Here is a 72,089-nt window from a genome sequence, read left to right on the forward strand (position 1 = left end):
GTGATCCTCCTAGTTTCATGGGCAACATTCTCATGATTTAGGCATCATGCATGGAAATAAGAAATTTGCAAGACAGTGCAATATTGCGATGGTTTTAGTCAATATCCTGAAGATCTCCATTATTCAGGAGTTCTCAATGATATGGGTTCAAAGCAGTCTAGTTCCAGTTGAAAATTTTGATCTATAATAGCCAGTAGTTTCAAGGGTTCATTTTGAGAGTTTCAAGATGTAGCCCTCATTTCAAGTCTTTAGGTTTCTTTTTAAAGTTGAAATGTGAATGGAGAAAGATACAATAGTAGCAAAAGAGGGTGCAATCTATTGAGAGGAAACTTGAGACGATGAGAGAAAATAGAGATTCAAGCAGTTTTAGGGTAGATATGCATTCAAGCAGATTCTTGCAATTCAGACAGTTTCTTGCAATTCAGATAGTTTCTTGCAGTTCGGGAAAATTCGTGTAATTCAAGTAGATTCATGTTATTCAAATGTTCAGGACATGATGGAAAAGAATACAGGAGGAACAATGGAAGCTGCCTAAAGAAATGTAGATAGAGGAGCAACAAAAACCACAAGACCTGCCAAAGCGATTCGCAAGGTTCAAAAAGGGAGATATGGTGGTGATCTTGCTGGGAGCCAAACGATAGGGGTAAGCAAGCAAACCAATCGAGGGACTTGCCAAGGTCAAAGAGGTCAATTTAGCTAGGGAAGGGGAGACCCCACGACCTGTCTTTATAGCCGATGACTTGACTGAGCAAGATGATGTAAGTCTCGTTACTCTCTTGTGAGAGTATATATACGTCTTTGCTCAGTCCCTAGAAGAGCTCAAAGGGGTAGACCCGAGTGTGGTGACTTACAACATATCCATGATACCTGCCGCAACATCGGTCAAGCAACGACTATATCCCATGAATCCAAATCACACCCATGCCATCAAGAAAGAAATGAACAAGCTAATGAGAGCAGGATTTATCTACGAAATTGAACACACAGACTAGGTTTCCCACATAGTCATAGAAGAAGAAGAAGAAGAGGAGGAGGAGGAGAGAGAGAGAGAGAGAGAGGGAGAGAAAGAGAGAGAGAGAGAGAAGAAGAAGAAGAAGAGAGGTGAGAAGGGAGAGAGACAAAGAAGAAGAAGAAGAATAATAATAATAATAAGAGAGAGAGAGAGAGAGAGAGAGAGAGAGAGAGAGAGAGACTCTTTGAAGAATCTCCTTCTCTTCCCCTCCCTGGAGGGTGGTGGCCACACGTACATATCTTTACCCCCTAAATTATCCTCCACTGCAGCTTAATTCTCTCCCCAACTTGGCCCCCGCTATTGGAGTACAAGGCGTGGAAGTCTTGTGCAATTCACGTCTAAGTGAGACTAAGATCGAGAATGGTCCCCAAGCAAAAAATGTCACATGTGAATGGCAACCCCACGATGAGAAACGAAGCCTCGGCAACAAGGACATCACTGCCAATTCAACTGCGGTACCGGTCGTAAGTAATGTATTTCCAAATTAATAGATGCTTGCTGTGATTTCTGCATGAGATGCATTAGACTCGTATTATGCCGCACTAGAATATGTCATTGAAAAGGATGAATTCCATCTCAAATATTCGAAGATGAAGTTTGCAAAGTGCTTGTATCAAGGGAAGTTAATTGCACCTAGTTGCTATGTGACAAATCCATGCACAACATAAGCAACATATAAGATTCTAAAGTATTAAGCATCGATAAGACTTCGATTAATATTTACCTAGGACAATATTGTTTAAGGTTCATAGATGCACATAGACGGTACATGCATGGGAGAGATTATGTGAAACTTACATCAATGATACATGTTTCCTTGCCTTATGAGAAAGGAAGATAAAATGTTGCATAGTAGGGAAAGGTTAAAAGACAAACATCACTTAGAGAAGATACATAAAAGCTCTTTCCAGAGTGATTATCTTGCATGGAAATGATAGGACTTACATCTTGTATAGTGTTTGAAACCTTAGCATATGCATTAGCTAAGTGTTAAGTAAAAATTTTCATGGTATTGCCCCTTGATCCCAAGGGGGAGAGCAAATATGCGATGGAAGGGTTATCGCGACTATTCTTGCAATGTTTGAAAAAGAGTACCATTGTTTTTTTGATTGATTGAATAACACCCTAAATGCTTTTACATTCAACTAATTGTTGGATTGTGGTTTGGATGAATATTCCAAGTGCTTGTGATTGATGGTAAATGCATGGCAGAGGTCCGTGATGCCAAGTTGCCATGGGAATAAATACATGTTTTCTGAAATATGATATTAGGGTTGAATGCCTTGTTTGTGCTTGATTCCTAAATGAATTAATTAAGGAAAGGATATCTTTCATGGGTGGATCATCTCCAAGATCACACCGTGGATTAACTCGAGAAGGGCACTGCTCAATTCATGGGCTGAAGGTGGAGTGGTGAAAAGGCCATCCGTAGAAATTGTCTTTCACTCCTAGGCCGCTTGGGGTCAGGTGGAGCTTTGGACACCCCTTGGTTAGTCTAGAATGGATTTGTAGACCGCCGCGAGCCCAACGTCTATGGCGTTGGAAGATCCTATTCTAGATAAAGGATGGAAATTTTGGTGCCATGTAATTTGAACCGGATACTTCTGTAGGGCAGAAGGGAAATATAATTTCTCCTGTATGGGCAGGAGACAAAGACTAACTTGAAGATAAGTTAAGGAACTTGTTTATTAAAAGGATTGTTTGCCCTATTTTTGTGTCGGTGCTTTAAGTTACACAAATGAACCATGTTCCCTAAAAGGCTCAATTAAGGAATCTGATTTTAAATGTCACACATAATTGTGGTAGAACCTAATTATTAGAAAAATAAAGCTACCAAGGGAAGCGGGTGAGCAGAATCCTCGACCGGTCTAGGGTGGTTTCAAAAAACTCAGACGTTTCTGATAAGGTTTCACCAACGTCCGATTGACCCTTAGGAATTGTTAGGTTAGAACCCCCAATTCATGCCATTTTAGGGGACCGGAATGGGACTATGCCCTATGGGTAGAGAGGTTGAGCAGTGCATCCCTCTCGTTTTTCATTCTCTTTGAACCAAGTGTGGCATGGATTTGCTTTGGCTTGGGTATCTCTGTGTAAAGTAGGATGTCCAAGAATGTTGTCAAGAGACATTGACCACTAGGAACCCAAATTCAGGTCTATCCTAGTGGGTCGACCGTGATCGTTCCGTTGCGTGGTAAACTCAAGAAACCCTAGGCAACAAACCTTGTGACATTCCATGGGAGTGACAGGAAATGTCGCTTATACTCGTCTCTTGATGGACCGCTAAAAACGTGCCTAGATATGCACATTATATTTTCTTGGTTATTGTGATTTTACCCTTCTCAAAGCATGCTCATTTTTACTCCTTGGATTCACTTGCACAGATGATGTGGATGGGGCCTTATGTGTACATAATAATGTGATTTGACTCATGTGCCTTGTGCCTATATATATAGGAGGGGTGCAAGGGAGTTGTGTACTAGTGCATCGTACGTAAAATGTCCTAAGGAACATGTGTCATTTTCAAGTGTAAATGTGAATGTACAAAGGTGATGGATGAATGGTGCACAAGCATGCAATGTTGGGGCGAATTTTGTGTACGAGGGCAACATAGGGTACTAGTGGTTGATTATGCACTAACATAGGAAATTGTGGATGAAGTTTAGTCTCTTAAGGTGGTGGCATTGCAAGGTGCAAAAGACACACATGCAAATCGTGCACTGGCATGCTAATGTGTATTGTGATGCTCGTACATGCACTAGAATGAGCTATGCACATATGGCTATATTAGTGTGCTTAAAGGGTTTGGGTTATGCAAGGGTTACTTCAAGGTATAAGATGGAAAAAAACTATGAGCAAGGGACTGTGTGGAGTGCAGTTGAGATACACACATATTTGTGTGCTAGGTGAGTGGACTAGGTTTTTGCACAAGGTTATGTGCACAAGGGTAGGCTAGTGTAGCCTAAGCATCGCATTACAAGTGAGTATGGTGCAGCTAGAATGCTTTAGTCCTCAAGGCTCAAATGCATACATGTGAGTTCATACACAAAAGTAAGGTGTAAAAATACACAGGTATGTTAAGTAGTCATGTGCACCTATGCATGTGTGCTTGTGCATGCTTACTAAGATCACTAAGTGTTTCCTAGCATGAAAAGAGGGTGCAATACAACACTAGTGTATATGATAGTGAGTTATTCTCTATGAATGCGAATCCTAAAATGCAATGGATAAGGAGTAGCCTTAGTGCCCGTGTGCACTAAAGTAGGATAACTTTATTCAGGTTTACAATATTGCTCGTGCACATGTGTAAGAAGGGCAGCATCTCATAAGCATGAGATACATGGAATGCTAGAAACTATAGCCTTTATTATCACATATATGAAGATAATGTCAAAAAAACCATGAATACATGAAAATAGAAGCCATAGCCTTGCTAAGAGTCAATGATGAGCTATAGCATGAAACACACCTCATCTTAAGGTGGGGCGAGAAAGTCACCTATATACCATGGTGGGAAATGTACACACCCATGTCATGGTGGAAGTAACCATGAAGGTCCTTGGACGAGTGTTATTCCAAGGACGACAAAATCATAAGAAGATACCTACATTTGGCTGATTAGCCTTATTCATAGCAAACTTAGCTTCTCATATCCTGGGCTAAAATAGACTAAAATTATTTGCATTACAAACAAGCCCTTCTTTAAAAAGCTTTATTCTCAAAGCTAAGAATATGGGAAAATATAAGGGATTGGACTTGGATTTCAAAGATCCATGTGCTAAAGAAGATTTCATATCCAATGAAGCTCAAGTGAGATCACTGCAGTGAATTTCCTACATATTATCTCATAATATGGGGAAAAAAAAACATAACTCGCAGTAGACATCTCCTTTATTGAGCAAATGAGATGTCATATTGAAGTAGATACTGAAGGCCATCATGTTCAAGGATGAAACCTTAACTTTGATTATGATAAGTCATTTTATTTAATGATACTATTTGTAATATAGCAAGCTGTATTATGCAAGATAGCCATGTTTTCCAAACATTCTTCCTCTCAAGAACATGAAGAAACAATGACTAAGTAGCACCAAATATCGAGCATGGAAGGATTTGTTGCAAGCTTATTTTCCTAGAACAAAGCCACTTGAATTGAATGGAATACCAATATTATAGCCATCAAGCATAGAAAAATTGTCATCAAGTAGAAGTATCAAGCCACTAGGATCAAGGTATAATGCATCATCCCCATAATCATTTCCAAAATCCCCCAAATCATAAAGAAACATAGTGTCATCATTATGCCTATCATCCATGTCATATACATATGCATTCCAAGCATAATGTCCATAGACATCCTCATAAAGAAGCTCATATGCATCATCGTCTAATGACCCAGTGTCTTCAAGACATTCAGTTGCAATACAATCCTCTTGAGTCACAGGGAAACGATGTAACTCTTGGGCTTGTTCTTATTCTAGATCATCGTCATTCATTTGTGTCTCAGTGTCTACTTGAAACTCTTGATGCTCTTGTACTCTATCAACTTCTTGTCCATCTTCATCATCCATATCATCTTTAGCTTCTTAATTTCTTCATATACATCTTCATGTTAACCAAGTTTCTCTTCTTCCTCTTTCTTTTCCATAGCTCTTGCAATCAAAGTATTCGCCTTTGTAGTAGGTGATGCCATGATAGCATGCTTCCCATTTTCTTTATTATGGTAATATCCCAAAGAATTAGCATGAGGCTCCCTTACATAGGGCTATACATAGGTGATGTCATGATAGCATGCTTCCCGTTTTCTTTATGATGGTAATACCCCAAAGAATTAGCATGAGGCTCCCTTACATAGGGCTATACATAGGAATCATAAGAGCTACCATTCAATTCCGTTATATAGGGCTATCCATAGGAGTCTTGAAGATGACCGTACATTGCATAGGGATATGCAAAATGATGCTACCCATTAGCATCATGATAATGACCATGATTATGTGGGGATTATATCCATAATCTTGGCCCATAACTTGTCCCATAGAGTTTGGAGAATCACTATGATTATGATGCTAAAGATTACCATAATGATGTGGCTGACCAACATGTGACTGCCTTTGCCCATGCAAATGTGGAACTCGTGTTTGGCTCATCATGTTCTCAAATAGCCTCTTTTTGTTTTCATCATACCTAGCGTGCATTTCATCCCAGTGTGTTTGATATTTGGATTGCATAAATGATACTTTATGGTCCTTACATGCATGATGATGTCTAGGACAATAGGCATCATGCACATTTGCATTTTGTCCATATGCATAAGGTTGATGCTACTCAAAGTTGCATGGTGATTGTCCATGGCTATGATATGATTCATTTGCATTTGACCATGAGATTCTGTATATGGCTGCTTTCCATGTACCTCATATCCTTCACTACATTGCCCATATGCCTTTGATCCATATTCACTAGCATAATGCTACTCATGTACATGACTAGGTCCATACGCACTAGCCTAATGTTGTCCATGTCCTTATGATCATGTGCATGTTGCTAGTCATGGCCCTTTTCATGGTGATACTATTGCTCATAGCAATGTTGATCATAAGGTTGATGTCCATGCCATGTATATGCTTCATGATCTTCATGATGATAAGCATGTTGCATGATTGCATGGTAATCTTGTTGTTCTTGCATAACTATTCCAAATGCATAAAAATATGATGGCATTTTCCTCACTCTACCAAAGTTTCCAAAGAGCATATAATTAGTGCTTATTTCTCTTGATCATAGCTCCAAGTCTAGTGTGTCTTGCTTGTCATTGTAGACCTTTCTAGAAAATCTACTTCGTTCGGGATAATGCTCGAATACGGTTGATGTCTAGTTCTATTTACTTATGTTGGCTTCCTTATTTATTAATGATATCTACTTCAAGTTATTTAATTAGGAATGATCATGATGATAGTAAACATCATGATACTTTTTGGGACAACAATTGCACATTAATGAATATAATACGTATTTTTTGTGTCTGCATGTCAAACCTGAATGTTAAATGCCTAAAAGGGTTATGAATTCATTTAGAAAGTTGTTTGCAACAACATGGTAATTTCAGGCAGTTTGATGTTTTTATGTGTTCTTGTTGTGGACTTAAGAGGCCGTAACACTTCGGTGATCCTCCTAGTTTCATGGGCAACATTCTCATGATTTAGGCATCATGCATGGAAATAAGAAATTTGCAAGACAGTGCAATATTGCGATGGTTTTAGTCAATATCCTGAAGATCTCCATTATTCAGGAGTTCTCAATGATATGGGTTCAAAGCAGTCTAGTTCCAGTTGAAAATTTTGATCTATAATAGCCAGTAGTTTCAAGGGTTCATTTTGAGAGTTTCAAGATGTAGCCCTCATTTCAAGTCTTTAGGTTTCTTTTTAAAGTTGAAATGTGAATGGAGAAAGATACAATAGTAGCAAAAGAGGGTGCAATCTATTGAGAGGAAACTTGAGACGATGAGAGAAAATAGAGATTCAAGCAGTTTTAGGGTAGATATGCATTCAAGCAGATTCTTGCAATTCAGACAGTTTCTTGCAATTCAGATAGTTTCTTGCAGTTCGGGAAAATTCGTGTAATTCAAGTAGATTCATGTTATTCAAATGTTCAGGACATGATGGAAAAGAATACAGGAGGAACAATGGAAGCTGCCTAAAGAAATGTAGATAGAGGAGCAACAAAAACCACAAGACCTGCCAAAGCGATTCGCAAGGTTCAAAAAGGGAGATATGGTGGTGATCTTGCTGGGAGCCAAACGATAGGGGTAAGCAAGCAAACCAATCGAGGGACTTGCCAAGGTCAAAGAGGTCAATTTAGCTAGGGAAGGGGAGACCCCACGACCTGTCTTTATAGCCGATGACTTGACTGAGCAAGATGATGTAAGTCTCGTTACTCTCTTGTGAGAGTATATATACGTCTTTGCTCAGTCCCTAGAAGAGCTCAAAGGGGTAGACCCGAGTGTGGTGACTTACAACATATCCATGATACCTGCCGCAACATCGGTCAAGCAACGACTATATCCCATGAATCCAAATCACACCCATGCCATCAAGAAAGAAATGAACAAGCTAATGAGAGCAGGATTTATCTACGAAATTGAACACACAGACTAGGTTTCCCACATAGTCATAGAAGAAGAAGAAGAAGAGGAGGAGGAGGAGAGAGAGAGAGAGAGAGAGGGAGAGAAAGAGAGAGAGAGAGAGAAGAAGAAGAAGAAGAGAGGTGAGAAGGGAGAGAGACAAAGAAGAAGAAGAAGAATAATAATAATAATAAGAGAGAGAGAGAGAGAGAGAGAGAGAGAGAGAGAGAGAGACTCTTTGAAGAATCTCCTTCTCTTCCCCTCCCTGGAGGGTGGTGGCCACACGTACATATCTTTACCCCCTAAATTATCCTCCACTGCAGCTTAATTCTCTCCCCAACTTGGCCCCCGCTATTGGAGTACAAGGCGTGGAAGTCTTGTGCAATTCACGTCTAAGTGAGACTAAGATCGAGAATGGTCCCCAAGCAAAAAATGTCACATGTGAATGGCAACCCCACGATGAGAAACGAAGCCTCGGCAACAAGGACATCACTGCCAATTCAACTGCGGTACCGGTCGTAAGTAATGTATTTCCAAATTAATAGATGCTTGCTGTGATTTCTGCATGAGATGCATTAGACTCGTATTATGCCGCACTAGAATATGTCATTGAAAAGGATGAATTCCATCTCAAATATTCGAAGATGAAGTTTGCAAAGTGCTTGTATCAAGGGAAGTTAATTGCACCTAGTTGCTATGTGACAAATCCATGCACAACATAAGCAACATATAAGATTCTAAAGTATTAAGCATCGATAAGACTTCGATTAATATTTACCTAGGACAATATTGTTTAAGGTTCATAGATGCACATAGACGGTACATGCATGGGAGAGATTATGTGAAACTTACATCAATGATACATGTTTCCTTGCCTTATGAGAAAGGAAGATAAAATGTTGCATAGTAGGGAAAGGTTAAAAGACAAACATCACTTAGAGAAGATACATAAAAGCTCTTTCCAGAGTGATTATCTTGCATGGAAATGATAGGACTTACATCTTGTATAGTGTTTGAAACCTTAGCATATGCATTAGCTAAGTGTTAAGTAAAAATTTTCATGGTATTGCCCCTTGATCCCAAGGGGGAGAGCAAATATGCGATGGAAGGGTTATCGCGACTATTCTTGCAATGTTTGAAAAAGAGTACCATTGTTTTTTTGATTGATTGAATAACACCCTAAATGCTTTTACATTCAACTAATTGTTGGATTGTGGTTTGGATGAATATTCCAAGTGCTTGTGATTGATGGTAAATGCATGGCAGAGGTCCGTGATGCCAAGTTGCCATGGGAATAAATACATGTTTTCTGAAATATGATATTAGGGTTGAATGCCTTGTTTGTGCTTGATTCCTAAATGAATTAATTAAGGAAAGGATATCTTTCATGGGTGGATCATCTCCAAGATCACACCGTGGATTAACTCGAGAAGGGCACTGCTCAATTCATGGGCTGAAGGTGGAGTGGTGAAAAGGCCATCCGTAGAAATTGTCTTTCACTCCTAGGCCGCTTGGGGTCAGGTGGAGCTTTGGACACCCCTTGGTTAGTCTAGAATGGATTTGTAGACCGCCGCGAGCCCAACGTCTATGGCGTTGGAAGATCCTATTCTAGATAAAGGATGGAAATTTTGGTGCCATGTAATTTGAACCGGATACTTCTGTAGGGCAGAAGGGAAATATAATTTCTCCTGTATGGGCAGGAGACAAAGACTAACTTGAAGATAAGTTAAGGAACTTGTTTATTAAAAGGATTGTTTGCCCTATTTTTGTGTCGGTGCTTTAAGTTACACAAATGAACCATGTTCCCTAAAAGGCTCAATTAAGGAATCTGATTTTAAATGTCACACATAATTGTGGTAGAACCTAATTATTAGAAAAATAAAGCTACCAAGGGAAGCGGGTGAGCAGAATCCTCGACCGGTCTAGGGTGGTTTCAAAAAACTCAGACGTTTCTGATAAGGTTTCACCAACGTCCGATTGACCCTTAGGAATTGTTAGGTTAGAACCCCCAATTCATGCCATTTTAGGGGACCGGAATGGGACTATGCCCTATGGGTAGAGAGGTTGAGCAGTGCATCCCTCTCGTTTTTCATTCTCTTTGAACCAAGTGTGGCATGGATTTGCTTTGGCTTGGGTATCTCTGTGTAAAGTAGGATGTCCAAGAATGTTGTCAAGAGACATTGACCACTAGGAACCCAAATTCAGGTCTATCCTAGTGGGTCGACCGTGATCGTTCCGTTGCGTGGTAAACTCAAGAAACCCTAGGCAACAAACCTTGTGACATTCCATGGGAGTGACAGGAAATGTCGCTTATACTCGTCTCTTGATGGACCGCTAAAAACGTGCCTAGATATGCACATTATATTTTCTTGGTTATTGTGATTTTACCCTTCTCAAAGCATGCTCATTTTTACTCCTTGGATTCACTTGCACAGATGATGTGGATGGGGCCTTATGTGTACATAATAATGTGATTTGACTCATGTGCCTTGTGCCTATATATATAGGAGGGGTGCAAGGGAGTTGTGTACTAGTGCATCGTACGTAAAATGTCCTAAGGAACATGTGTCATTTTCAAGTGTAAATGTGAATGTACAAAGGTGATGGATGAATGGTGCACAAGCATGCAATGTTGGGGCGAATTTTGTGTACGAGGGCAACATAGGGTACTAGTGGTTGATTATGCACTAACATAGGAAATTGTGGATGAAGTTTAGTCTCTTAAGGTGGTGGCATTGCAAGGTGCAAAAGACACACATGCAAATCGTGCACTGGCATGCTAATGTGTATTGTGATGCTCGTACATGCACTAGAATGAGCTATGCACATATGGCTATATTAGTGTGCTTAAAGGGTTTGGGTTATGCAAGGGTTACTTCAAGGTATAAGATGGAAAAAAACTATGAGCAAGGGACTGTGTGGAGTGCAGTTGAGATACACACATATTTGTGTGCTAGGTGAGTGGACTAGGTTTTTGCACAAGGTTATGTGCACAAGGGTAGGCTAGTGTAGCCTAAGCATCGCATTACAAGTGAGTATGGTGCAGCTAGAATGCTTTAGTCCTCAAGGCTCAAATGCATACATGTGAGTTCATACACAAAAGTAAGGTGTAAAAATACACAGGTATGTTAAGTAGTCATGTGCACCTATGCATGTGTGCTTGTGCATGCTTACTAAGATCACTAAGTGTTTCCTAGCATGAAAAGAGGGTGCAATACAACACTAGTGTATATGATAGTGAGTTATTCTCTATGAATGCGAATCCTAAAATGCAATGGATAAGGAGTAGCCTTAGTGCCCGTGTGCACTAAAGTAGGATAACTTTATTCAGGTTTACAATATTGCTCGTGCACATGTGTAAGAAGGGCAGCATCTCATAAGCATGAGATACATGGAATGCTAGAAACTATAGCCTTTATTATCACATATATGAAGATAATGTCAAAAAAACCATGAATACATGAAAATAGAAGCCATAGCCTTGCTAAGAGTCAATGATGAGCTATAGCATGAAACACACCTCATCTTAAGGTGGGGCGAGAAAGTCACCTATATACCATGGTGGGAAATGTACACACCCATGTCATGGTGGAAGTAACCATGAAGGTCCTTGGACGAGTGTTATTCCAAGGACGACAAAATCATAAGAAGATACCTACATTTGGCTGATTAGCCTTATTCATAGCAAACTTAGCTTCTCATATCCTGGGCTAAAATAGACTAAAATTATTTGCATTACAAACAAGCCCTTCTTTAAAAAGCTTTATTCTCAAAGCTAAGAATATGGGAAAATATAAGGGATTGGACTTGGATTTCAAAGATCCATGTGCTAAAGAAGATTTCATATCCAATGAAGCTCAAGTGAGATCACTGCAGTGAATTTCCTACATATTATCTCATAATATGGGGAAAAAAAAACATAACTCGCAGTAGACATCTCCTTTATTGAGCAAATGAGATGTCATATTGAAGTAGATACTGAAGGCCATCATGTTCAAGGATGAAACCTTAACTTTGATTATGATAAGTCATTTTATTTAATGATACTATTTGTAATATAGCAAGCTGTATTATGCAAGATAGCCATGTTTTCCAAACATTCTTCCTCTCAAGAACATGAAGAAACAATGACTAAGTAGCACCAAATATCGAGCATGGAAGGATTTGTTGCAAGCTTATTTTCCTAGAACAAAGCCACTTGAATTGAATGGAATACCAATATTATAGCCATCAAGCATAGAAAAATTGTCATCAAGTAGAAGTATCAAGCCACTAGGATCAAGGTATAATGCATCATCCCCATAATCATTTCCAAAATCCCCCAAATCATAAAGAAACATAGTGTCATCATTATGCCTATCATCCATGTCATATACATATGCATTCCAAGCATAATGTCCATAGACATCCTCATAAAGAAGCTCATATGCATCATCGTCTAATGACCCAGTGTCTTCAAGACATTCAGTTGCAATACAATCCTCTTGAGTCACAGGGAAACGATGTAACTCTTGGGCTTGTTCTTATTCTAGATCATCGTCATTCATTTGTGTCTCAGTGTCTACTTGAAACTCTTGATGCTCTTGTACTCTATCAACTTCTTGTCCATCTTCATCATCCATATCATCTTTAGCTTCTTAATTTCTTCATATACATCTTCATGTTAACCAAGTTTCTCTTCTTCCTCTTTCTTTTCCATAGCTCTTGCAATCAAAGTATTCGCCTTTGTAGTAGGTGATGCCATGATAGCATGCTTCCCATTTTCTTTATTATGGTAATATCCCAAAGAATTAGCATGAGGCTCCCTTACATAGGGCTATACATAGGTGATGTCATGATAGCATGCTTCCCGTTTTCTTTATGATGGTAATACCCCAAAGAATTAGCATGAGGCTCCCTTACATAGGGCTATACATAGGAATCATAAGAGCTACCATTCAATTCCGTTATATAGGGCTATCCATAGGAGTCTTGAAGATGACCGTACATTGCATAGGGATATGCAAAATGATGCTACCCATTAGCATCATGATAATGACCATGATTATGTGGGGATTATATCCATAATCTTGGCCCATAACTTGTCCCATAGAGTTTGGAGAATCACTATGATTATGATGCTAAAGATTACCATAATGATGTGGCTGACCAACATGTGACTGCCTTTGCCCATGCAAATGTGGAACTCGTGTTTGGCTCATCATGTTCTCAAATAGCCTCTTTTTGTTTTCATCATACCTAGCGTGCATTTCATCCCAGTGTGTTTGATATTTGGATTGCATAAATGATACTTTATGGTCCTTACATGCATGATGATGTCTAGGACAATAGGCATCATGCACATTTGCATTTTGTCCATATGCATAAGGTTGATGCTACTCAAAGTTGCATGGTGATTGTCCATGGCTATGATATGATTCATTTGCATTTGACCATGAGATTCTGTATATGGCTGCTTTCCATGTACCTCATATCCTTCACTACATTGCCCATATGCCTTTGATCCATATTCACTAGCATAATGCTACTCATGTACATGACTAGGTCCATACGCACTAGCCTAATGTTGTCCATGTCCTTATGATCATGTGCATGTTGCTAGTCATGGCCCTTTTCATGGTGATACTATTGCTCATAGCAATGTTGATCATAAGGTTGATGTCCATGCCATGTATATGCTTCATGATCTTCATGATGATAAGCATGTTGCATGATTGCATGGTAATCTTGTTGTTCTTGCATAACTATTCCAAATGCATAAAAATATGATGGCATTTTCCTCACTCTACCAAAGTTTCCAAAGAGCATATAATTAGTGCTTATTTCTCTTGATCATAGCTCCAAGTCTAGTGTGTCTTGCTTGTCATTGTAGACCTTTCTAGAAAATCTACTTCGTTCGGGATAATGCTCGAATACGGTTGATGTCTAGTTCTATTTACTTATGTTGGCTTCCTTATTTATTAATGATATCTACTTCAAGTTATTTAATTAGGAATGATCATGATGATAGTAAACATCATGATACTTTTTGGGACAACAATTGCACATTAATGAATATAATACGTATTTTTTGTGTCTGCATGTCAAACCTGAATGTTAAATGCCTAAAAGGGTTATGAATTCATTTAGAAAGTTGTTTGCAACAACATGGTAATTTCAGGCAGTTTGATGTTTTTATGTGTTCTTGTTGTGGACTTAAGAGGCCGTAACACTTCGGTGATCCTCCTAGTTTCATGGGCAACATTCTCATGATTTAGGCATCATGCATGGAAATAAGAAATTTGCAAGACAGTGCAATATTGCGATGGTTTTAGTCAATATCCTGAAGATCTCCATTATTCAGGAGTTCTCAATGATATGGGTTCAAAGCAGTCTAGTTCCAGTTGAAAATTTTGATCTATAATAGCCAGTAGTTTCAAGGGTTCATTTTGAGAGTTTCAAGATGTAGCCCTCATTTCAAGTCTTTAGGTTTCTTTTTAAAGTTGAAATGTGAATGGAGAAAGATACAATAGTAGCAAAAGAGGGTGCAATCTATTGAGAGGAAACTTGAGACGATGAGAGAAAATAGAGATTCAAGCAGTTTTAGGGTAGATATGCATTCAAGCAGATTCTTGCAATTCAGACAGTTTCTTGCAATTCAGATAGTTTCTTGCAGTTCGGGAAAATTCGTGTAATTCAAGTAGATTCATGTTATTCAAATGTTCAGGACATGATGGAAAAGAATACAGGAGGAACAATGGAAGCTGCCTAAAGAAATGTAGATAGAGGAGCAACAAAAACCACAAGACCTGCCAAAGCGATTCGCAAGGTTCAAAAAGGGAGATATGGTGGTGATCTTGCTGGGAGCCAAACGATAGGGGTAAGCAAGCAAACCAATCGAGGGACTTGCCAAGGTCAAAGAGGTCAATTTAGCTAGGGAAGGGGAGACCCCACGACCTGTCTTTATAGCCGATGACTTGACTGAGCAAGATGATGTAAGTCTCGTTACTCTCTTGTGAGAGTATATATACGTCTTTGCTCAGTCCCTAGAAGAGCTCAAAGGGGTAGACCCGAGTGTGGTGACTTACAACATATCCATGATACCTGCCGCAACATCGGTCAAGCAACGACTATATCCCATGAATCCAAATCACACCCATGCCATCAAGAAAGAAATGAACAAGCTAATGAGAGCAGGATTTATCTACGAAATTGAACACACAGACTAGGTTTCCCACATAGTCATAGAAGAAGAAGAAGAAGAGGAGGAGGAGGAGAGAGAGAGAGAGAGAGAGGGAGAGAAAGAGAGAGAGAGAGAGAAGAAGAAGAAGAAGAGAGGTGAGAAGGGAGAGAGACAAAGAAGAAGAAGAAGAATAATAATAATAATAAGAGAGAGAGAGAGAGAGAGAGAGAGAGAGAGAGAGAGAGACTCTTTGAAGAATCTCCTTCTCTTCCCCTCCCTGGAGGGTGGTGGCCACACGTACATATCTTTACCCCCTAAATTATCCTCCACTGCAGCTTAATTCTCTCCCCAACTTGGCCCCCGCTATTGGAGTACAAGGCGTGGAAGTCTTGTGCAATTCACGTCTAAGTGAGACTAAGATCGAGAATGGTCCCCAAGCAAAAAATGTCACATGTGAATGGCAACCCCACGATGAGAAACGAAGCCTCGGCAACAAGGACATCACTGCCAATTCAACTGCGGTACCGGTCGTAAGTAATGTATTTCCAAATTAATAGATGCTTGCTGTGATTTCTGCATGAGATGCATTAGACTCGTATTATGCCGCACTAGAATATGTCATTGAAAAGGATGAATTCCATCTCAAATATTCGAAGATGAAGTTTGCAAAGTGCTTGTATCAAGGGAAGTTAATTGCACCTAGTTGCTATGTGACAAATCCATGCACAACATAAGCAACATATAAGATTCTAAAGTATTAAGCATCGATAAGACTTCGATTAATATTTACCTAGGACAATATTGTTTAAGGTTCATAGATGCACATAGACGGTACATGCATGGGAGAGATTATGTGAAACTTACATCAATGATACATGTTTCCTTGCCTTATGAGAAAGGAAGATAAAATGTTGCATAGTAGGGAAAGGTTAAAAGACAAACATCACTTAGAGAAGATACATAAAAGCTCTTTCCAGAGTGATTATCTTGCATGGAAATGATAGGACTTACATCTTGTATAGTGTTTGAAACCTTAGCATATGCATTAGCTAAGTGTTAAGTAAAAATTTTCATGGTATTGCCCCTTGATCCCAAGGGGGAGAGCAAATATGCGATGGAAGGGTTATCGCGACTATTCTTGCAATGTTTGAAAAAGAGTACCATTGTTTTTTTGATTGATTGAATAACACCCTAAATGCTTTTACATTCAACTAATTGTTGGATTGTGGTTTGGATGAATATTCCAAGTGCTTGTGATTGATGGTAAATGCATGGCAGAGGTCCGTGATGCCAAGTTGCCATGGGAATAAATACATGTTTTCTGAAATATGATATTAGGGTTGAATGCCTTGTTTGTGCTTGATTCCTAAATGAATTAATTAAGGAAAGGATATCTTTCATGGGTGGATCATCTCCAAGATCACACCGTGGATTAACTCGAGAAGGGCACTGCTCAATTCATGGGCTGAAGGTGGAGTGGTGAAAAGGCCATCCGTAGAAATTGTCTTTCACTCCTAGGCCGCTTGGGGTCAGGTGGAGCTTTGGACACCCCTTGGTTAGTCTAGAATGGATTTGTAGACCGCCGCGAGCCCAACGTCTATGGCGTTGGAAGATCCTATTCTAGATAAAGGATGGAAATTTTGGTGCCATGTAATTTGAACCGGATACTTCTGTAGGGCAGAAGGGAAATATAATTTCTCCTGTATGGGCAGGAGACAAAGACTAACTTGAAGATAAGTTAAGGAACTTGTTTATTAAAAGGATTGTTTGCCCTATTTTTGTGTCGGTGCTTTAAGTTACACAAATGAACCATGTTCCCTAAAAGGCTCAATTAAGGAATCTGATTTTAAATGTCACACATAATTGTGGTAGAACCTAATTATTAGAAAAATAAAGCTACCAAGGGAAGCGGGTGAGCAGAATCCTCGACCGGTCTAGGGTGGTTTCAAAAAACTCAGACGTTTCTGATAAGGTTTCACCAACGTCCGATTGACCCTTAGGAATTGTTAGGTTAGAACCCCCAATTCATGCCATTTTAGGGGACCGGAATGGGACTATGCCCTATGGGTAGAGAGGTTGAGCAGTGCATCCCTCTCGTTTTTCATTCTCTTTGAACCAAGTGTGGCATGGATTTGCTTTGGCTTGGGTATCTCTGTGTAAAGTAGGATGTCCAAGAATGTTGTCAAGAGACATTGACCACTAGGAACCCAAATTCAGGTCTATCCTAGTGGGTCGACCGTGATCGTTCCGTTGCGTGGTAAACTCAAGAAACCCTAGGCAACAAACCTTGTGACATTCCATGGGAGTGACAGGAAATGTCGCTTATACTCGTCTCTTGATGGACCGCTAAAAACGTGCCTAGATATGCACATTATATTTTCTTGGTTATTGTGATTTTACCCTTCTCAAAGCATGCTCATTTTTACTCCTTGGATTCACTTGCACAGATGATGTGGATGGGGCCTTATGTGTACATAATAATGTGATTTGACTCATGTGCCTTGTGCCTATATATATAGGAGGGGTGCAAGGGAGTTGTGTACTAGTGCATCGTACGTAAAATGTCCTAAGGAACATGTGTCATTTTCAAGTGTAAATGTGAATGTACAAAGGTGATGGATGAATGGTGCACAAGCATGCAATGTTGGGGCGAATTTTGTGTACGAGGGCAACATAGGGTACTAGTGGTTGATTATGCACTAACATAGGAAATTGTGGATGAAGTTTAGTCTCTTAAGGTGGTGGCATTGCAAGGTGCAAAAGACACACATGCAAATCGTGCACTGGCATGCTAATGTGTATTGTGATGCTCGTACATGCACTAGAATGAGCTATGCACATATGGCTATATTAGTGTGCTTAAAGGGTTTGGGTTATGCAAGGGTTACTTCAAGGTATAAGATGGAAAAAAACTATGAGCAAGGGACTGTGTGGAGTGCAGTTGAGATACACACATATTTGTGTGCTAGGTGAGTGGACTAGGTTTTTGCACAAGGTTATGTGCACAAGGGTAGGCTAGTGTAGCCTAAGCATCGCATTACAAGTGAGTATGGTGCAGCTAGAATGCTTTAGTCCTCAAGGCTCAAATGCATACATGTGAGTTCATACACAAAAGTAAGGTGTAAAAATACACAGGTATGTTAAGTAGTCATGTGCACCTATGCATGTGTGCTTGTGCATGCTTACTAAGATCACTAAGTGTTTCCTAGCATGAAAAGAGGGTGCAATACAACACTAGTGTATATGATAGTGAGTTATTCTCTATGAATGCGAATCCTAAAATGCAATGGATAAGGAGTAGCCTTAGTGCCCGTGTGCACTAAAGTAGGATAACTTTATTCAGGTTTACAATATTGCTCGTGCACATGTGTAAGAAGGGCAGCATCTCATAAGCATGAGATACATGGAATGCTAGAAACTATAGCCTTTATTATCACATATATGAAGATAATGTCAAAAAAACCATGAATACATGAAAATAGAAGCCATAGCCTTGCTAAGAGTCAATGATGAGCTATAGCATGAAACACACCTCATCTTAAGGTGGGGCGAGAAAGTCACCTATATACCATGGTGGGAAATGTACACACCCATGTCATGGTGGAAGTAACCATGAAGGTCCTTGGACGAGTGTTATTCCAAGGACGACAAAATCATAAGAAGATACCTACATTTGGCTGATTAGCCTTATTCATAGCAAACTTAGCTTCTCATATCCTGGGCTAAAATAGACTAAAATTATTTGCATTACAAACAAGCCCTTCTTTAAAAAGCTTTATTCTCAAAGCTAAGAATATGGGAAAATATAAGGGATTGGACTTGGATTTCAAAGATCCATGTGCTAAAGAAGATTTCATATCCAATGAAGCTCAAGTGAGATCACTGCAGTGAATTTCCTACATATTATCTCATAATATGGGGAAAAAAAAACATAACTCGCAGTAGACATCTCCTTTATTGAGCAAATGAGATGTCATATTGAAGTAGATACTGAAGGCCATCATGTTCAAGGATGAAACCTTAACTTTGATTATGATAAGTCATTTTATTTAATGATACTATTTGTAATATAGCAAGCTGTATTATGCAAGATAGCCATGTTTTCCAAACATTCTTCCTCTCAAGAACATGAAGAAACAATGACTAAGTAGCACCAAATATCGAGCATGGAAGGATTTGTTGCAAGCTTATTTTCCTAGAACAAAGCCACTTGAATTGAATGGAATACCAATATTATAGCCATCAAGCATAGAAAAATTGTCATCAAGTAGAAGTATCAAGCCACTAGGATCAAGGTATAATGCATCATCCCCATAATCATTTCCAAAATCCCCCAAATCATAAAGAAACATAGTGTCATCATTATGCCTATCATCCATGTCATATACATATGCATTCCAAGCATAATGTCCATAGACATCCTCATAAAGAAGCTCATATGCATCATCGTCTAATGACCCAGTGTCTTCAAGACATTCAGTTGCAATACAATCCTCTTGAGTCACAGGGAAACGATGTAACTCTTGGGCTTGTTCTTATTCTAGATCATCGTCATTCATTTGTGTCTCAGTGTCTACTTGAAACTCTTGATGCTCTTGTACTCTATCAACTTCTTGTCCATCTTCATCATCCATATCATCTTTAGCTTCTTAATTTCTTCATATACATCTTCATGTTAACCAAGTTTCTCTTCTTCCTCTTTCTTTTCCATAGCTCTTGCAATCAAAGTATTCGCCTTTGTAGTAGGTGATGCCATGATAGCATGCTTCCCATTTTCTTTATTATGGTAATATCCCAAAGAATTAGCATGAGGCTCCCTTACATAGGGCTATACATAGGTGATGTCATGATAGCATGCTTCCCGTTTTCTTTATGATGGTAATACCCCAAAGAATTAGCATGAGGCTCCCTTACATAGGGCTATACATAGGAATCATAAGAGCTACCATTCAATTCCGTTATATAGGGCTATCCATAGGAGTCTTGAAGATGACCGTACATTGCATAGGGATATGCAAAATGATGCTACCCATTAGCATCATGATAATGACCATGATTATGTGGGGATTATATCCATAATCTTGGCCCATAACTTGTCCCATAGAGTTTGGAGAATCACTATGATTATGATGCTAAAGATTACCATAATGATGTGGCTGACCAACATGTGACTGCCTTTGCCCATGCAAATGTGGAACTCGTGTTTGGCTCATCATGTTCTCAAATAGCCTCTTTTTGTTTTCATCATACCTAGCGTGCATTTCATCCCAGTGTGTTTGATATTTGGATTGCATAAATGATACTTTATGGTCCTTACATGCATGATGATGTCTAGGACAATAGGCATCATGCACATTTGCATTTTGTCCATATGCATAAGGTTGATGCTACTCAAAGTTGCATGGTGATTGTCCATGGCTATGATATGATTCATTTGCATTTGACCATGAGATTCTGTATATGGCTGCTTTCCATGTACCTCATATCCTTCACTACATTGCCCATATGCCTTTGATCCATATTCACTAGCATAATGCTACTCATGTACATGACTAGGTCCATACGCACTAGCCTAATGTTGTCCATGTCCTTATGATCATGTGCATGTTGCTAGTCATGGCCCTTTTCATGGTGATACTATTGCTCATAGCAATGTTGATCATAAGGTTGATGTCCATGCCATGTATATGCTTCATGATCTTCATGATGATAAGCATGTTGCATGATTGCATGGTAATCTTGTTGTTCTTGCATAACTATTCCAAATGCATAAAAATATGATGGCATTTTCCTCACTCTACCAAAGTTTCCAAAGAGCATATAATTAGTGCTTATTTCTCTTGATCATAGCTCCAAGTCTAGTGTGTCTTGCTTGTCATTGTAGACCTTTCTAGAAAATCTACTTCGTTCGGGATAATGCTCGAATACGGTTGATGTCTAGTTCTATTTACTTATGTTGGCTTCCTTATTTATTAATGATATCTACTTCAAGTTATTTAATTAGGAATGATCATGATGATAGTAAACATCATGATACTTTTTGGGACAACAATTGCACATTAATGAATATAATATGTATTTTTTGTGTCTGCATGTCAAACCTGAATGTTAAATGCCTAAAAGGGTTATGAATTCATTTAGAAAGTTGTTTGCAACAACATGGTAATTTCAGGCAGTTTGATGTTTTTATGTGTTCTTGTTGTGGACTTAAGAGGCCGTAACACTTCGGTGATCCTCCTAGTTTCATGGGCAACATTCTCATGATTTAGGCATCATGCATGGAAATAAGAAATTTGCAAGACAGTGCAATATTGCGATGGTTTTAGTCAATATCCTGAAGATCTCCATTATTCAGGAGTTCTCAATGATATGGGTTCAAAGCAGTCTAGTTCCAGTTGAAAATTTTGATCTATAATAGCCAGTAGTTTCAAGGGTTCATTTTGAGAGTTTCAAGATGTAGCCCTCATTTCAAGTCTTTAGGTTTCTTTTTAAAGTTGAAATGTGAATGGAGAAAGATACAATAGTAGCAAAAGAGGGTGCAATCTATTGAGAGGAAACTTGAGACGATGAGAGAAAATAGAGATTCAAGCAGTTTTAGGGTAGATATGCATTCAAGCAGATTCTTGCAATTCAGACAGTTTCTTGCAATTCAGATAGTTTCTTGCAGTTCGGGAAAATTCGTGTAATTCAAGTAGATTCATGTTATTCAAATGTTCAGGACATGATGGAAAAGAATACAGGAGGAACAATGGAAGCTGCCTAAAGAAATGTAGATAGAGGAGCAACAAAAACCACAAGACCTGCCAAAGCGATTCGCAAGGTTCAAAAAGGGAGATATGGTGGTGATCTTGCTGGGAGCCAAACGATAGGGGTAAGCAAGCAAACCAATCGAGGGACTTGCCAAGGTCAAAGAGGTCAATTTAGCTAGGGAAGGGGAGACCCCACGACCTGTCTTTATAGCCGATGACTTGACTGAGCAAGATGATGTAAGTCTCGTTACTCTCTTGTGAGAGTATATATACGTCTTTGCTCAGTCCCTAGAAGAGCTCAAAGGGGTAGACCCGAGTGTGGTGACTTACAACATATCCATGATACCTGCCGCAACATCGGTCAAGCAACGACTATATCCCATGAATCCAAATCACACCCATGCCATCAAGAAAGAAATGAACAAGCTAATGAGAGCAGGATTTATCTACGAAATTGAACACACAGACTAGGTTTCCCACATAGTCATAGAAGAAGAAGAAGAGGAGGAGGAGGAGGAGAGAGAGAGAGAGAGAGGGAGAGAAAGAGAGAGAGAGAGAGAAGAAGAAGAAGAAGAGAGGTGAGAAGGGAGAGAGACAAAGAAGAAGAAGAAGAAGAATAATAATAATAAGAGAGAGAGAGAGAGAGAGAGAGAGAGAGAGAGAGAGAGAGAGAGAGACTCTTTGAAGAATCTCCTTCTCTTCCCCTCCCTGGAGGGTGGTGGCCACACGTACATATCTTTACCCCCCTAAATTATCCTCCACTGCAGCTTAATTCTCTCCCCAACTTGGCCCCCGCTATTGGAGTACAAGGCGTGGAAGTCTTGTGCAATTCACGTCTAAGTGAGACTAAGATCGAGAATGGTCCCCAAGCAAAAAATGTCACATGTGAATGGCAACCCCACGATGAGAAACGAAGCCTCGGCAACAAGGACATCACTGCCAATTCAACTGCGGTACCGGTCGTAAGTAATGTATTTCCAAATTAATAGATGCTTGCTGTGATTTCTGCATGAGATGCATTAGACTCGTATTATGCCGCACTAGAATATGTCATTGAAAAGGATGAATTCCATCTCAAATATTCGAAGATGAAGTTTGCAAAGTGCTTGTATCAAGGGAAGTTAATTGCACCTAGTTGCTATGTGACAAATCCATGCACAACATAAGCAACATATAAGATTCTAAAGTATTAAGCATCGATAAGACTTCGATTAATATTTACCTAGGACAATATTGTTTAAGGTTCATAGATGCACATAGACGGTACATGCATGGGAGAGATTATGTGAAACTTACATCAATGATACATGTTTCCTTGCCTTATGAGAAAGGAAGATAAAATGTTGCATAGTAGGGAAAGGTTAAAAGACAAACATCACTTAGAGAAGATACATAAAAGCTCTTTCCAGAGTGATTATCTTGCATGGAAATGATAGGACTTACATCTTGTATAGTGTTTGAAACCTTAGCATATGCATTAGCTAAGTGTTAAGTAAAAATTTTCATGGTATTGCCCCTTGATCCCAAGGGGGAGAGCAAATATGCGATGGAAGGGTTATCGCGACTATTCTTGCAATGTTTGAAAAAGAGTACCATTGTTTTTTTGATTGATTGAATAACACCCTAAATGCTTTTACATTCAACTAATTGTTGGATTGTGGTTTGGATGAATATTCCAAGTGCTTGTGATTGATGGTAAATGCATGGCAGAGGTCCGTGATGCCAAGTTGCCATGGGAATAAATACATGTTTTCTGAAATATGATATTAGGGTTGAATGCCTTGTTTGTGCTTGATTCCTAAATGAATTAATTAAGGAAAGGATATCTTTCATGGGTGGATCATCTCCAAGATCACACCGTGGATTAACTCGAGAAGGGCACTGCTCAATTCATGGGCTGAAGGTGGAGTGGTGAAAAGGCCATCCGTAGAAATTGTCTTTCACTCCTAGGCCGCTTGGGGTCAGGTGGAGCTTTGGACACCCCTTGGTTAGTCTAGAATGGATTTGTAGACCGCCGCGAGCCCAACGTCTATGGCGTTGGAAGATCCTATTCTAGATAAAGGATGGAAATTTTGGTGCCATGTAATTTGAACCGGATACTTCTGTAGGGCAGAAGGGAAATATAATTTCTCCTGTATGGGCAGGAGACAAAGACTAACTTGAAGATAAGTTAAGGAACTTGTTTATTAAAAGGATTGTTTGCCCTATTTTTGTGTCGGTGCTTTAAGTTACACAAATGAACCATGTTCCCTAAAAGGCTCAATTAAGGAATCTGATTTTAAATGTCACACATAATTGTGGTAGAACCTAATTATTAGAAAAATAAAGCTACCAAGGGAAGCGGGTGAGCAGAATCCTCGACCGGTCTAGGGTGGTTTCAAAAAACTCAGACGTTTCTGATAAGGTTTCACCAACGTCCGATTGACCCTTAGGAATTGTTAGGTTAGAACCCCCAATTCATGCCATTTTAGGGGACCGGAATGGGACTATGCCCTATGGGTAGAGAGGTTGAGCAGTGCATCCCTCTCGTTTTTCATTCTCTTTGAACCAAGTGTGGCATGGATTTGCTTTGGCTTGGGTATCTCTGTGTAAAGTAGGATGTCCAAGAATGTTGTCAAGAGACATTGACCACTAGGAACCCAAATTCAGGTCTATCCTAGTGGGTCGACCGTGATCGTTCCGTTGCGTGGTAAACTCAAGAAACCCTAGGCAACAAACCTTGTGACATTCCATGGGAGTGACAGGAAATGTCGCTTATACTCGTCTCTTGATGGACCGCTAAAAACGTGCCTAGATATGCACATTATATTTTCTTGGTTATTGTGATTTTACCCTTCTCAAAGCATGCTCATTTTTACTCCTTGGATTCACTTGCACAGATGATGTGGATGGGGCCTTATGTGTACATAATAATGTGATTTGACTCATGTGCCTTGTGCCTATATATATAGGAGGGGTGCAAGGGAGTTGTGTACTAGTGCATCGTACGTAAAATGTCCTAAGGAACATGTGTCATTTTCAAGTGTAAATGTGAATGTACAAAGGTGATGGATGAATGGTGCACAAGCATGCAATGTTGGGGCGAATTTTGTGTACGAGGGCAACATAGGGTACTAGTGGTTGATTATGCACTAACATAGGAAATTGTGGATGAAGTTTAGTCTCTTAAGGTGGTGGCATTGCAAGGTGCAAAAGACACACATGCAAATCGTGCACTGGCATGCTAATGTGTATTGTGATGCTCGTACATGCACTAGAATGAGCTATGCACATATGGCTATATTAGTGTGCTTAAAGGGTTTGGGTTATGCAAGGGTTACTTCAAGGTATAAGATGGAAAAAAACTATGAGCAAGGGACTGTGTGGAGTGCAGTTGAGATACACACATATTTGTGTGCTAGGTGAGTGGACTAGGTTTTTGCACAAGGTTATGTGCACAAGGGTAGGCTAGTGTAGCCTAAGCATCGCATTACAAGTGAGTATGGTGCAGCTAGAATGCTTTAGTCCTCAAGGCTCAAATGCATACATGTGAGTTCATACACAAAAGTAAGGTGTAAAAATACACAGGTATGTTAAGTAGTCATGTGCACCTATGCATGTGTGCTTGTGCATGCTTACTAAGATCACTAAGTGTTTCCTAGCATGAAAAGAGGGTGCAATACAACACTAGTGTATATGATAGTGAGTTATTCTCTATGAATGCGAATCCTAAAATGCAATGGATAAGGAGTAGCCTTAGTGCCCGTGTGCACTAAAGTAGGATAACTTTATTCAGGTTTACAATATTGCTCGTGCACATGTGTAAGAAGGGCAGCATCTCATAAGCATGAGATACATGGAATGCTAGAAACTATAGCCTTTATTATCACATATATGAAGATAATGTCAAAAAAACCATGAATACATGAAAATAGAAGCCATAGCCTTGCTAAGAGTCAATGATGAGCTATAGCATGAAACACACCTCATCTTAAGGTGGGGCGAGAAAGTCACCTATATACCATGGTGGGAAATGTACACACCCATGTCATGGTGGAAGTAACCATGAAGGTCCTTGGACGAGTGTTATTCCAAGGACGACAAAATCATAAGAAGATACCTACATTTGGCTGATTAGCCTTATTCATAGCAAACTTAGCTTCTCATATCCTGGGCTAAAATAGACTAAAATTATTTGCATTACAAACAAGCCCTTCTTTAAAAAGCTTTATTCTCAAAGCTAAGAATATGGGAAAATATAAGGGATTGGACTTGGATTTCAAAGATCCATGTGCTAAAGAAGATTTCATATCCAATGAAGCTCAAGTGAGATCACTGCAGTGAATTTCCTACATATTATCTCATAATATGGGGAAAAAAAAACATAACTCGCAGTAGACATCTCCTTTATTGAGCAAATGAGATGTCATATTGAAGTAGATACTGAAGGCCATCATGTTCAAGGATGAAACCTTAACTTTGATTATGATAAGTCATTTTATTTAATGATACTATTTGTAATATAGCAAGCTGTATTATGCAAGATAGCCATGTTTTCCAAACATTCTTCCTCTCAAGAACATGAAGAAACAATGACTAAGTAGCACCAAATATCGAGCATGGAAGGATTTGTTGCAAGCTTATTTTCCTAGAACAAAGCCACTTGAATTGAATGGAATACCAATATTATAGCCATCAAGCATAGAAAAATTGTCATCAAGTAGAAGTATCAAGCCACTAGGATCAAGGTATAATGCATCATCCCCATAATCATTTCCAAAATCCCCCAAATCATAAAGAAACATAGTGTCATCATTATGCCTATCATCCATGTCATATACATATGCATTCCAAGCATAATGTCCATAGACATCCTCATAAAGAAGCTCATATGCATCATCGTCTAATGACCCAGTGTCTTCAAGACATTCAGTTGCAATACAATCCTCTTGAGTCACAGGGAAACGATGTAACTCTTGGGCTTGTTCTTATTCTAGATCATCGTCATTCATTTGTGTCTCAGTGTCTACTTGAAACTCTTGATGCTCTTGTACTCTATCAACTTCTTGTCCATCTTCATCATCCATATCATCTTTAGCTTCTTAATTTCTTCATATACATCTTCATGTTAACCAAGTTTCTCTTCTTCCTCTTTCTTTTCCATAGCTCTTGCAATCAAAGTATTCGCCTTTGTAGTAGGTGATGCCATGATAGCATGCTTCCCATTTTCTTTATTATGGTAATATCCCAAAGAATTAGCATGAGGCTCCCTTACATAGGGCTATACATAGGTGATGTCATGATAGCATGCTTCCCGTTTTCTTTATGATGGTAATACCCCAAAGAATTAGCATGAGGCTCCCTTACATAGGGCTATACATAGGAATCATAAGAGCTACCATTCAATTCCGTTATATAGGGCTATCCATAGGAGTCTTGAAGATGACCGTACATTGCATAGGGATATGCAAAATGATGCTACCCATTAGCATCATGATAATGACCATGATTATGTGGGGATTATATCCATAATCTTGGCCCATAACTTGTCCCATAGAGTTTGGAGAATCACTATGATTATGATGCTAAAGATTACCATAATGATGTGGCTGACCAACATGTGACTGCCTTTGCCCATGCAAATGTGGAACTCGTGTTTGGCTCATCATGTTCTCAAATAGCCTCTTTTTGTTTTCATCATACCTAGCGTGCATTTCATCCCAGTGTGTTTGATATTTGGATTGCATAAATGATACTTTATGGTCCTTACATGCATGATGATGTCTAGGACAATAGGCATCATGCACATTTGCATTTTGTCCATATGCATAAGGTTGATGCTACTCAAAGTTGCATGGTGATTGTCCATGGCTATGATATGATTCATTTGCATTTGACCATGAGATTCTGTATATGGCTGCTTTCCATGTACCTCATATCCTTCACTACATTGCCCATATGCCTTTGATCCATATTCACTAGCATAATGCTACTCATGTACATGACTAGGTCCATACGCACTAGCCTAATGTTGTCCATGTCCTTATGATCATGTGCATGTTGCTAGTCATGGCCCTTTTCATGGTGATACTATTGCTCATAGCAATGTTGATCATAAGGTTGATGTCCATGCCATGTATATGCTTCATGATCTTCATGATGATAAGCATGTTGCATGATTGCATGGTAATCTTGTTGTTCTTGCATAACTATTCCAAATGCATAAAAATATGATGGCATTTTCCTCACTCTACCAAAGTTTCCAAAGAGCATATAATTAGTGCTTATTTCTCTTGATCATAGCTCCAAGTCTAGTGTGTCTTGCTTGTCATTGTAGACCTTTCTAGAAAATCTACTTCGTTCGGGATAATGCTCGAATACGGTTGATGTCTAGTTCTATTTACTTATGTTGGCTTCCTTATTTATTAATGATATCTACTTCAAGTTATTTAATTAGGAATGATCATGATGATAGTAAACATCATGATACTTTTTGGGACAACAATTGCACATTAATGAATATAATATGTATTTTTTGTGTCTGCATGTCAAACCTGAATGTTAAATGCCTAAAAGGGTTATGAATTCATTTAGAAAGTTGTTTGCAACAACATGGTAATTTCAGGCAGTTTGATGTTTTTATGTGTTCTTGTTGTGGACTTAAGAGGCCGTAACACTTCGGTGATCCTCCTAGTTTCATGGGCAACATTCTCATGATTTAGGCATCATGCATGGAAATAAGAAATTTGCAAGACAGTGCAATATTGCGATGGTTTTAGTCAATATCCTGAAGATCTCCATTATTCAGGAGTTCTCAATGATATGGGTTCAAAGCAGTCTAGTTCCAGTTGAAAATTTTGATCTATAATAGCCAGTAGTTTCAAGGGTTCATTTTGAGAGTTTCAAGATGTAGCCCTCATTTCAAGTCTTTAGGTTTCTTTTTAAAGTTGAAATGTGAATGGAGAAAGATACAATAGTAGCAAAAGAGGGTGCAATCTATTGAGAGGAAACTTGAGACGATGAGAGAAAATAGAGATTCAAGCAGTTTTAGGGTAGATATGCATTCAAGCAGATTCTTGCAATTCAGACAGTTTCTTGCAATTCAGATAGTTTCTTGCAGTTCGGGAAAATTCGTGTAATTCAAGTAGATTCATGTTATTCAAATGTTCAGGACATGATGGAAAAGAATACAGGAGGAACAATGGAAGCTGCCTAAAGAAATGTAGATAGAGGAGCAACAAAAACCACAAGACCTGCCAAAGCGATTCGCAAGGTTCAAAAAGGGAGATATGGTGGTGATCTTGCTGGGAGCCAAACGATAGGGGTAAGCAAGCAAACCAATCGAGGGACTTGCCAAGGTCAAAGAGGTCAATTTAGCTAGGGAAGGGGAGACCCCACGACCTGTCTTTATAGCCGATGACTTGACTGAGCAAGATGATGTAAGTCTCGTTACTCTCTTGTGAGAGTATATATACGTCTTTGCTCAGTCCCTAGAAGAGCTCAAAGGGGTAGACCCGAGTGTGGTGACTTACAACATATCCATGATACCTGCCGCAACATCGGTCAAGCAACGACTATATCCCATGAATCCAAATCACACCCATGCCATCAAGAAAGAAATGAACAAGCTAATGAGAGCAGGATTTATCTACGAAATTGAACACACAGACTAGGTTTCCCACATAGTCATAGAAGAAGAAGAAGAGGAGGAGGAGGAGGAGAGAGAGAGAGAGAGAGGGAGAGAAAGAGAGAGAGAGAGAGAAGAAGAAGAAGAAGAGAGGTGAGAAGGGAGAGAGACAAAGAAGAAGAAGAAGAAGAATAATAATAATAAGAGAGAGAGAGAGAGAGAGAGAGAGAGAGAGAGAGAGAGAGAGAGAGACTCTTTGAAGAATCTCCTTCTCTTCCCCTCCCTGGAGGGTGGTGGCCACACGTACATATCTTTACCCCCCTAAATTATCCTCCACTGCAGCTTAATTCTCTCCCCAACTTGGCCCCCGCTATTGGAGTACAAGGCGTGGAAGTCTTGTGCAATTCACGTCTAAGTGAGACTAAGATCGAGAATGGTCCCCAAGCAAAAAATGTCACATGTGAATGGCAACCCCACGATGAGAAACGAAGCCTCGGCAACAAGGACATCACTGCCAATTCAACTGCGGTACCGGTCGTAAGTAATGTATTTCCAAATTAATAGATGCTTGCTGTGATTTCTGCATGAGATGCATTAGACTCGTATTATGCCGCACTAGAATATGTCATTGAAAAGGATGAATTCCATCTCAAATATTCGAAGATGAAGTTTGCAAAGTGCTTGTATCAAGGGAAGTTAATTGCACCTAGTTGCTATGTGACAAATCCATGCACAACATAAGCAACATATAAGATTCTAAAGTATTAAGCATCGATAAGACTTCGATTAATATTTACCTAGGACAATATTGTTTAAGGTTCATAGATGCACATAGACGGTACATGCATGGGAGAGATTATGTGAAACTTACATCAATGATACATGTTTCCTTGCCTTATGAGAAAGGAAGATAAAATGTTGCATAGTAGGGAAAGGTTAAAAGACAAACATCACTTAGAGAAGATACATAAAAGCTCTTTCCAGAGTGATTATCTTGCATGGAAATGATAGGACTTACATCTTGTATAGTGTTTGAAACCTTAGCATATGCATTAGCTAAGTGTTAAGTAAAAATTTTCATGGTATTGCCCCTTGATCCCAAGGGGGAGAGCAAATATGCGATGGAAGGGTTATCGCGACTATTCTTGCAATGTTTGAAAAAGAGTACCATTGTTTTTTTGATTGATTGAATAACACCCTAAATGCTTTTACATTCAACTAATTGTTGGATTGTGGTTTGGATGAATATTCCAAGTGCTTGTGATTGATGGTAAATGCATGGCAGAGGTCCGTGATGCCAAGTTGCCATGGGAATAAATACATGTTTTCTGAAATATGATATTAGGGTTGAATGCCTTGTTTGTGCTTGATTCCTAAATGAATTAATTAAGGAAAGGATATCTTTCATGGGTGGATCATCTCCAAGATCACACCGTGGATTAACTCGAGAAGGGCACTGCTCAATTCATGGGCTGAAGGTGGAGTGGTGAAAAGGCCATCCGTAGAAATTGTCTTTCACTCCTAGGCCGCTTGGGGTCAGGTGGAGCTTTGGACACCCCTTGGTTAGTCTAGAATGGATTTGTAGACCGCCGCGAGCCCAACGTCTATGGCGTTGGAAGATCCTATTCTAGATAAAGGATGGAAATTTTGGTGCCATGTAATTTGAACCGGATACTTCTGTAGGGCAGAAGGGAAATATAATTTCTCCTGTATGGGCAGGAGACAAAGACTAACTTGAAGATAAGTTAAGGAACTTGTTTATTAAAAGGATTGTTTGCCCTATTTTTGTGTCGGTGCTTTAAGTTACACAAATGAACCATGTTCCCTAAAAGGCTCAATTAAGGAATCTGATTTTAAATGTCACACATAATTGTGGTAGAACCTAATTATTAGAAAAATAAAGCTACCAAGGGAAGCGGGTGAGCAGAATCCTCGACCGGTCTAGGGTGGTTTCAAAAAACTCAGACGTTTCTGATAAGGTTTCACCAACGTCCGATTGACCCTTAGGAATTGTTAGGTTAGAACCCCCAATTCATGCCATTTTAGGGGACCGGAATGGGACTATGCCCTATGGGTAGAGAGGTTGAGCAGTGCATCCCTCTCGTTTTTCATTCTCTTTGAACCAAGTGTGGCATGGATTTGCTTTGGCTTGGGTATCTCTGTGTAAAGTAGGATGTCCAAGAATGTTGTCAAGAGACATTGACCACTAGGAACCCAAATTCAGGTCTATCCTAGTGGGTCGACCGTGATCGTTCCGTTGCGTGGTAAACTCAAGAAACCCTAGGCAACAAACCTTGTGACATTCCATGGGAGTGACAGGAAATGTCGCTTATACTCGTCTCTTGATGGACCGCTAAAAACGTGCCTAGATATGCACATTATATTTTCTTGGTTATTGTGATTTTACCCTTCTCAAAGCATGCTCATTTTTACTCCTTGGATTCACTTGCACAGATGATGTGGATGGGGCCTTATGTGTACATAATAATGTGATTTGACTCATGTGCCTTGTGCCTATATATATAGGAGGGGTGCAAGGGAGTTGTGTACTAGTGCATCGTACGTAAAATGTCCTAAGGAACATGTGTCATTTTCAAGTGTAAATGTGAATGTACAAAGGTGATGGATGAATGGTGCACAAGCATGCAATGTTGGGGCGAATTTTGTGTACGAGGGCAACATAGGGTACTAGTGGTTGATTATGCACTAACATAGGAAATTGTGGATGAAGTTTAGTCTCTTAAGGTGGTGGCATTGCAAGGTGCAAAAGACACACATGCAAATCGTGCACTGGCATGCTAATGTGTATTGTGATGCTCGTACATGCACTAGAATGAGCTATGCACATATGGCTATATTAGTGTGCTTAAAGGGTTTGGGTTATGCAAGGGTTACTTCAAGGTATAAGATGGAAAAAAACTATGAGCAAGGGACTGTGTGGAGTGCAGTTGAGATACACACATATTTGTGTGCTAGGTGAGTGGACTAGGTTTTTGCACAAGGTTATGTGCACAAGGGTAGGCTAGTGTAGCCTAAGCATCGCATTACAAGTGAGTATGGTGCAGCTAGAATGCTTTAGTCCTCAAGGCTCAAATGCATACATGTGAGTTCATACACAAAAGTAAGGTGTAAAAATACACAGGTATGTTAAGTAGTCATGTGCACCTATGCATGTGTGCTTGTGCATGCTTACTAAGATCACTAAGTGTTTCCTAGCATGAAAAGAGGGTGCAATACAACACTAGTGTATATGATAGTGAGTTATTCTCTATGAATGCGAATCCTAAAATGCAATGGATAAGGAGTAGCCTTAGTGCCCGTGTGCACTAAAGTAGGATAACTTTATTCAGGTTTACAATATTGCTCGTGCACATGTGTAAGAAGGGCAGCATCTCATAAGCATGAGATACATGGAATGCTAGAAACTATAGCCTTTATTATCACATATATGAAGATAATGTCAAAAAAACCATGAATACATGAAAATAGAAGCCATAGCCTTGCTAAGAGTCAATGATGAGCTATAGCATGAAACACACCTCATCTTAAGGTGGGGCGAGAAAGTCACCTATATACCATGGTGGGAAATGTACACACCCATGTCATGGTGGAAGTAACCATGAAGGTCCTTGGACGAGTGTTATTCCAAGGACGACAAAATCATAAGAAGATACCTACATTTGGCTGATTAGCCTTATTCATAGCAAACTTAGCTTCTCATATCCTGGGCTAAAATAGACTAAAATTATTTGCATTACAAACAAGCCCTTCTTTAAAAAGCTTTATTCTCAAAGCTAAGAATATGGGAAAATATAAGGGATTGGACTTGGATTTCAAAGATCCATGTGCTAAAGAAGATTTCATATCCAATGAAGCTCAAGTGAGATCACTGCAGTGAATTTCCTACATATTATCTCATAATATGGGGAAAAAAAAACATAACTCGCAGTAGACATCTCCTTTATTGAGCAAATGAGATGTCATATTGAAGTAGATACTGAAGGCCATCATGTTCAAGGATGAAACCTTAACTTTGATTATGATAAGTCATTTTATTTAATGATACTATTTGTAATATAGCAAGCTGTATTATGCAAGATAGCCATGTTTTCCAAACATTCTTCCTCTCAAGAACATGAAGAAACAATGACTAAGTAGCACCAAATATCGAGCATGGAAGGATTTGTTGCAAGCTTATTTTCCTAGAACAAAGCCACTTGAATTGAATGGAATACCAATATTATAGCCATCAAGCATAGAAAAATTGTCATCAAGTAGAAGTATCAAGCCACTAGGATCAAGGTATAATGCATCATCCCCATAATCATTTCCAAAATCCCCCAAATCATAAAGAAACATAGTGTCATCATTATGCCTATCATCCATGTCATATACATATGCATTCCAAGCATAATGTCCATAGACATCCTCATAAAGAAGCTCATATGCATCATCGTCTAATGACCCAGTGTCTTCAAGACATTCAGTTGCAATACAATCCTCTTGAGTCACAGGGAAACGATGTAACTCTTGGGCTTGTTCTTATTCTAGATCATCGTCATTCATTTGTGTCTCAGTGTCTACTTGAAACTCTTGATGCTCTTGTACTCTATCAACTTCTTGTCCATCTTCATCATCCATATCATCTTTAGCTTCTTAATTTCTTCATATACATCTTCATGTTAACCAAGTTTCTCTTCTTCCTCTTTCTTTTCCATAGCTCTTGCAATCAAAGTATTCGCCTTTGTAGTAGGTGATGCCATGATAGCATGCTTCCCATTTTCTTTATTATGGTAATATCCCAAAGAATTAGCATGAGGCTCCCTTACATAGGGCTATACATAGGTGATGTCATGATAGCATGCTTCCCGTTTTCTTTATGATGGTAATACCCCAAAGAATTAGCATGAGGCTCCCTTACATAGGGCTATACATAGGAATCATAAGAGCTACCATTCAATTCCGTTATATAGGGCTATCCATAGGAGTCTTGAAGATGACCGTACATTGCATAGGGATATGCAAAATGATGCTACCCATTAGCATCATGATAATGACCATGATTATGTGGGGATTATATCCATAATCTTGGCCCATAACTTGTCCCATAGAGTTTGGAGAATCACTATGATTATGATGCTAAAGATTACCATAATGATGTGGCTGACCAACATGTGACTGCCTTTGCCCATGCAAATGTGGAACTCGTGTTTGGCTCATCATGTTCTCAAATAGCCTCTTTTTGTTTTCATCATACCTAGCGTGCATTTCATCCCAGTGTGTTTGATATTTGGATTGCATAAATGATACTTTATGGTCCTTACATGCATGATGATGTCTAGGACAATAGGCATCATGCACATTTGCATTTTGTCCATATGCATAAGGTTGATGCTACTCAAAGTTGCATGGTGATTGTCCATGGCTATGATATGATTCATTTGCATTTGACCATGAGATTCTGTATATGGCTGCTTTCCATGTACCTCATATCCTTCACTACATTGCCCATATGCCTTTGATCCATATTCACTAGCATAATGCTACTCATGTACATGACTAGGTCCATACGCACTAGCCTAATGTTGTCCATGTCCTTATGATCATGTGCATGTTGCTAGTCATGGCCCTTTTCATGGTGATACTATTGCTCATAGCAATGTTGATCATAAGGTTGATGTCCATGCCATGTATATGCTTCATGATCTTCATGATGATAAGCATGTTGCATGATTGCATGGTAATCTTGTTGTTCTTGCATAACTATTCCAAATGCATAAAAATATGATGGCATTTTCCTCACTCTACCAAAGTTTCCAAAGAGCATATAATTAGTGCTTATTTCTCTTGATCATAGCTCCAAGTCTAGTGTGTCTTGCTTGTCATTGTAGACCTTTCTAGAAAATCTACTTCGTTCGGGATAATGCTCGAATACGGTTGATGTCTAGTTCTATTTACTTATGTTGGCTTCCTTATTTATTAATGATATCTACTTCAAGTTATTTAATTAGGAATGATCATGATGATAGTAAACATCATGATACTTTTTGGGACAACAATTGCACATTAATGAATATAATATGTATTTTTTGTGTCTGCATGTCAAACCTGAATGTTAAATGCCTAAAAGGGTTATGAATTCATTTAGAAAGTTGTTTGCAACAACATGGTAATTTCAGGCAGTTTGATGTTTTTATGTGTTCTTGTTGTGGACTTAAGAGGCCGTAACACTTCGGTGATCCTCCTAGTTTCATGGGCAACATTCTCATGATTTAGGCATCATGCATGGAAATAAGAAATTTGCAAGACAGTGCAATATTGCGATGGTTTTAGTCAATATCCTGAAGATCTCCATTATTCAGGAGTTCTCAATGATATGGGTTCAAAGCAGTCTAGTTCCAGTTGAAAATTTTGATCTATAATAGCCAGTAGTTTCAAGGGTTCATTTTGAGAGTTTCAAGATGTAGCCCTCATTTCAAGTCTTTAGGTTTCTTTTTAAAGTTGAAATGTGAATGGAGAAAGATACAATAGTAGCAAAAGAGGGTGCAATCTATTGAGAGGAAACTTGAGACGATGAGAGAAAATAGAGATTCAAGCAGTTTTAGGGTAGATATGCATTCAAGCAGATTCTTGCAATTCAGACAGTTTCTTGCAATTCAGATAGTTTCTTGCAGTTCGGGAAAATTCGTGTAATTCAAGTAGATTCATGTTATTCAAATGTTCAGGACATGATGGAAAAGAATACAGGAGGAACAATGGAAGCTGCCTAAAGAAATGTAGATAGAGGAGCAACAAAAACCACAAGACCTGCCAAAGCGATTCGCAAGGTTCAAAAAGGGAGATATGGTGGTGATCTTGCTGGGAGCCAAACGATAGGGGTAAGCAAGCAAACCAATCGAGGGACTTGCCAAGGTCAAAGAGGTCAATTTAGCTAGGGAAGGGGAGACCCCACGACCTGTCTTTATAGCCGATGACTTGACTGAGCAAGATGATGTAAGTCTCGTTACTCTCTTGTGAGAGTATATATACGTCTTTGCTCAGTCCCTAGAAGAGCTCAAAGGGGTAGACCCGAGTGTGGTGACTTACAACATATCCATGATACCTGCCGCAACATCGGTCAAGCAACGACTATATCCCATGAATCCAAATCACACCCATGCCATCAAGAAAGAAATGAACAAGCTAATGAGAGCAGGATTTATCTACGAAATTGAACACACAGACTAGGTTTCCCACATAGTCATAGAAGAAGAAGAAGAGGAGGAGGAGGAGGAGAGAGAGAGAGAGAGAGGGAGAGAAAGAGAGAGAGAGAGAGAAGAAGAAGAAGAAGAGAGGTGAGAAGGGAGAGAGACAAAGAAGAAGAAGAAGAAGAATAATAATAATAAGAGAGAGAGAGAGAGAGAGAGAGAGAGAGAGAGAGAGAGAGAGAGAGACTCTTTGAAGAATCTCCTTCTCTTCCCCTCCCTGGAGGGTGGTGGCCACACGTACATATCTTTACCCCCCTAAATTATCCTCCACTGCAGCTTAATTCTCTCCCCAACTTGGCCCCCGCTATTGGAGTACAAGGCGTGGAAGTCTTGTGCAATTCACGTCTAAGTGAGACTAAGATCGAGAATGGTCCCCAAGCAAAAAATGTCACATGTGAATGGCAACCCCACGATGAGAAACGAAGCCTCGGCAACAAGGACATCACTGCCAATTCAACTGCGGTACCGGTCGTAAGTAATGTATTTCCAAATTAATAGATGCTTGCTGTGATTTCTGCATGAGATGCATTAGACTCGTATTATGCCGCACTAGAATATGTCATTGAAAAGGATGAATTCCATCTCAAATATTCGAAGATGAAGTTTGCAAAGTGCTTGTATCAAGGGAAGTTAATTGCACCTAGTTGCTATGTGACAAATCCATGCACAACATAAGCAACATATAAGATTCTAAAGTATTAAGCATCGATAAGACTTCGATTAATATTTACCTAGGACAATATTGTTTAAGGTTCATAGATGCACATAGACGGTACATGCATGGGAGAGATTATGTGAAACTTACATCAATGATACATGTTTCCTTGCCTTATGAGAAAGGAAGATAAAATGTTGCATAGTAGGGAAAGGTTAAAAGACAAACATCACTTAGAGAAGATACATAAAAGCTCTTTCCAGAGTGATTATCTTGCATGGAAATGATAGGACTTACATCTTGTATAGTGTTTGAAACCTTAGCATATGCATTAGCTAAGTGTTAAGTAAAAATTTTCATGGTATTGCCCCTTGATCCCAAGGGGGAGAGCAAATATGCGATGGAAGGGTTATCGCGACTATTCTTGCAATGTTTGAAAAAGAGTACCATTGTTTTTTTGATTGATTGAATAACACCCTAAATGCTTTTACATTCAACTAATTGTTGGATTGTGGTTTGGATGAATATTCCAAGTGCTTGTGATTGATGGTAAATGCATGGCAGAGGTCCGTGATGCCAAGTTGCCATGGGAATAAATACATGTTTTCTGAAATATGATATTAGGGTTGAATGCCTTGTTTGTGCTTGATTCCTAAATGAATTAATTAAGGAAAGGATATCTTTCATGGGTGGATCATCTCCAAGATCACACCGTGGATTAACTCGAGAAGGGCACTGCTCAATTCATGGGCTGAAGGTGGAGTGGTGAAAAGGCCATCCGTAGAAATTGTCTTTCACTCCTAGGCCGCTTGGGGTCAGGTGGAGCTTTGGACACCCCTTGGTTAGTCTAGAATGGATTTGTAGACCGCCGCGAGCCCAACGTCTATGGCGTTGGAAGATCCTATTCTAGATAAAGGATGGAAATTTTGGTGCCATGTAATTTGAACCGGATACTTCTGTAGGGCAGAAGGGAAATATAATTTCTCCTGTATGGGCAGGAGACAAAGACTAACTTGAAGATAAGTTAAGGAACTTGTTTATTAAAAGGATTGTTTGCCCTATTTTTGTGTCGGTGCTTTAAGTTACACAAATGAACCATGTTCCCTAAAAGGCTCAATTAAGGAATCTGATTTTAAATGTCACACATAATTGTGGTAGAACCTAATTATTAGAAAAATAAAGCTACCAAGGGAAGCGGGTGAGCAGAATCCTCGACCGGTCTAGGGTGGTTTCAAAAAACTCAGACGTTTCTGATAAGGTTTCACCAACGTCCGATTGACCCTTAGGAATTGTTAGGTTAGAACCCCCAATTCATGCCATTTTAGGGGACCGGAATGGGACTATGCCCTATGGGTAGAGAGGTTGAGCAGTGCATCCCTCTCGTTTTTCATTCTCTTTGAACCAAGTGTGGCATGGATTTGCTTTGGCTTGGGTATCTCTGTGTAAAGTAGGATGTCCAAGAATGTTGTCAAGAGACATTGACCACTAGGAACCCAAATTCAGGTCTATCCTAGTGGGTCGACCGTGATCGTTCCGTTGCGTGGTAAACTCAAGAAACCCTAGGCAACAAACCTTGTGACATTCCATGGGAGTGACAGGAAATGTCGCTTATACTCGTCTCTTGATGGACCGCTAAAAACGTGCCTAGATATGCACATTATATTTTCTTGGTTATTGTGATTTTACCCTTCTCAAAGCATGCTCATTTTTACTCCTTGGATTCACTTGCACAGATGATGTGGATGGGGCCTTATGTGTACATAATAATGTGATTTGACTCATGTGCCTTGTGCCTATATATATAGGAGGGGTGCAAGGGAGTTGTGTACTAGTGCATCGTACGTAAAATGTCCTAAGGAACATGTGTCATTTTCAAGTGTAAATGTGAATGTACAAAGGTGATGGATGAATGGTGCACAAGCATGCAATGTTGGGGCGAATTTTGTGTACGAGGGCAACATAGGGTACTAGTGGTTGATTATGCACTAACATAGGAAATTGTGGATGAAGTTTAGTCTCTTAAGGTGGTGGCATTGCAAGGTGCAAAAGACACACATGCAAATCGTGCACTGGCATGCTAATGTGTATTGTGATGCTCGTACATGCACTAGAATGAGCTATGCACATATGGCTATATTAGTGTGCTTAAAGGGTTTGGGTTATGCAAGGGTTACTTCAAGGTATAAGATGGAAAAAAACTATGAGCAAGGGACTGTGTGGAGTGCAGTTGAGATACACACATATTTGTGTGCTAGGTGAGTGGACTAGGTTTTTGCACAAGGTTATGTGCACAAGGGTAGGCTAGTGTAGCCTAAGCATCGCATTACAAGTGAGTATGGTGCAGCTAGAATGCTTTAGTCCTCAAGGCTCAAATGCATACATGTGAGTTCATACACAAAAGTAAGGTGTAAAAATACACAGGTATGTTAAGTAGTCATGTGCACCTATGCATGTGTGCTTGTGCATGCTTACTAAGATCACTAAGTGTTTCCTAGCATGAAAAGAGGGTGCAATACAACACTAGTGTATATGATAGTGAGTTATTCTCTATGAATGCGAATCCTAAAATGCAATGGATAAGGAGTAGCCTTAGTGCCCGTGTGCACTAAAGTAGGATAACTTTATTCAGGTTTACAATATTGCTCGTGCACATGTGTAAGAAGGGCAGCATCTCATAAGCATGAGATACATGGAATGCTAGAAACTATAGCCTTTATTATCACATATATGAAGATAATGTCAAAAAAACCATGAATACATGAAAATAGAAGCCATAGCCTTGCTAAGAGTCAATGATGAGCTATAGCATGAAACACACCTCATCTTAAGGTGGGGCGAGAAAGTCACCTATATACCATGGTGGGAAATGTACACACCCATGTCATGGTGGAAGTAACCATGAAGGTCCTTGGACGAGTGTTATTCCAAGGACGACAAAATCATAAGAAGATACCTACATTTGGCTGATTAGCCTTATTCATAGCAAACTTAGCTTCTCATATCCTGGGCTAAAATAGACTAAAATTATTTGCATTACAAACAAGCCCTTCTTTAAAAAGCTTTATTCTCAAAGCTAAGAATATGGGAAAATATAAGGGATTGGACTTGGATTTCAAAGATCCATGTGCTAAAGAAGATTTCATATCCAATGAAGCTCAAGTGAGATCACTGCAGTGAATTTCCTACATATTATCTCATAATATGGGGAAAAAAAAACATAACTCGCAGTAGACATCTCCTTTATTGAGCAAATGAGATGTCATATTGAAGTAGATACTGAAGGCCATCATGTTCAAGGATGAAACCTTAACTTTGATTATGATAAGTCATTTTATTTAATGATACTATTTGTAATATAGCAAGCTGTATTATGCAAGATAGCCATGTTTTCCAAACATTCTTCCTCTCAAGAACATGAAGAAACAATGACTAAGTAGCACCAAATATCGAGCATGGAAGGATTTGTTGCAAGCTTATTTTCCTAGAACAAAGCCACTTGAATTGAATGGAATACCAATATTATAGCCATCAAGCATAGAAAAATTGTCATCAAGTAGAAGTATCAAGCCACTAGGATCAAGGTATAATGCATCATCCCCATAATCATTTCCAAAATCCCCCAAATCATAAAGAAACATAGTGTCATCATTATGCCTATCATCCATGTCATATACATATGCATTCCAAGCATAATGTCCATAGACATCCTCATAAAGAAGCTCATATGCATCATCGTCTAATGACCCAGTGTCTTCAAGACATTCAGTTGCAATACAATCCTCTTGAGTCACAGGGAAACGATGTAACTCTTGGGCTTGTTCTTATTCTAGATCATCGTCATTCATTTGTGTCTCAGTGTCTACTTGAAACTCTTGATGCTCTTGTACTCTATCAACTTCTTGTCCATCTTCATCATCCATATCATCTTTAGCTTCTTAATTTCTTCATATACATCTTCATGTTAACCAAGTTTCTCTTCTTCCTCTTTCTTTTCCATAGCTCTTGCAATCAAAGTATTCGCCTTTGTAGTAGGTGATGCCATGATAGCATGCTTCCCATTTTCTTTATTATGGTAATATCCCAAAGAATTAGCATGAGGCTCCCTTACATAGGGCTATACATAGGTGATGTCATGATAGCATGCTTCCCGTTTTCTTTATGATGGTAATACCCCAAAGAATTAGCATGAGGCTCCCTTACATAGGGCTATACATAGGAATCATAAGAGCTACCATTCAATTCCGTTATATAGGGCTATCCATAGGAGTCTTGAAGATGACCGTACATTGCATAGGGATATGCAAAATGATGCTACCCATTAGCATCATGATAATGACCATGATTATGTGGGGATTATATCCATAATCTTGGCCCATAACTTGTCCCATAGAGTTTGGAGAATCACTATGATTATGATGCTAAAGATTACCATAATGATGTGGCTGACCAACATGTGACTGCCTTTGCCCATGCAAATGTGGAACTCGTGTTTGGCTCATCATGTTCTCAAATAGCCTCTTTTTGTTTTCATCATACCTAGCGTGCATTTCATCCCAGTGTGTTTGATATTTGGATTGCATAAATGATACTTTATGGTCCTTACATGCATGATGATGTCTAGGACAATAGGCATCATGCACATTTGCATTTTGTCCATATGCATAAGGTTGATGCTACTCAAAGTTGCATGGTGATTGTCCATGGCTATGATATGATTCATTTGCATTTGACCATGAGATTCTGTATATGGCTGCTTTCCATGTACCTCATATCCTTCACTACATTGCCCATATGCCTTTGATCCATATTCACTAGCATAATGCTACTCATGTACATGACTAGGTCCATACGCACTAGCCTAATGTTGTCCATGTCCTTATGATCATGTGCATGTTGCTAGTCATGGCCCTTTTCATGGTGATACTATTGCTCATAGCAATGTTGATCATAAGGTTGATGTCCATGCCATGTATATGCTTCATGATCTTCATGATGATAAGCATGTTGCATGATTGCATGGTAATCTTGTTGTTCTTGCATAACTATTCCAAATGCATAAAAATATGATGGCATTTTCCTCACTCTACCAAAGTTTCCAAAGAGCATATAATTAGTGCTTATTTCTCTTGATCATAGCTCCAAGTCTAGTGTGTCTTGCTTGTCATTGTAGACCTTTCTAGAAAATCTACTTCGTTCGGGATAATGCTCGAATACGGTTGATGTCTAGTTCTATTTACTTATGTTGGCTTCCTTATTTATTAATGATATCTACTTCAAGTTATTTAATTAGGAATGATCATGATGATAGTAAACATCATGATACTTTTTGGGACAACAATTGCACATTAATGAATATAATATGTATTTTTTGTGTCTGCATGTCAAACCTGAATGTTAAATGCCTAAAAGGGTTATGAATTCATTTAGAAAGTTGTTTGCAACAACATGGTAATTTCAGGCAGTTTGATGTTTTTATGTGTTCTTGTTGTGGACTTAAGAGGCCGTAACACTTCGGTGATCCTCCTAGTTTCATGGGCAACATTCTCATGATTTAGGCATCATGCATGGAAATAAGAAATTTGCAAGACAGTGCAATATTGCGATGGTTTTAGTCAATATCCTGAAGATCTCCATTATTCAGGAGTTCTCAATGATATGGGTTCAAAGCAGTCTAGTTCCAGTTGAAAATTTTGATCTATAATAGCCAGTAGTTTCAAGGGTTCATTTTGAGAGTTTCAAGATGTAGCCCTCATTTCAAGTCTTTAGGTTTCTTTTTAAAGTTGAAATGTGAATGGAGAAAGATACAATAGTAGCAAAAGAGGGTGCAATCTATTGAGAGGAAACTTGAGACGATGAGAGAAAATAGAGATTCAAGCAGTTTTAGGGTAGATATGCATTCAAGCAGATTCTTGCAATTCAGACAGTTTCTTGCAATTCAGATAGTTTCTTGCAGTTCGGGAAAATTCGTGTAATTCAAGTAGATTCATGTTATTCAAATGTTCAGGACATGATGGAAAAGAATACAGGAGGAACAATGGAAGCTGCCTAAAGAAATGTAGATAGAGGAGCAACAAAAACCACAAGACCTGCCAAAGCGATTCGCAAGGTTCAAAAAGGGAGATATGGTGGTGATCTTGCTGGGAGCCAAACGATAGGGGTAAGCAAGCAAACCAATCGAGGGACTTGCCAAGGTCAAAGAGGTCAATTTAGCTAGGGAAGGGGAGACCCCACGACCTGTCTTTATAGCCGATGACTTGACTGAGCAAGATGATGTAAGTCTCGTTACTCTCTTGTGAGAGTATATATACGTCTTTGCTCAATCCCTAGAAGAGCTCAAAGGGGTAGACCCGAGTGTGGTGACTTACAACATATCCATGATACCTGCCGCAACATCGGTCAAGCAACGACTATATCCCATGAATCCAAATCACACCCATGCCATCAAGAAAGAAATGAACAAGCTAATGAGAGCAAGATTTATCTACGAAATTGAACACACAGACTAGGTTTCCCACATAGTCATAGAAGAAGAAGAAGAAGAGGAGGAGGAGGAGAGAGAGAGAGAGAGAGAGGGAGAGAAAGAGAGAGAGAGAGAGAAGAAGAAGAAGAAGAGAGGTGAGAAGGGAGAGAGACAAAGAAGAAGAAGAAGAAGAATAATAATAATAAGAGAGAGAGAGAGAGAGAGAGAGAGAGAGAGAGAGACTCTTTGAAGAATCTCCTTCTCTTCCCCTCCCTGGAGGGTGGTGGCCACACGTACATATCTTTACCCCCTAAATTATCCTCCACTGCAGCTTAATTCTCTCCCCAACTTGGCCCCCGCTATTGGAGTACAAGGCGTGGAAGTCTTGTGCAATTCACGTCTAAGTGAGACTAAGATCGAGAATGGTCCCCAAGCAAAAAATGTCACATGTGAATGGCAACCCCACGATGAGAAACGAAGCCTCGGCAACAAGGACATCACTGCCAATTCAACTGCGGTACCGGTCGTAAGTAATGTATTTCCAAATTAATAGATGCTTGCTGTGATTTCTGCATGAGATGCATTAGACTCGTATTATGCCGCACTAGAATATGTCATTGAAAAGGATGAATTCCATCTCAAATATTCGAAGATGAAGTTTGCAAAGTGCTTGTATCAAGGGAAGTTAATTGCACCTAGTTGCTATGTGACAAATCCATGCACAACATAAGCAACATATAAGATTCTAAAGTATTAAGCATCGATAAGACTTCGATTAATATTTACCTAGGACAATATTGTTTAAGGTTCATAGATGCACATAGACGGTACATGCATGGGAGAGATTATGTGAAACTTACATCAATGATACATGTTTCCTTGCCTTATGAGAAAGGAAGATAAAATGTTGCATAGTAGGGAAAGGTTAAAAGACAAACATCACTTAGAGAAGATACATAAAAGCTCTTTCCAGAGTGATTATCTTGCATGGAAATGATAGGACTTACATCTTGTATAGTGTTTGAAACCTTAGCATATGCATTAGCTAAGTGTTAAGTAAAAATTTTCATGGTATTGCCCCTTGATCCCAAGGGGGAGAGCAAATATGCGATGGAAGGGTTATCGCGACTATTCTTGCAATGTTTGAAAAAGAGTACCATTGTTTTTTTGATTGATTGAATAACACCCTAAATGCTTTTACATTCAACTAATTGTTGGATTGTGGTTTGGATGAATATTCCAAGTGCTTGTGATTGATGGTAAATGCATGGCAGAGGTCCGTGATGCCAAGTTGCCATGGGAATAAATACATGTTTTCTGAAATATGATATTAGGGTTGAATGCCTTGTTTGTGCTTGATTCCTAAATGAATTAATTAAGGAAAGGATATCTTTCATGGGTGGATCATCTCCAAGATCACACCGTGGATTAACTCGAGAAGGGCACTGCTCAATTCATGGGCTGAAGGTGGAGTGGTGAAAAGGCCATCCGTAGAAATTGTCTTTCACTCCTAGGCCGCTTGGGGTCAGGTGGAGCTTTGGACACCCCTTGGTTAGTCTAGAATGGATTTGTAGACCGCCGCGAGCCCAACGTCTATGGCGTTGGAAGATCCTATTCTAGATAAAGGATGGAAATTTTGGTGCCATGTAATTTGAACCGGATACTTCTGTAGGGCAGAAGGGAAATATAATTTCTCCTGTATGGGCAGGAGACAAAGACTAACTTGAAGATAAGTTAAGGAACTTGTTTATTAAAAGGATTGTTTGCCCTATTTTTGTGTCGGTGCTTTAAGTTACACAAATGAACCATGTTCCCTAAAAGGCTCAATTAAGGAATCTGATTTTAAATGTCACACATAATTGTGGTAGAACCTAATTATTAGAAAAATAAAGCTACCAAGGGAAGCGGGTGAGCAGAATCCTCGACCGGTCTAGGGTGGTTTCAAAAAACTCAGACGTTTCTGATAAGGTTTCACCAACGTCCGATTGACCCTTAGGAATTGTTAGGTTAGAACCCCCAATTCATGCCATTTTAGGGGACCGGAATGGGACTATGCCCTATGGGTAGAGAGGTTGAGCAGTGCATCCCTCTCGTTTTTCATTCTCTTTGAACCAAGTGTGGCATGGATTTGCTTTGGCTTGGGTATCTCTGTGTAAAGTAGGATGTCCAAGAATGTTGTCAAGAGACATTGACCACTAGGAACCCAAATTCAGGTCTATCCTAGTGGGTCGACCGTGATCGTTCCGTTGCGTGGTAAACTCAAGAAACCCTAGGCAACAAACCTTGTGACATTCCATGGGAGTGACAGGAAATGTCGCTTATACTCGTCTCTTGATGGACCGCTAAAAACGTGCCTAGATATGCACATTATATTTTCTTGGTTATTGTGATTTTACCCTTCTCAAAGCATGCTCATTTTTACTCCTTGGATTCACTTGCACAGATGATGTGGATGGGGCCTTATGTGTACATAATAATGTGATTTGACTCATGTGCCTTGTGCCTATATATATAGGAGGGGTGCAAGGGAGTTGTGTACTAGTGCATCGTACGTAAAATGTCCTAAGGAACATGTGTCATTTTCAAGTGTAAATGTGAATGTACAAAGGTGATGGATGAATGGTGCACAAGCATGCAATGTTGGGGCGAATTTTGTGTACGAGGGCAACATAGGGTACTAGTGGTTGATTATGCACTAACATAGGAAATTGTGGATGAAGTTTAGTCTCTTAAGGTGGTGGCATTGCAAGGTGCAAAAGACACACATGCAAATCGTGCACTGGCATGCTAATGTGTATTGTGATGCTCGTACATGCACTAGAATGAGCTATGCACATATGGCTATATTAGTGTGCTTAAAGGGTTTGGGTTATGCAAGGGTTACTTCAAGGTATAAGATGGAAAAAAACTATGAGCAAGGGACTGTGTGGAGTGCAGTTGAGATACACACATATTTGTGTGCTAGGTGAGTGGACTAGGTTTTTGCACAAGGTTATGTGCACAAGGGTAGGCTAGTGTAGCCTAAGCATCGCATTACAAGTGAGTATGGTGCAGCTAGAATGCTTTAGTCCTCAAGGCTCAAATGCATACATGTGAGTTCATACACAAAAGTAAGGTGTAAAAATACACAGGTATGTTAAGTAGTCATGTGCACCTATGCATGTGTGCTTGTGCATGCTTACTAAGATCACTAAGTGTTTCCTAGCATGAAAAGAGGGTGCAATACAACACTAGTGTATATGATAGTGAGTTATTCTCTATGAATGCGAATCCTAAAATGCAATGGATAAGGAGTAGCCTTAGTGCCCGTGTGCACTAAAGTAGGATAACTTTATTCAGGTTTACAATATTGCTCGTGCACATGTGTAAGAAGGGCAGCATCTCATAAGCATGAGATACATGGAATGCTAGAAACTATAGCCTTTATTATCACATATATGAAGATAATGTCAAAAAAACCATGAATACATGAAAATAGAAGCCATAGCCTTGCTAAGAGTCAATGATGAGCTATAGCATGAAACACACCTCATCTTAAGGTGGGGCGAGAAAGTCACCTATATACCATGGTGGGAAATGTACACACCCATGTCATGGTGGAAGTAACCATGAAGGTCCTTGGACGAGTGTTATTCCAAGGACGACAAAATCATAAGAAGATACCTACATTTGGCTGATTAGCCTTATTCATAGCAAACTTAGCTTCTCATATCCTGGGCTAAAATAGACTAAAATTATTTGCATTACAAACAAGCCCTTCTTTAAAAAGCTTTATTCTCAAAGCTAAGAATATGGGAAAATATAAGGGATTGGACTTGGATTTCAAAGATCCATGTGCTAAAGAAGATTTCATATCCAATGAAGCTCAAGTGAGATCACTGCAGTGAATTTCCTACATATTATCTCATAATATGGGGAAAAAAAAACATAACTCGCAGTAGACATCTCCTTTATTGAGCAAATGAGATGTCATATTGAAGTAGATACTGAAGGCCATCATGTTCAAGGATGAAACCTTAACTTTGATTATGATAAGTCATTTTATTTAATGATACTATTTGTAATATAGCAAGCTGTATTATGCAAGATAGCCATGTTTTCCAAACATTCTTCCTCTCAAGAACATGAAGAAACAATGACTAAGTAGCACCAAATATCGAGCATGGAAGGATTTGTTGCAAGCTTATTTTCCTAGAACAAAGCCACTTGAATTGAATGGAATACCAATATTATAGCCATCAAGCATAGAAAAATTGTCATCAAGTAGAAGTATCAAGCCACTAGGATCAAGGTATAATGCATCATCCCCATAATCATTTCCAAAATCCCCCAAATCATAAAGAAACATAGTGTCATCATTATGCCTATCATCCATGTCATATACATATGCATTCCAAGCATAATGTCCATAGACATCCTCATAAAGAAGCTCATATGCATCATCGTCTAATGACCCAGTGTCTTCAAGACATTCAGTTGCAATACAATCCTCTTGAGTCACAGGGAAACGATGTAACTCTTGGGCTTGTTCTTATTCTAGATCATCGTCATTCATTTGTGTCTCAGTGTCTACTTGAAACTCTTGATGCTCTTGTACTCTATCAACTTCTTGTCCATCTTCATCATCCATATCATCTTTAGCTTCTTAATTTCTTCATATACATCTTCATGTTAACCAAGTTTCTCTTCTTCCTCTTTCTTTTCCATAGCTCTTGCAATCAAAGTATTCGCCTTTGTAGTAGGTGATGCCATGATAGCATGCTTCCCATTTTCTTTATTATGGTAATATCCCAAAGAATTAGCATGAGGCTCCCTTACATAGGGCTATACATAGGTGATGTCATGATAGCATGCTTCCCGTTTTCTTTATGATGGTAATACCCCAAAGAATTAGCATGAGGCTCCCTTACATAGGGCTATACATAGGAATCATAAGAGCTACCATTCAATTCCGTTATATAGGGCTATCCATAGGAGTCTTGAAGATGACCGTACATTGCATAGGGATATGCAAAATGATGCTACCCATTAGCATCATGATAATGACCATGATTATGTGGGGATTATATCCATAATCTTGGCCCATAACTTGTCCCATAGAGTTTGGAGAATCACTATGATTATGATGCTAAAGATTACCATAATGATGTGGCTGACCAACATGTGACTGCCTTTGCCCATGCAAATGTGGAACTCGTGTTTGGCTCATCATGTTCTCAAATAGCCTCTTTTTGTTTTCATCATACCTAGCGTGCATTTCATCCCAGTGTGTTTGATATTTGGATTGCATAAATGATACTTTATGGTCCTTACATGCATGATGATGTCTAGGACAATAGGCATCATGCACATTTGCATTTTGTCCATATGCATAAGGTTGATGCTACTCAAAGTTGCATGGTGATTGTCCATGGCTATGATATGATTCATTTGCATTTGACCATGAGATTCTGTATATGGCTGCTTTCCATGTACCTCATATCCTTCACTACATTGCCCATATGCCTTTGATCCATATTCACTAGCATAATGCTACTCATGTACATGACTAGGTCCATACGCACTAGCCTAATGTTGTCCATGTCCTTATGATCATGTGCATGTTGCTAGTCATGGCCCTTTTCATGGTGATACTATTGCTCATAGCAATGTTGATCATAAGGTTGATGTCCATGCCATGTATATGCTTCATGATCTTCATGATGATAAGCATGTTGCATGATTGCATGGTAATCTTGTTGTTCTTGCATAACTATTCCAAATGCATAAAAATATGATGGCATTTTCCTCACTCTACCAAAGTTTCCAAAGAGCATATAATTAGTGCTTATTTCTCTTGATCATAGCTCCAAGTCTAGTGTGTCTTGCTTGTCATTGTAGACCTTTCTAGAAAATCTACTTCGTTCGGGATAATGCTCGAATACGGTTGATGTCTAGTTCTATTTACTTATGTTGGCTTCCTTATTTATTAATGATATCTACTTCAAGTTATTTAATTAGGAATGATCATGATGATAGTAAACATCATGATACTTTTTGGGACAACAATTGCACATTAATGAATATAATATGTATTTTTTGTGTCTGCATGTCAAACCTGAATGTTAAATGCCTAAAAGGGTTATGAATTCATTTAGAAAGTTGTTTGCAACAACATGGTAATTTCAGGCAGTTTGATGTTTTTATGTGTTCTTGTTGTGGACTTAAGAGGCCGTAACACTTCGGTGATCCTCCTAGTTTCATGGGCAACATTCTCATGATTTAGGCATCATGCATGGAAATAAGAAATTTGCAAGACAGTGCAATATTGCGATGGTTTTAGTCAATATCCTGAAGATCTCCATTATTCAGGAGTTCTCAATGATATGGGTTCAAAGCAGTCTAGTTCCAGTTGAAAATTTTGATCTATAATAGCCAGTAGTTTCAAGGGTTCATTTTGAGAGTTTCAAGATGTAGCCCTCATTTCAAGTCTTTAGGTTTCTTTTTAAAGTTGAAATGTGAATGGAGAAAGATACAATAGTAGCAAAAGAGGGTGCAATCTATTGAGAGGAAACTTGAGACGATGAGAGAAAATAGAGATTCAAGCAGTTTTAGGGTAGATATGCATTCAAGCAGATTCTTGCAATTCAGACAGTTTCTTGCAATTCAGATAGTTTCTTGCAGTTCGGGAAAATTCGTGTAATTCAAGTAGATTCATGTTATTCAAATGTTCAGGACATGATGGAAAAGAATACAGGAGGAACAATGGAAGCTGCCTAAAGAAATGTAGATAGAGGAGCAACAAAAACCACAAGACCTGCCAAAGCGATTCGCAAGGTTCAAAAAGGGAGATATGGTGGTGATCTTGCTGGGAGCCAAACGATAGGGGTAAGCAAGCAAACCAATCGAGGGACTTGCCAAGGTCAAAGAGGTCAATTTAGCTAGGGAAGGGGAGACCCCACGACCTGTCTTTATAGCCGATGACTTGACTGAGCAAGATGATGTAAGTCTCGTTACTCTCTTGTGAGAGTATATATACGTCTTTGCTCAATCCCTAGAAGAGCTCAAAGGGGTAGACCCGAGTGTGGTGACTTACAACATATCCATGATACCTGCCGCAACATCGGTCAAGCAACGACTATATCCCATGAATCCAAATCACACCCATGCCATCAAGAAAGAAATGAACAAGCTAATGAGAGCAGGATTTATCTACGAAATTGAACACACAGACTAGGTTTCCCACATAGTCATAGAAGAAGAAGAAGAAGAGGAGGAGGAGGAGAGAGAGAGAGAGAGAGGGAGAGAAAGAGAGAGAGAGAGAGAAGAAGAAGAAGAAGAGAGGTGAGAAGGGAGAGAGACAAAGAAGAAGAAGAAGAAGAATAATAATAATAAGAGAGAGAGAGAGAGAGAGAGAGAGAGAGAGAGAGAGACTCTTTGAAGAATCTCCTTCTCTTCCCCTCCCTGGAGGGTGGTGGCCACACGTACATATCTTTACCCCCTAAATTATCCTCCACTGCAGCTTAATTCTCTCCCCAACTTGGCCCCCGCTATTGGAGTACAAGGCGTGGAAGTCTTGTGCAATTCACGTCTAAGTGAGACTAAGATCGAGAATGGTCCCCAAGCAAAAAATGTCACATGTGAATGGCAACCCCACGATGAGAAACGAAGCCTCGGCAACAAGGACATCACTGCCAATTCAACTGCGGTACCGGTCGTAAGTAATGTATTTCCAAATTAATAGATGCTTGCTGTGATTTCTGCATGAGATGCATTAGACTCGTATTATGCCGCACTAGAATATGTCATTGAAAAGGATGAATTCCATCTCAAATATTCGAAGATGAAGTTTGCAAAGTGCTTGTATCAAGGGAAGTTAATTGCACCTAGTTGCTATGTGACAAATCCATGCACAACATAAGCAACATATAAGATTCTAAAGTATTAAGCATCGATAAGACTTCGATTAATATTTACCTAGGACAATATTGTTTAAGGTTCATAGATGCACATAGACGGTACATGCATGGGAGAGATTATGTGAAACTTACATCAATGATACATGTTTCCTTGCCTTATGAGAAAGGAAGATAAAATGTTGCATAGTAGGGAAAGGTTAAAAGACAAACATCACTTAGAGAAGATACATAAAAGCTCTTTCCAGAGTGATTATCTTGCATGGAAATGATAGGACTTACATCTTGTATAGTGTTTGAAACCTTAGCATATGCATTAGCTAAGTGTTAAGTAAAAATTTTCATGGTATTGCCCCTTGATCCCAAGGGGGAGAGCAAATATGCGATGGAAGGGTTATCGCGACTATTCTTGCAATGTTTGAAAAAGAGTACCATTGTTTTTTTGATTGATTGAATAACACCCTAAATGCTTTTACATTCAACTAATTGTTGGATTGTGGTTTGGATGAATATTCCAAGTGCTTGTGATTGATGGTAAATGCATGGCAGAGGTCCGTGATGCCAAGTTGCCATGGGAATAAATACATGTTTTCTGAAATATGATATTAGGGTTGAATGCCTTGTTTGTGCTTGATTCCTAAATGAATTAATTAAGGAAAGGATATCTTTCATGGGTGGATCATCTCCAAGATCACACCGTGGATTAACTCGAGAAGGGCACTGCTCAATTCATGGGCTGAAGGTGGAGTGGTGAAAAGGCCATCCGTAGAAATTGTCTTTCACTCCTAGGCCGCTTGGGGTCAGGTGGAGCTTTGGACACCCCTTGGTTAGTCTAGAATGGATTTGTAGACCGCCGCGAGCCCAACGTCTATGGCGTTGGAAGATCCTATTCTAGATAAAGGATGGAAATTTTGGTGCCATGTAATTTGAACCGGATACTTCTGTAGGGCAGAAGGGAAATATAATTTCTCCTGTATGGGCAGGAGACAAAGACTAACTTGAAGATAAGTTAAGGAACTTGTTTATTAAAAGGATTGTTTGCCCTATTTTTGTGTCGGTGCTTTAAGTTACACAAATGAACCATGTTCCCTAAAAGGCTCAATTAAGGAATCTGATTTTAAATGTCACACATAATTGTGGTAGAACCTAATTATTAGAAAAATAAAGCTACCAAGGGAAGCGGGTGAGCAGAATCCTCGACCGGTCTAGGGTGGTTTCAAAAAACTCAGACGTTTCTGATAAGGTTTCACCAACGTCCGATTGACCCTTAGGAATTGTTAGGTTAGAACCCCCAATTCATGCCATTTTAGGGGACCGGAATGGGACTATGCCCTATGGGTAGAGAGGTTGAGCAGTGCATCCCTCTCGTTTTTCATTCTCTTTGAACCAAGTGTGGCATGGATTTGCTTTGGCTTGGGTATCTCTGTGTAAAGTAGGATGTCCAAGAATGTTGTCAAGAGACATTGACCACTAGGAACCCAAATTCAGGTCTATCCTAGTGGGTCGACCGTGATCGTTCCGTTGCGTGGTAAACTCAAGAAACCCTAGGCAACAAACCTTGTGACATTCCATGGGAGTGACAGGAAATGTCGCTTATACTCGTCTCTTGATGGACCGCTAAAAACGTGCCTCGATATGCACATTATATTTTCTTGGTTATTGTGATTTTACCCTTCTCAAAGCATGCTCATTTTTACTCCTTGGATTCACTTGCACAGATGATGTGGATGGGGCCTTATGTGTACATAATAATGTGATTTGACTCATGTGCCTTGTGCCTATATATATAGGAGGGGTGCAAGGGAGTTGTGTACTAGTGCATCGTACGTAAAATGTCCTAAGGAACATGTGTCATTTTCAAGTGTAAATGTGAATGTACAAAGGTGATGGATGAATGGTGCACAAGCATGCAATGTTGGGGCGAATTTTGTGTACGAGGGCAACATAGGGTACTAGTGGTTGATTATGCACTAACATAGGAAATTGTGGATGAAGTTTAGTCTCTTAAGGTGGTGGCATTGCAAGGTGCAAAAGACACACATGCAAATCGTGCACTGGCATGCTAATGTGTATTGTGATGCTCGTAGATGCACTAGAATGAGCTATGCATATATGGCTATATTAGTGTGCTTAAAGGGTTTGGGTTATGCAAGGGTTACTTCAAGGTATAAGATGGAAAAAAACTATGAGCAAGGGACTGTGTGGAGTGCAGTTGAGATACACACATATTTGTGTGCTAGGTGAGTGGACTAGGTTTTTGCACAAGGTTATGTGCACAAGGGTAGGCTAGTGTAGCCTAAGCATCGCATTACAAGTGAGTATGGTGCAGCTAGAATGCTTTAGTCCTCAAGGCTCAAATGCATACATGTGAGTTCATACACAAAAGTAAGGTGTAAAAATACACAGGTATGTTAAGTAGTCATGTGCACCTATGCATGTGTGCTTGTGCATGCTTACTAAGATCACTAAGTGTTTCCTAGCATGAAAAGAGGGTGCAATACAACACTAGTGTATATGATAGTGAGTTATTCTCTATGAATGCGAATCCTAAAATGCAATGGATAAGGAGTAGCCTTAGTGCCCGTGTGCACTAAAGTAGGATAACTTTATTCAGGTTTACAATATTGCTCGTGCACATGTGTAAGAAGGGCAGCATCTCATAAGCATGAGATACATGGAATGCTAGAAACTATAGCCTTTATTATCACATATATGAAGATAATGTCAAAAAAACCATGAATACATGAAAATAGAAGCCATAGCCTTGCTAAGAGTCAATGATGAGCTATAGCATGAAACACACCTCATCTTAAGGTGGGGCGAGAAAGTCACCTATATACCATGGTGGGAAATGTACACACCCATGTCATGGTGGAAGTAACCATGAAGGTCCTTGGACGAGTGTTATTCCAAGGACGACAAAATCATAAGAAGATACCTACATTTGGCTGATTAGCCTTATTCATAGCAAACTTAGCTTCTCATATCCTGGGCTAAAATAGACTAAAATTATTTGCATTACAAACAAGCCCTTCTTTAAAAAGCTTTATTCTCAAAGCTAAGAATATGGGAAAATATAAGGGATTGGACTTGGATTTCAAAGATCCATGTGCTAAAGAAGATTTCATATCCAATGAAGCTCAAGTGAGATCACTGCAGTGAATTTCCTACATATTATCTCATAATATGGGGAAAAAAAAACATAACTCGCAGTAGACATCTCCTTTATTGAGCAAATGAGATGTCATATTGAAGTAGATACTGAAGGCCATCATGTTCAAGGATGAAACCTTAACTTTGATTATGATAAGTCATTTTATTTAATGATACTATTTGTAATATAGCAAGCTGTATTATGCAAGATAGCCATGTTTTCCAAACATTCTTCCTCTCAAGAACATGAAGAAACAATGACTAAGTAGCACCAAATATCGAGCATGGAAGGATTTGTTGCAAGCTTATTTTCCTAGAACAAAGCCACTTGAATTGAATGGAATACCAATATTATAGCCATCAAGCATAGAAAAATTGTCATCAAGTAGAAGTATCAAGCCACTAGGATCAAGGTATAATGCATCATCCCCATAATCATTTCCAAAATCCCCCAAATCATAAAGAAACATAGTGTCATCATTATGCCTATCATCCATGTCATATACATATGCATTCCAAGCATAATGTCCATAGACATCCTCATAAAGAAGCTCATATGCATCATCATCTAATGACCCAGTGTCTTCAAGACATTCAGTTGCAATACAATCCTCTTGAGTCACAGGGAAACGATGTAACTCTTGGGCTTGTTCTTATTCTAGATCATCGTCATTCATTTGTGTCTCAGTGTCTACTTGAAACTCTTGATGCTCTTGTACTCTATCAACTTCTTGTCCATCTTCATCATCCATATCATCTTTAGCTTCTTAATTTCTTCATATACATCTTCATGTTAACCAAGTTTCTCTTCTTCCTCTTTCTTTTCCATAGCTCTTGCAATCAAAGTATTCGCCTTTGTAGTAGGTGATGCCATGATAGCATGCTTCCCATTTTCTTTATTATGGTAATATCCCAAAGAATTAGCATGAGGCTCCCTTACATAGGGCTATACATAGGTGATGTCATGATAGCATGCTTCCCGTTTTCTTTATGATGGTAATACCCCAAAGAATTAGCATGAGGCTCCCTTACATAGGGCTATACATAGGAATCATAAGAGCTACCATTCAATTCCGTTATATAGGGCTATCCATAGGAGTCTTGAAGATGACCGTACATTGCATAGGGATATGCAAAATGATGCTACCCATTAGCATCATGATAATGACCATGATTATGTGGGGATTATATCCATAATCTTGGCCCATAACTTGTCCCATAGAGTTTGGAGAATCACTATGATTATGATGCTAAAGATTACCATAATGATGTGGCTGACCAACATGTGACTGCCTTTGCCCATGCAAATGTGGAACTCGTGTTTGGCTCATCATGTTCTCAAATAGCCTCTTTTTGTTTTCATCATACCTAGCGTGCATTTCATCCCAGTGTGTTTGATATTTGGATTGCATAAATGATACTTTATGGTCCTTACATGCATGATGATGTCTAGGACAATAGGCATCATGCACATTTGCATTTTGTCCATATGCATAAGGTTGATGCTACTCAAAGTTGCATGGTGATTGTCCATGGCTATGATATGATTCATTTGCATTTGACCATGAGATTCTGTATATGGCTGCTTTCCATGTACCTCATATCCTTCACTACATTGCCCATATGCCTTTGATCCATATTCACTAGCATAATGCTACTCATGTACATGACTAGGTCCATACGCACTAGCCTAATGTTGTCCATGTCCTTATGATCATGTGCATGTTGCTAGTCATGGCCCTTTTCATGGTGATACTATTGCTCATAGCAATGTTGATCATAAGGTTGATGTCCATGCCATGTATATGCTTCATGATCTTCATGATGATAAGCATGTTGCATGATTGCATGGTAATCTTGTTGTTCTTGCATAACTATTCCAAATGCATAAAAATATGATGGCATTTTCCTCACTCTACCAAAGTTTCCAAAGAGCATATAATTAGTGCTTATTTCTCTTGATCATAGCTCCAAGTCTAGTGTGTCTTGCTTGTCATTGTAGACCTTTCTAGAAAATCTACTTCGTTCGGGATAATGCTCGAATACGGTTGATGTCTAGTTCTATTTACTTATGTTGGCTTCCTTATTTATTAATGATATCTACTTCAAGTTATTTAATTAGGAATGATCATGATGATAGTAAACATCATGATACTTTTTGGGACAACAATTGCACATTAATGAATATAATATGTATTTTTTGTGTCTGCATGTCAAACCTGAATGTTAAATGCCTAAAAGGGTTATGAATTCATTTAGAAAGTTGTTTGCAACAACATGGTAATTTCAGGCAGTTTGATGTTTTTATGTGTTCTTGTTGTGGACTTAAGAGGCCGTAACACTTCGGTGATCCTCCTAGTTTCATGGGCAACATTCTCATGATTTAGGCATCATGCATGGAAATAAGAAATTTGCAAGACAGTGCAATATTGCGATGGTTTTAGTCAATATCCTGAAGATCTCCATTATTCAGGAGTTCTCAATGATATGGGTTCAAAGCAGTCTAGTTCCAGTTGAAAATTTTGATCTATAATAGCCAGTAGTTTCAAGGGTTCATTTTGAGAGTTTCAAGATGTAGCCCTCATTTCAAGTCTTTAGGTTTCTTTTTAAAGTTGAAATGTGAATGGAGAAAGATACAATAGTAGCAAAAGAGGGTGCAATCTATTGAGAGGAAACTTGAGACGATGAGAGAAAATAGAGATTCAAGCAGTTTTAGGGTAGATATGCATTCAAGCAGATTCTTGCAATTCAGACAGTTTCTTGCAATTCAGATAGTTTCTTGCAGTTCGGGAAAATTCGTGTAATTCAAGTAGATTCATGTTATTCAAATGTTCAGGACATGATGGAAAAGAATACAGGAGGAACAATGGAAGCTGCCTAAAGAAATGTAGATAGAGGAGCAACAAAAACCACAAGACCTGCCAAAGCGATTCGCAAGGTTCAAAAAGGGAGATATGGTGGTGATCTTGCTGGGAGCCAAACGATAGGGGTAAGCAAGCAAACCAATCGAGGGACTTGCCAAGGTCAAAGAGGTCAATTTAGCTAGGGAAGGGGAGACCCCACGACCTGTCTTTATAGCCGATGACTTGACTGAGCAAGATGATGTAAGTCTCGTTACTCTCTTGTGAGAGTATATATACGTCTTTGCTCAGTCCCTAGAAGAGCTCAAAGGGGTAGACCCGAGTGTGGTGACTTACAACATATCCATGATACCTGCCGCAACATCGGTCAAGCAACGACTATATCCCATGAATCCAAATCACACCCATGCCATCAAGAAAGAAATGAACAAGCTAATGAGAGCAGGATTTATCTACGAAATTGAACACACAGACTAGGTTTCCCACATAGTCATAGAAGAAGAAGAAGAAGAGGAGGAGGAGGAGAGAGAGAGAGAGAGAGGGAGAGAAAGAGAGAGAGAGAGAGAAGAAGAAGAAGAAGAGAGGTGAGAAGGGAGAGAGACAAAGAAGAAGAAGAAGAATAATAATAATAATAAGAGAGAGAGAGAGAGAGAGAGAGAGAGAGAGAGAGAGAGAGACTCTTTGAAGAATCTCCTTCTCTTCCCCTCCCTGGAGGGTGGTGGCCACACGTACATATCTTTACCCCCTAAATTATCCTCCACTGCAGCTTAATTCTCTCCCCAACTTGGCCCCCGCTATTGGAGTACAAGGCGTGGAAGTCTTGTGCAATTCACGTCTAAGTGAGACTAAGATCGAGAATGGTCCCCAAGCAAAAAATGTCACATGTGAATGGCAACCCCACGATGAGAAACGAAGCCTCGGCAACAAGGACATCACTGCCAATTCAACTGCGGTACCGGTCGTAAGTAATGTATTTCCAAATTAATAGATGCTTGCTGTGATTTCTGCATGAGATGCATTAGACTCGTATTATGCCGCACTAGAATATGTCATTGAAAAGGATGAATTCCATCTCAAATATTCGAAGATGAAGTTTGCAAAGTGCTTGTATCAAGGGAAGTTAATTGCACCTAGTTGCTATGTGACAAATCCATGCACAACATAAGCAACATATAAGATTCTAAAGTATTAAGCATCGATAAGACTTCGATTAATATTTACCTAGGACAATATTGTTTAAGGTTCATAGATGCACATAGACGGTACATGCATGGGAGAGATTATGTGAAACTTACATCAATGATACATGTTTCCTTGCCTTATGAGAAAGGAAGATAAAATGTTGCATAGTAGGGAAAGGTTAAAAGACAAACATCACTTAGAGAAGATACATAAAAGCTCTTTCCAGAGTGATTATCTTGCATGGAAATGATAGGACTTACATCTTGTATAGTGTTTGAAACCTTAGCATATGCATTAGCTAAGTGTTAAGTAAAAATTTTCATGGTATTGCCCCTTGATCCCAAGGGGGAGAGCAAATATGCGATGGAAGGGTTATCGCGACTATTCTTGCAATGTTTGAAAAAGAGTACCATTGTTTTTTTGATTGATTGAATAACACCCTAAATGCTTTTACATTCAACTAATTGTTGGATTGTGGTTTGGATGAATATTCCAAGTGCTTGTGATTGATGGTAAATGCATGGCAGAGGTCCGTGATGCCAAGTTGCCATGGGAATAAATACATGTTTTCTTAAATATGATATTAGGGTTGAATGCCTTGTTTGTGCTTGATTCCTAAATGAATTAATTAAGGAAAGGATATCTTTCATGGGTGGATCATCTCCAAGATCACACCGTGGATTAACTCGAGAAGGGCACTGCTCAATTCATGGGCTGAAGGTGGAGTGGTGAAAAGGCCATCCGTAGAAATTGTCTTTCACTCCTAGGCCGCTTGGGGTCAGGTGGAGCTTTGGACACCCCTTGGTTAGTCTAGAATGGATTTGTAGACCGCCGCGAGCCCAACGTCTATGGCGTTGGAAGATCCTATTCTAGATAAAGGATGGAAATTTTGGTGCCATGTAATTTGAACCGGATACTTCTGTAGGGCAGAAGGGAAATATAATTTCTCCTGTATGGGCAGGAGACAAAGACTAACTTGAAGATAAGTTAAGGAACTTGTTTATTAAAAGGATTGTTTGCCCTATTTTTGTGTCGGTGCTTTAAGTTACACAAATGAACCATGTTCCCTAAAAGGCTCAATTAAGGAATCTGATTTTAAATGTCACACATAATTGTGGTAGAACCTAATTATTAGAAAAATAAAGCTACCAAGGGAAGCGGGTGAGCAGAATCCTCGACCGGTCTAGGGTGGTTTCAAAAAACTCAGACGTTTCTGATAAGGTTTCACCAACGTCCGATTGACCCTTAGGAATTGTTAGGTTAGAACCCCCAATTCATGCCATTTTAGGGGACCGGAATGGGACTATGCCCTATGGGTAGAGAGGTTGAGCAGTGCATCCCTCTCGTTTTTCATTCTCTTTGAACCAAGTGTGGCATGGATTTGCTTTGGCTTGGGTATCTCTGTGTAAAGTAGGATGTCCAAGAATGTTGTCAAGAGACATTGACCACTAGGAACCCAAATTCAGGTCTATCCTAGTGGGTCGACCGTGATCGTTCCGTTGCGTGGTAAACTCAAGAAACCCTAGGCAACAAACCTTGTGACATTCCATGGGAGTGACAGGAAATGTCGCTTATACTCGTCTCTTGATGGACCGCTAAAAACGTGCCTCGATATGCACATTATATTTTCTTGGTTATTGTGATTTTACCCTTCTCAAAGCATGCTCATTTTTACTCCTTGGATTCACTTGCACAGATGATGTGGATGGGGCCTTATGTGTACATAATAATGTGATTTGACTCATGTGCCTTGTGCCTATATATATAGGAGGGGTGCAAGGGAGTTGTGTACTAGTGCATCGTACGTAAAATGTCCTAAGGAACATGTGTCATTTTCAAGTGTAAATGTGAATGTACAAAGGTGATGGATGAATGGTGCACAAGCATGCAATGTTGGGGCGAATTTTGTGTACGAGGGCAACATAGGGTACTAGTGGTTGATTATGCACTAACATAGGAAATTGTGGATGAAGTTTAGTCTCTTAAGGTGGTGGCATTGCAAGGTGCAAAAGACACACATGCAAATCGTGCACTGGCATGCTAATGTGTATTGTGATGCTCGTAGATGCACTAGAATGAGCTATGCATATATGGCTATATTAGTGTGCTTAAAGGGTTTGGGTTATGCAAGGGTTACTTCAAGGTATAAGATGGAAAAAAACTATGAGCAAGGGACTGTGTGGAGTGCAGTTGAGATACACACATATTTGTGTGCTAGGTGAGTGGACTAGGTTTTTGCACAAGGTTATGTGCACAAGGGTAGGCTAGTGTAGCCTAAGCATCGCATTACAAGTGAGTATGGTGCAGCTAGAATGCTTTAGTCCTCAAGGCTCAAATGCATACATGTGAGTTCATACACAAAAGTAAGGTGTAAAAATACACAGGTATGTTAAGTAGTCATGTGCACCTATGCATGTGTGCTTGTGCATGCTTACTAAGATCACTAAGTGTTTCCTAGCATGAAAAGAGGGTGCAATACAACACTAGTGTATATGATAGTGAGTTATTCTCTATGAATGCGAATCCTAAAATGCAATGGATAAGGAGTAGCCTTAGTGCCCGTGTGCACTAAAGTAGGATAACTTTATTCAGGTTTACAATATTGCTCGTGCACATGTGTAAGAAGGGCAGCATCTCATAAGCATGAGATACATGGAATGCTAGAAACTATAGCCTTTATTATCACATATATGAAGATAATGTCAAAAAAACCATGAATACATGAAAATAGAAGCCATAGCCTTGCTAAGAGTCAATGATGAGCTATAGCATGAAACACACCTCATCTTAAGGTGGGGCGAGAAAGTCACCTATATACCATGGTGGGAAATGTACACACCCATGTCATGGTGGAAGTAACCATGAAGGTCCTTGGACGAGTGTTATTCCAAGGACGACAAAATCATAAGAAGATACCTACATTTGGCTGATTAGCCTTATTCATAGCAAACTTAGCTTCTCATATCCTGGGCTAAAATAGACTAAAATTATTTGCATTACAAACAAGCCCTTCTTTAAAAAGCTTTATTCTCAAAGCTAAGAATATGGGAAAATATAAGGGATTGGACTTGGATTTCAAAGATCCATGTGCTAAAGAAGATTTCATATCCAATGAAGCTCAAGTGAGATCACTGCAGTGAATTTCCTACATATTATCTCATAATATGGGGAAAAAAAAACATAACTCGCAGTAGACATCTCCTTTATTGAGCAAATGAGATGTCATATTGAAGTAGATACTGAAGGCCATCATGTTCAAGGATGAAACCTTAACTTTGATTATGATAAGTCATTTTATTTAATGATACTATTTGTAATATAGCAAGCTGTATTATGCAAGATAGCCATGTTTTCCAAACATTCTTCCTCTCAAGAACATGAAGAAACAATGACTAAGTAGCACCAAATATCGAGCATGGAAGGATTTGTTGCAAGCTTATTTTCCTAGAACAAAGCCACTTGAATTGAATGGAATACCAATATTATAGCCATCAAGCATAGAAAAATTGTCATCAAGTAGAAGTATCAAGCCACTAGGATCAAGGTATAATGCATCATCCCCATAATCATTTCCAAAATCCCCCAAATCATAAAGAAACATAGTGTCATCATTATGCCTATCATCCATGTCATATACATATGCATTCCAAGCATAATGTCCATAGACATCCTCATAAAGAAGCTCATATGCATCATCATCTAATGACCCAGTGTCTTCAAGACATTCAGTTGCAATACAATCCTCTTGAGTCACAGGGAAACGATGTAACTCTTGGGCTTGTTCTTATTCTAGATCATCGTCATTCATTTGTGTCTCAGTGTCTACTTGAAACTCTTGATGCTCTTGTACTCTATCAACTTCTTGTCCATCTTCATCATCCATATCATCTTTAGCTTCTTAATTTCTTCATATACATCTTCATGTTAACCAAGTTTCTCTTCTTCCTCTTTCTTTTCCATAGCTCTTGCAATCAAAGTATTCGCCTTTGTAGTAGGTGATGCCATGATAGCATGCTTCCCATTTTCTTTATTATGGTAATATCCCAAAGAATTAGCATGAGGCTCCCTTACATAGGGCTATACATAGGTGATGTCATGATAGCATGCTTCCCGTTTTCTTTATGATGGTAATACCCCAAAGAATTAGCATGAGGCTCCCTTACATAGGGCTATACATAGGAATCATAAGAGCTACCATTCAATTCCGTTATATAGGGCTATCCATAGGAGTCTTGAAGATGACCGTACATTGCATAGGGATATGCAAAATGATGCTACCCATTAGCATCATGATAATGACCATGATTATGTGGGGATTATATCCATAATCTTGGCCCATAACTTGTCCCATAGAGTTTGGAGAATCACTATGATTATGATGCTAAAGATTACCATAATGATGTGGCTGACCAACATGTGACTGCCTTTGCCCATGCAAATGTGGAACTCGTGTTTGGCTCATCATGTTCTCAAATAGCCTCTTTTTGTTTTCATCATACCTAGCGTGCATTTCATCCCAGTGTGTTTGATATTTGGATTGCATAAATGATACTTTATGGTCCTTACATGCATGATGATGTCTAGGACAATAGGCATCATGCACATTTGCATTTTGTCCATATGCATAAGGTTGATGCTACTCAAAGTTGCATGGTGATTGTCCATGGCTATGATATGATTCATTTGCATTTGACCATGAGATTCTGTATATGGCTGCTTTCCATGTACCTCATATCCTTCACTACATTGCCCATATGCCTTTGATCCATATTCACTAGCATAATGCTACTCATGTACATGACTAGGTCCATACGCACTAGCCTAATGTTGTCCATGTCCTTATGATCATGTGCATGTTGCTAGTCATGGCCCTTTTCATGGTGATACTATTGCTCATAGCAATGTTGATCATAAGGTTGATGTCCATGCCATGTATATGCTTCATGATCTTCATGATGATAAGCATGTTGCATGATTGCATGGTAATCTTGTTGTTCTTGCATAACTATTCCAAATGCATAAAAATATGATGGCATTTTCCTCACTCTACCAAAGTTTCCAAAGAGCATATAATTAGTGCTTATTTCTCTTGATCATAGCTCCAAGTCTAGTGTGTCTTGCTTGTCATTGTAGACCTTTCTAGAAAATCTACTTCGTTCGGGATAATGCTCGAATACGGTTGATGTCTAGTTCTATTTACTTATGTTGGCTTCCTTATTTATTAATGATATCTACTTCAAGTTATTTAATTAGGAATGATCATGATGATAGTAAACATCATGATACTTTTTGGGACAACAATTGCACATTAATGAATATAATATGTATTTTTTGTGTCTGCATGTCAAACCTGAATGTTAAATGCCTAAAAGGGTTATGAATTCATTTAGAAAGTTGTTTGCAACAACATGGTAATTTCAGGCAGTTTGATGTTTTTATGTGTTCTTGTTGTGGACTTAAGAGGCCGTAACACTTCGGTGATCCTCCTAGTTTCATGGGCAACATTCTCATGATTTAGGCATCATGCATGGAAATAAGAAATTTGCAAGACAGTGCAATATTGCGATGGTTTTAGTCAATATCCTGAAGATCTCCATTATTCAGGAGTTCTCAATGATATGGGTTCAAAGCAGTCTAGTTCCAGTTGAAAATTTTGATCTATAATAGCCAGTAGTTTCAAGGGTTCATTTTGAGAGTTTCAAGATGTAGCCCTCATTTCAAGTCTTTAGGTTTCTTTTTAAAGTTGAAATGTGAATGGAGAAAGATACAATAGTAGCAAAAGAGGGTGCAATCTATTGAGAGGAAACTTGAGACGATGAGAGAAAATAGAGATTCAAGCAGTTTTAGGGTAGATATGCATTCAAGCAGATTCTTGCAATTCAGACAGTTTCTTGCAATTCAGATAGTTTCTTGCAGTTCGGGAAAATTCGTGTAATTCAAGTAGATTCATGTTATTCAAATGTTCAGGACATGATGGAAAAGAATACAGGAGGAACAATGGAAGCTGCCTAAAGAAATGTAGATAGAGGAGCAACAAAAACCACAAGACCTGCCAAAGCGATTCGCAAGGTTCAAAAAGGGAGATATGGTGGTGATCTTGCTGGGAGCCAAACGATAGGGGTAAGCAAGCAAACCAATCGAGGGACTTGCCAAGGTCAAAGAGGTCAATTTAGCTAGGGAAGGGGAGACCCCACGACCTGTCTTTATAGCCGATGACTTGACTGAGCAAGATGATGTAAGTCTCGTTACTCTCTTGTGAGAGTATATATACGTCTTTGCTCAGTCCCTAGAAGAGCTCAAAGGGGTAGACCCGAGTGTGGTGACTTACAACATATCCATGATACCTGCCGCAACATCGGTCAAGCAACGACTATATCCCATGAATCCAAATCACACCCATGCCATCAAGAAAGAAATGAACAAGCTAATGAGAGCAGGATTTATCTACGAAATTGAACACACAGACTAGGTTTCCCACATAGTCATAGAAGAAGAAGAAGAAGAGGAGGAGGAGGAGAGAGAGAGAGAGAGAGAGGAGAGAAAGAGAGAGAGAGAGAGAAGAAGAAGAAGAAGAGAGGTGAGAAGGGAGAGAGACAAAGAAGAAGAAGAATAATAATAATAATAATAAGAGAGAGAGAGAGAGAGAGAGAGAGAGAGAGAGAGAGAGACTCTTTGAAGAATCTCCTTCTCTTCCCCTCCCTGGAGGGTGGTGGCCACACGTACATATCTTTACCCCCTAAATTATCCTCCACTGCAGCTTAATTCTCTCCCCAACTTGGCCCCCGCTATTGGAGTACAAGGCGTGGAAGTCTTGTGCAATTCACGTCTAAGTGAGACTAAGATCGAGAATGGTCCCCAAGCAAAAAATGTCACATGTGAATGGCAACCCCACGATGAGAAACGAAGCCTCGGCAACAAGGACATCACTGCCAATTCAACTGCGGTACCGGTCGTAAGTAATGTATTTCCAAATTAATAGATGCTTGCTGTGATTTCTGCATGAGATGCATTAGACTCGTATTATGCCGCACTAGAATATGTCATTGAAAAGGATGAATTCCATCTCAAATATTCGAAGATGAAGTTTGCAAAGTGCTTGTATCAAGGGAAGTTAATTGCACCTAGTTGCTATGTGACAAATCCATGCACAACATAAGCAACATATAAGATTCTAAAGTATTAAGCATCGATAAGACTTCGATTAATATTTACCTAGGACAATATTGTTTAAGGTTCATAGATGCACATAGACGGTACATGCATGGGAGAGATTATGTGAAACTTACATCAATGATACATGTTTCCTTGCCTTATGAGAAAGGAAGATAAAATGTTGCATAGTAGGGAAAGGTTAAAAGACAAACATCACTTAGAGAAGATACATAAAAGCTCTTTCCAGAGTGATTATCTTGCATGGAAATGATAGGACTTACATCTTGTATAGTGTTTGAAACCTTAGCATATGCATTAGCTAAGTGTTAAGTAAAAATTTTCATGGTATTGCCCCTTGATCCCAAGGGGGAGAGCAAATATGCGATGGAAGGGTTATCGCGACTATTCTTGCAATGTTTGAAAAAGAGTACCATTGTTTTTTTGATTGATTGAATAACACCCTAAATGCTTTTACATTCAACTAATTGTTGGATTGTGGTTTGGATGAATATTCCAAGTGCTTGTGATTGATGGTAAATGCATGGCAGAGGTCCGTGATGCCAAGTTGCCATGGGAATAAATACATGTTTTCTTAAATATGATATTAGGGTTGAATGCCTTGTTTGTGCTTGATTCCTAAATGAATTAATTAAGGAAAGGATATCTTTCATGGGTGGATCATCTCCAAGATCACACCGTGGATTAACTCGAGAAGGGCACTGCTCAATTCATGGGCTGAAGGTGGAGTGGTGAAAAGGCCATCCGTAGAAATTGTCTTTCACTCCTAGGCCGCTTGGGGTCAGGTGGAGCTTTGGACACCCCTTGGTTAGTCTAGAATGGATTTGTAGACCGCCGCGAGCCCAACGTCTATGGCGTTGGAAGATCCTATTCTAGATAAAGGATGGAAATTTTGGTGCCATGTAATTTGAACCGGATACTTCTGTAGGGCAGAAGGGAAATATAATTTCTCCTGTATGGGCAGGAGACAAAGACTAACTTGAAGATAAGTTAAGGAACTTGTTTATTAAAAGGATTGTTTGCCCTATTTTTGTGTCGGTGCTTTAAGTTACACAAATGAACCATGTTCCCTAAAAGGCTCAATTAAGGAATCTGATTTTAAATGTCACACATAATTGTGGTAGAACCTAATTATTAGAAAAATAAAGCTACCAAGGGAAGCGGGTGAGCAGAATCCTCGACCGGTCTAGGGTGGTTTCAAAAAACTCAGACGTTTCTGATAAGGTTTCACCAACGTCCGATTGACCCTTAGGAATTGTTAGGTTAGAACCCCCAATTCATGCCATTTTAGGGGACCGGAATGGGACTATGCCCTATGGGTAGAGAGGTTGAGCAGTGCATCCCTCTCGTTTTTCATTCTCTTTGAACCAAGTGTGGCATGGATTTGCTTTGGCTTGGGTATCTCTGTGTAAAGTAGGATGTCCAAGAATGTTGTCAAGAGACATTGACCACTAGGAACCCAAATTCAGGTCTATCCTAGTGGGTCGACCGTGATCGTTCCGTTGCGTGGTAAACTCAAGAAACCCTAGGCAACAAACCTTGTGACATTCCATGGGAGTGACAGGAAATGTCGCTTATACTCGTCTCTTGATGGACCGCTAAAAACGTGCCTCGATATGCACATTATATTTTCTTGGTTATTGTGATTTTACCCTTCTCAAAGCATGCTCATTTTTACTCCTTGGATTCACTTGCACAGATGATGTGGATGGGGCCTTATGTGTACATAATAATGTGATTTGACTCATGTGCCTTGTGCCTATATATATAGGAGGGGTGCAAGGGAGTTGTGTACTAGTGCATCGTACGTAAAATGTCCTAAGGAACATGTGTCATTTTCAAGTGTAAATGTGAATGTACAAAGGTGATGGATGAATGGTGCACAAGCATGCAATGTTGGGGCGAATTTTGTGTACGAGGGCAACATAGGGTACTAGTGGTTGATTATGCACTAACATAGGAAATTGTGGATGAAGTTTAGTCTCTTAAGGTGGTGGCATTGCAAGGTGCAAAAGACACACATGCAAATCGTGCACTGGCATGCTAATGTGTATTGTGATGCTCGTAGATGCACTAGAATGAGCTATGCATATATGGCTATATTAGTGTGCTTAAAGGGTTTGGGTTATGCAAGGGTTACTTCAAGGTATAAGATGGAAAAAAACTATGAGCAAGGGACTGTGTGGAGTGCAGTTGAGATACACACATATTTGTGTGCTAGGTGAGTGGACTAGGTTTTTGCACAAGGTTATGTGCACAAGGGTAGGCTAGTGTAGCCTAAGCATCGCATTACAAGTGAGTATGGTGCAGCTAGAATGCTTTAGTCCTCAAGGCTCAAATGCATACATGTGAGTTCATACACAAAAGTAAGGTGTAAAAATACACAGGTATGTTAAGTAGTCATGTGCACCTATGCATGTGTGCTTGTGCATGCTTACTAAGATCACTAAGTGTTTCCTAGCATGAAAAGAGGGTGCAATACAACACTAGTGTATATGATAGTGAGTTATTCTCTATGAATGCGAATCCTAAAATGCAATGGATAAGGAGTAGCCTTAGTGCCCGTGTGCACTAAAGTAGGATAACTTTATTCAGGTTTACAATATTGCTCGTGCACATGTGTAAGAAGGGCAGCATCTCATAAGCATGAGATACATGGAATGCTAGAAACTATAGCCTTTATTATCACATATATGAAGATAATGTCAAAAAAACCATGAATACATGAAAATAGAAGCCATAGCCTTGCTAAGAGTCAATGATGAGCTATAGCATGAAACACACCTCATCTTAAGGTGGGGCGAGAAAGTCACCTATATACCATGGTGGGAAATGTACACACCCATGTCATGGTGGAAGTAACCATGAAGGTCCTTGGACGAGTGTTATTCCAAGGACGACAAAATCATAAGAAGATACCTACATTTGGCTGATTAGCCTTATTCATAGCAAACTTAGCTTCTCATATCCTGGGCTAAAATAGACTAAAATTATTTGCATTACAAACAAGCCCTTCTTTAAAAAGCTTTATTCTCAAAGCTAAGAATATGGGAAAATATAAGGGATTGGACTTGGATTTCAAAGATCCATGTGCTAAAGAAGATTTCATATCCAATGAAGCTCAAGTGAGATCACTGCAGTGAATTTCCTACATATTATCTCATAATATGGGGAAAAAAAAACATAACTCGCAGTAGACATCTCCTTTATTGAGCAAATGAGATGTCATATTGAAGTAGATACTGAAGGCCATCATGTTCAAGGATGAAACCTTAACTTTGATTATGATAAGTCATTTTATTTAATGATACTATTTGTAATATAGCAAGCTGTATTATGCAAGATAGCCATGTTTTCCAAACATTCTTCCTCTCAAGAACATGAAGAAACAATGACTAAGTAGCACCAAATATCGAGCATGGAAGGATTTGTTGCAAGCTTATTTTCCTAGAACAAAGCCACTTGAATTGAATGGAATACCAATATTATAGCCATCAAGCATAGAAAAATTGTCATCAAGTAGAAGTATCAAGCCACTAGGATCAAGGTATAATGCATCATCCCCATAATCATTTCCAAAATCCCCCAAATCATAAAGAAACATAGTGTCATCATTATGCCTATCATCCATGTCATATACATATGCATTCCAAGCATAATGTCCATAGACATCCTCATAAAGAAGCTCATATGCATCATCATCTAATGACCCAGTGTCTTCAAGACATTCAGTTGCAATACAATCCTCTTGAGTCACAGGGAAACGATGTAACTCTTGGGCTTGTTCTTATTCTAGATCATCGTCATTCATTTGTGTCTCAGTGTCTACTTGAAACTCTTGATGCTCTTGTACTCTATCAACTTCTTGTCCATCTTCATCATCCATATCATCTTTAGCTTCTTAATTTCTTCATATACATCTTCATGTTAACCAAGTTTCTCTTCTTCCTCTTTCTTTTCCATAGCTCTTGCAATCAAAGTATTCGCCTTTGTAGTAGGTGATGCCATGATAGCATGCTTCCCATTTTCTTTATTATGGTAATATCCCAAAGAATTAGCATGAGGCTCCCTTACATAGGGCTATACATAGGTGATGTCATGATAGCATGCTTCCCGTTTTCTTTATGATGGTAATACCCCAAAGAATTAGCATGAGGCTCCCTTACATAGGGCTATACATAGGAATCATAAGAGCTACCATTCAATTCCGTTATATAGGGCTATCCATAGGAGTCTTGAAGATGACCGTACATTGCATAGGGATATGCAAAATGATGCTACCCATTAGCATCATGATAATGACCATGATTATGTGGGGATTATATCCATAATCTTGGCCCATAACTTGTCCCATAGAGTTTGGAGAATCACTATGATTATGATGCTAAAGATTACCATAATGATGTGGCTGACCAACATGTGACTGCCTTTGCCCATGCAAATGTGGAACTCGTGTTTGGCTCATCATGTTCTCAAATAGCCTCTTTTTGTTTTCATCATACCTAGCGTGCATTTCATCCCAGTGTGTTTGATATTTGGATTGCATAAATGATACTTTATGGTCCTTACATGCATGATGATGTCTAGGACAATAGGCATCATGCACATTTGCATTTTGTCCATATGCATAAGGTTGATGCTACTCAAAGTTGCATGGTGATTGTCCATGGCTATGATATGATTCATTTGCATTTGACCATGAGATTCTGTATATGGCTGCTTTCCATGTACCTCATATCCTTCACTACATTGCCCATATGCCTTTGATCCATATTCACTAGCATAATGCTACTCATGTACATGACTAGGTCCATACGCACTAGCCTAATGTTGTCCATGTCCTTATGATCATGTGCATGTTGCTAGTCATGGCCCTTTTCATGGTGATACTATTGCTCATAGCAATGTTGATCATAAGGTTGATGTCCATGCCATGTATATGCTTCATGATCTTCATGATGATAAGCATGTTGCATGATTGCATGGTAATCTTGTTGTTCTTGCATAACTATTCCAAATGCATAAAAATATGATGGCATTTTCCTCACTCTACCAAAGTTTCCAAAGAGCATATAATTAGTGCTTATTTCTCTTGATCATAGCTCCAAGTCTAGTGTGTCTTGCTTGTCATTGTAGACCTTTCTAGAAAATCTACTTCGTTCGGGATAATGCTCGAATACGGTTGATGTCTAGTTCTATTTACTTATGTTGGCTTCCTTATTTATTAATGATATCTACTTCAAGTTATTTAATTAGGAATGATCATGATGATAGTAAACATCATGATACTTTTTGGGACAACAATTGCACATTAATGAATATAATATGTATTTTTTGTGTCTGCATGTCAAACCTGAATGTTAAATGCCTAAAAGGGTTATGAATTCATTTAGAAAGTTGTTTGCAACAACATGGTAATTTCAGGCAGTTTGATGTTTTTATGTGTTCTTGTTGTGGACTTAAGAGGCCGTAACACTTCGGTGATCCTCCTAGTTTCATGGGCAACATTCTCATGATTTAGGCATCATGCATGGAAATAAGAAATTTGCAAGACAGTGCAATATTGCGATGGTTTTAGTCAATATCCTGAAGATCTCCATTATTCAGGAGTTCTCAATGATATGGGTTCAAAGCAGTCTAGTTCCAGTTGAAAATTTTGATCTATAATAGCCAGTAGTTTCAAGGGTTCATTTTGAGAGTTTCAAGATGTAGCCCTCATTTCAAGTCTTTAGGTTTCTTTTTAAAGTTGAAATGTGAATGGAGAAAGATACAATAGTAGCAAAAGAGGGTGCAATCTATTGAGAGGAAACTTGAGAC

This window comes from Lygodium microphyllum, chromosome 23, assembly GCF_053477565.2.
Source record: "Lygodium microphyllum isolate KBCC chromosome 23, Lygodium_microphyllum_v1.1.10, whole genome shotgun sequence".
In the NCBI taxonomy this organism is placed as follows: domain Eukaryota; kingdom Viridiplantae; phylum Streptophyta; class Polypodiopsida; order Schizaeales; family Lygodiaceae; genus Lygodium; species Lygodium microphyllum.